A 72,089-nucleotide genomic window follows, 5' to 3' on the forward strand; every position below is an offset into this window, starting at 1 on the left:
TGTAAGTAAAAAAATTAAGTAAATCTGAATAACTGAATTGAGTAATTGTAAGTAAAAAAAATTAAGTAAATCTGAATAACTGAATTGAGTAATTGTAAGTAAAAAAATTAAGTAAATCTGAATAACTGAATTGAGTAATTGTAAGTAAAAAAATTAAGTAAATCTGAATAACTGAATTGAGTAATTGTAAGTAAAAAAATGAAGTAAATCTGAATAACTGAATAACTTTATATGAGAAATAAAATTAATTAGATATAATCATAATTATAAAACACCACAACTGAAATTCTATGTAAAATAAACAAAAAATATTGAGTAGATATAATTGAAATATTGGATGAAATTTAACCAAACAAATGTGCTATGTTTACTACATGTAAAAGTGAATTTAACTTAATATTGGACTATAAATTATCAAAATGTTGCATTCACTTTTTTTTTTACACTATTCACCCTTTACAATTAATATAATAAAACCAAATAAAGAAAGAAACACATTTTTTATTAAACATTTATTTGTCAATTAAACATTAGACAAAGTCTAAAATCAACCTTTGAAACATTTTATCCATTTTAATATTCCAGTAGATTGCAAAAATTAAAAACTGTAAAGTAGCCATAAGGGAAATGATTAAACCTTATGAAACATTTCATCCATCTTAGTATTCAAGTAGATTACATGTAAAATACGATAGCCGTAAGAGAAATGACATCTTACTTTGTTCCTGGTGCATACCAGCCATTTGCAGTCACACTCATTACCACTCATTAAACCATAAAAAAAAAGCAACACTTACATCAATATTAAAGGGATAGTTCACCCAAAAAGATGATGTTGTCATAATGTACTCGCCCTCAAGTTGTCCCAAACCTGTACGAGTTTCTTTCTTCTGTTGAACACAAAAGATATTTTAATGAATGTTGGTTAACAGACAGTTGAAAGTTGCCATTGACCTCCATGGTAGGAAAAAAAGTATACTATGCAAAGTCAATGGCAACCTTTAAATGCGTTAACCAACACTCTTTAATACTTGGCTGAATGTCACGTCACTTCACTTAAAATATCTTTTGTGTTCAACAGAAGAAAGAAACTCGTACAGGTTTGGGACAAACTGAGGGAGAGTAAATTATGACAACATCATCTTTTTGGGTGAACTATCCCTTCAACAGAATTAATCCGATAACAGAAACACTTCCATCAGGAATACCCATTCAGTGGGATGATCATGAACCACTACTATGCAAGAAGATAATTTTTTTAACCTCTGAACATTAACAGAGAGTTTTGGAGGATCCAGCTCAAGAAACAGTTTTTGGAACAACTCAAGTGAGTACAGGTCTTTCTCAAAATATTTGCATATTGTGATAAAAGTTCATTGTTTTCCATAATGTACTGATAAAAATTAAACTTTCATATATTTTTGATTTATTGCACACCAACTGAAATATTTCAGGTCTTTTATTGTTTTAATAGTGATGATTTTGGCATATAGCTCATGAAAACCCAAAATTCCTATCTCAAAAAATGAGTATATCATGAAAAGGTTCTCTAAACAAGCTATTAACCTAATCATCTGAATGAACTAATTAACTCTAAACACCTGCAAAAGATTCCTGAGGCTTCTAAAAACTCCCAGCCTGGTTCATTACTCAAAACCACAATCATGGGTAGGACTGCTGACCTGACTGCTGTCCAGAAGGCCATCATTGACACCCTCAAGCGAGAGGGTAAGACACAGAAAGACATTTCTGAACGAATAGGCTGTTCCCAGAGTGCTGTATCAAGGCACCTCAGTGGGAAGTCTGTGGGAAGGAAAAAGTGTGGCAAAAAACGCTGCACAACGAGAAGAGGTGACCGGACCCTGAGGAAGATTGTGGAGAAGGACCGATTCCAGACCTTGGGGGACCTGCGGAAGCAGTGGACTGAGTCTGGAGTAGAAACACCCAGAGCCACCGTGCACAGGCGTGTGCAGGAAATGGGATACAGAGAAGCACCACTGGACTGTTGCTCAGTGGTCCAAAGTACTTTTTTTCGGATGAAAGCAAATTTTGCATGTCATTCGGAAATCAAGGTGCCAGAGTCTGGAGGAAGACTGGGGAGAAGGAAATGCCAAAATGCCTGAAGTCCAGTGTCAAGTACCCACAGTCAGTGATGGTCTGGGGTGCCATGTCAGCTGCTGGTGTTGGTCTACTGTGTTTTATCAAGGGCAGGGTCAATGCAGCTAGCTATCAGGAGATTTTGGAGCACTTCATGCTTCCATCTGCTGAAAAGCTTTATGGAGATGAAGATTTCATTTTTCAGCACGACCTGGCACCTGCTCACAGTGCCAAAACCACTGGTAAATGGTTTACTGACCATGGTATTACTGTGCTCAATTGGCCTGCCAACTCTCCTGACCTGAACCCCATAGAGAATCTGTGGGATATTGTGAAGAGAAAGTTGAGAGACGCAAGACCCAACACTCTGGATGAGCTTAAGGCCGCTACCGAAGCATCCTGGGCCTCCATAACACCTCAGCAGTGCCACAGGCTGATTGCCTCCATGCCACGCCGCATTGAAGCAGTCATTTCTGCAAACGGATTCCCGACCAAGTATTGAGTGCATAACTGAACATAATTATTTAAAGGTTGACTTTTTTTGTATTAAAACTAGGGGTGCTCCGATCACGATCGGCCGATCGTTATGCGCATCTCGTCAGTAAAGCCGGTTATCTAATCAGCGGTTAATTCCATCAGGTGCGTGATTTCACATAGAGCAGCTGTTACTACACAGAGCCGTTGTTAATAGAGAAGATGCGCAAATCCACTTCATTTTCAGCGTTTTTTGGTGCATCTTCTCAGTTAACAACGGCTCTGTGTAGTAACAGCTGCTCTATGTGAAATCAGCACCTGATGCAATTAACCGCTGATTAGAGAACCGGCTTTACTGACGAGATGCGCATAACGATCGGCCGATCGTGATCGGAGCACCCCTAATTAAAACACTTTTCTTTTATTGGTTGGATGAAATATGCTATTTTTTTGAGATAGGAATTTGGGGTTTTCATGAGCTGTATGCCACAATCATCAGTATTAAAACAATAAAAGACCTGAAATATTTCAGTTGGTGTGCAATGAATCTAAAATATATGACATTATGGAAAATAATGAACTTTATCACAATATGCTAATTTTTTGAGAAGGACCTGTATTTGTGGGTCTTGGGATATCTCAAATCCAATGAATACGTGACTCCCAAAAGATAGCAGCAGGCTCTGCTGAGATTCCCAAGATTGCGGAGGACAGTGATGCCCTCAATCACAACTCCTACATTGCTGACGGCCCCATCATTGTCCCGAAGGATGTAGATTTTTATCACCTCCTCTGCCAACTCTGCTTGTACGAAGACCGGTAGATCAGCTGAACCCTACAGGCAAATTTTAAAGATAACTGGTTAGAGCTTACATTCAAACCTGAATGTTACAAGAAAGCGACAAATACACAAAACAAATAGCACCTGAAGAAGCAAACATTCTGTTGGACCATATGATAGGTAAAAATCTCAAATAAAGTTTACTAGGGGGAGGAGTTGCAAAAATTAACAGCATTCTTCTTAACAAGAGGACAGGTTAATTTTCTACATAGGGACATTTATTTTTAACAATAAACCTAAAAGAAAAATGAAAAGAGACAAACTGCGAGCTTCTATGCTGTAAATCAATGCTATAGGCTTTTATTGAGGTCCGCATTATTTCAACCAATTTCTTTATAAACATGTTTAATATTTAAGTAAAATGACTAATGGTTTTGAAACAAAAAAGCTTGTTTAATTGCACTACTTGAAATCAAAACTATTTAAGGATGCAAAATTAAACTGATCTGTTTCAGGGAACAAAAATATTACTTTAATTAAAATTAAAACAATGTACCCCTCCCCCAGCCTCCGCTGTCCTTCAATACCCACCAGGTCTGGATTTGTTGTGAAACAGCTGCGGTGACTGGAGTAATGGAATGAAAATTCAGCTTTAATGTATATATATATATATATATATATATATATATATATATATATATATATATATAAAATTACTAGCCAAATGGCGATAGAGGGTGGGGGGGATAGACGGTTGTTTTTTCTGCATTTTTTTTTTTTTTATAAATGCAAGCTTAATGAGCTTAAGAAACTTATTTTAGAAACATTAAAAAGCTTACTGTTTTCAAACTTTTGACCGATATTGTATGTGATCTAGGTTTCAGTGCACTAGAATGATTTTACAACGGAGCAGGCCTTAAACTGGCTGGCTCCCTATAGTGGGAGCTGATTAAAAGGCACCAGTCTATGTTATGTCCACGCCATTTTAAATACTTTTGCATGGCGTATTTGTAGTGGTGATTTAAGAGCTCATACTTGAGTTCATGTAGTAATTATGATGTTTTACAAAAACGTGACAGCTTTTTACAAGACAGAATGTTGTCATTTGAAAGTTCATAAATGATGTGTTCCCTTTTGACAAGCCACTGACCCCAAAGGGGAACCTGTACAAAATCGTTTTACATTGGGCATGTATAGTTATAGTTGCTGGACCACGGTTACACTTATCGTTAGACTTTCAAATGGCGGTTGAAATAAACGGTGATCCAAATAGTACGAACGTTAACCCACTCAAAAAAACATACATATCGCTGCCCCACTAACTAACTTAGAAAACTACACTGTTATGTACACGTACACAAGGTCAATGTTTAATCAACTTTTGAATAAAGTATTGCAAATATACATCGTTATAAAATGACTAACGTTACTTACAGGAAATTCGAGTAATGCTGTTCACGTCGTTGCTGAGAAAAGCAGTCCTTCAGTGACAGGTGCCTCTTGCTTGAGCCGCGAAACTTGTTAAACTTCTTAAGATGACGAAAAATACAAACACAATTGTTGGGAAATCCTTAATAATTAACTTCTGAATTAAACATCACAAACATATTTAGTTTTAGCTGGCTAAATTACATAACGTACCACGATATGAGAGGAGTGCGGGTCTTGCCGTTGCTGAGGAAACTCAGGAAAGCCGTCCTTCAGGTGACTTCGATTAAGCTACGAAACTTGTTGAAGATGACGTAAAATACAAAGACAATTGTTAGGAAATGCTTAATAATTATTAACTTTATAATAAAGTGTTACAAACGTAAGTAGGATTAGCTGACTAACGTTACTTACCAGGAGTTGTGAGGAGTATGGCTAGTCGACGTCTCTGCTGAGGAAAGCAGATTTTTTTTTTTCCTGCGGAGCTGAAACACGTGATCACTTTAGCCGCGAAATTTACTCAATTTATTTAAACCGTCATTTATTAAGCTGGAACTTTATTTAGGAAAATTGGTAGGAAATACTTAATAATTTTAGTTTCTAAAACAGATCAGTACAAGTAAATAATTATCAAATATTTCTATTAGAATTCACCAGAAATATTGAGGGTATATTAAAAATATAATTAGTTAGTTAAATACTTATTTATTTTCATTACATAAACTTAAATAATATATGTAAATTTTAGAGAAATTATTTGTTGGATTTTTAATTATTATTTTTAACCTGACCCACTCAAAATATCACTTAAATGATATCAAAAGATTTTATTAAGTAAATATAGCTCTTTATTTTTGTGAAATTTACTAAGCCACTGAATTATTTTTTACAGTGCACATGAACACACAAAAAGGGGGCGTGGTCTTGTTGCGCTTGCACAGAGAAGAGGAAGAGGTGCGTTTGTGTTTGCCATGTCGTTGAAACACTGTTATTTTCATCTCTGAGTCCAATCATCTTTGTTTGGGCTTCCCAGGGACACTGTACTTGGAGTTTAATGGTTACAATTTATGTTTAACTCGGTTCCCGAAAATTATAATGCACATGTAAAACTATGTGCAGCACTTTTTGCTGAGGACAGCTTGCTGAGGACAACTTTCTCAATCTCAATCAGTTTTATGCAGGATTCGCACAAAGATTATTCTTGAAAGATGGAGCAGTTCCCTCTTTGTCTGGAGAAGGCGTTGTTTATGGACCACAACCGGTAAGTGTATTTTATTATTTAAGTTGGTGCATTTAACAGTTTCTGTAACTTATTACACAAAGGGCAACGCTGTTTAGCTTTGTTAACTAGATGTTAGGGATGTGCAAAAAAACAAATGCGATTTTCATGCGCATCTAGTCAGTAAAAACGCTCCTGTGATTATAAGTACATCTCCAGCACGTGCATTCTAGCCCAATCACGTTACCAGGAGGGCAGCCTGCTCTCAGCTGCTGTCGAATCACAACACAGGAACCGCTGGCCCAATCAGAACCCGTTAAGTATTTCTGAAGGAGGGACTTTATAGAACAAGGAAGTTTATGACAGTGAAAACAGCAGTATACAGATGCACACTGTAAACACAATCAAAGCTTCAAAAAAGCACGAAAAACGGGACCTTTAATATATTTTTGATGATGTTCTTGCTACGTTTCTGTGTGTTGATTTTGGACATATCCTTGCTGTCTCTGGAGGCTCAGAGAGCTCTCAGATTTCATCAAAAATATCTTAATTTGTGTTCTGAAGGTTTGGTAGGTCATGAGGGTGAATAGCATTTGTCTACATCTCTCTCCATCCTTTGTCTGGGCTTTTCATGTGACCTAAAGTGACCTGTCCTGATTGAACGACTGGAAACAAAATGTGAAAAAAGCCAAAAGGAAAATAGGAAAGAGAAAGGGAAATGGAAGGGAAACTAATAAGATAATGTATGCTACGAATGTGTGATACAGTATGTCATGTCCACTGTATTAAATGGCTTAAACCAAGTACCTTTTAAAACTTTGGGACCCACTTTATATTAAGTGGCCTTAACTACTATGTACTTACATTTTAATTAATAATTAAGTACAATGTACTTATTGTGTACATACATGTTTTTACATTGTACTTATATATAAAAAAAACTACATGTAATTACATCTGTATTTAATTTCTGTAATTACATTTATAATTACACTGTTGACCCATACTTTACACCTTAACCCACCCTTAAACTTACCCATACCTCCAACCCTCTCCCTAACCTTACCCCTATCCCACCTCAATAGCAGCAAAAGTGTTTTACAATACAATATGAACACAATAAGTACATTGTACTTATTTTTTTATGTAAGTACATAGTTGTTAAGGCCACCTAATATAAAGTGGGACCAAACTTTGTCATGAAAAATCCGGTCAGTTCAACCAAATCTGCCCCAATTCTGTCAGGTCAGCTCTATCAGTGCAAATATGCATCTGTATATGTGTGTGTGTGTGTGTGTGTGCACGCTGGTTTATTCCCACCTTCTCTCTCCCTCTCTTTTTGTGTTCCTGGCCCAGGAGGGCTTGAGTGTTGAGGAGTGTTGAGTTTAAAAAATGGGTCAGGTTATAGAGACAAAGCACTATTTTTACCGGAAAGCAATTTCCAGTGGTCCCCTACAGGTAACACAGCACACAGCAATGACACCGAGTTTTCCAAACACCTTAACCTTTACATACAACTCTCACCGGATCTAACTTCAGACAGGAATGAACAATGAGAGAAAGGTAAACAGGGAATCACAGGACAATGACAGGACAGATATGAGACAAAGGCAGAAAAAGAGAAACAAATGACAGTGATAAATGCTAAAATGAAATGAGAATGGAATTGAATGATGAGCGCAATCCCATGGGCTGTGCTTTGCGTGTCTTCTCTTGTCAATCCATCTCTCACTATATTTCTTACTATGGAGGATAGAAACCCTGCTGGCCTGCACGTACTTCTCCATCCCTATCTCTCTTGAACCGTTCAGCTTCTTCATATTCCTCTTATACCTCATCATTCTGTCAGATGAGGAAGATGACGGCCAGATTACTACAGTATATCATCATGCTTCACCACACGAGACAGCTGAGCAGAGGATCATGGGATAGACCTCGGAGGGGCACATTAATTAGTGTTTCAACACTTCTAAACATGTAAGGTTCGAAATTTCATTTTGATGCTTTATCAGAGGTTGAAAATTGAACGTAGTGAAGCATTTGCAAAAAACGGTAAGAGTGAACATACTGTAACGTTTACATCAAGAGCGTGAACATGAAGATAATACAATTTAGACTTTTAATAAGATCTCCAGATGATGAAGGTAAGCATACAGAAAGCATTCACAACAGTAGTTAATATCTGTGGGACACACTATACTACTGTATATATATTGGCTTTAAAGATCCAGTTTTTGAAAGTACCACATTCTCGAAAAATCTAGTCTCATTTTAAAATGAATTCATTGTAAATTGACAACATCTTAAAATTCAACGACCAATTTCATTATGGATATAGATTTCTAGTTCCAGCTCTAAAATATTTTATCAGGTGGAAACTGAGAATAAAACCCAGTAGATTATGAACAGCTTGAAAAGTTATAGGGCCTTCGCATTATGTTGTGGACAATGGGAGAATCAAAATAGATAGGAACCTCTAGTTTAACAACCACATAGCAACAGTAGAACACAACACTCAGAACACTCAAGCATCTGCATAGTAACAATCGTAAAATCACCTTGGCAACAACATAATTGTGTGACAGTAACTAAAGATGTTAAGAGGAGACTGAGAGACCTGCAAGAATACAGCATGACTGAGATAGGAGAAGCTGAGCGAGCATGAAGAAGAGAGAGAGAGAGAGAGAGAGAGAGAGAGAGGGAGAGAGAGAGAGAAGAGGCTGTCGGTGTGTGTGTGAATGATGTAGTCCCCGTGGAGGGCTGTGTCCGAGTGCGTCAGCCCCTGGAAAACATGAATTATTGATAGGCTCAGAGTTCAGGGCAGGTGTGTGTGACAGAGAGAGGCCATGTGTTCAGGGACATCAGATCCTACAACACATACACACAGAGGTGCGTTTGTGGAAGAGCGTGAACGAATCCTGTTATGCAACACAAACACTTGCACTTCCATTTTTGTGGAAAATAAGGTAACACTCACTCACTTAAGCGTCTATTAACCAATTCATTAACCAATAACTGGAAGAATCTGAGAGACCTGTCAAACCATATACAGTACATACCAAAGCCATCAGAACTCACTTACAAAGCATTCGCTCAACCAAAATGTACTATAATAAAACCCTGGTTAATTTTCACAAGGGGTGAGTGTCTTAAAGTTAAAATGGTGGAGATTTGCCACCAAACCTGAATTCTTGAAGTGATTATTAAGACTAACCCTGTGTTTAAATACTTTTAAAAACACTAGGGTAGAGTGGGGGGAAACGGCAATTACATTTTTGTTAAAATCCTAATAACATGACTAACAGTATGTGATAACTTTATGTGATAACTTTATTTAACTTTATGTGAGAACACATTACACACTCTTTAAGGGGGTGTTTTCCCACACTCTAAATGCATTTGTAGTCTTCATAAAATAGGCAAAAAGTACACAGATAACCTTGATTCTGCAGTGTGCATGAGATGGACTCCCATGAGGCCATGGGAGAGGAGTTGTGAAAGGTCACATGACAAACTTAACATGGTGGATGTACATATTGTATATAGAGCATGCATGTACTTTTTAATGGTTAGGAAGTTTGTTCCACATTAAATGCTTGCTCAGACAGTATGCAATTTCAGATGCACCTTGATTTAATCCAGGGAAAATAACTTGTTTAGCTTTGTGTATTCTTCTCATGGTACAGTACACAGCAGGCAATGAGTCATGCCTCACATAACATTTCAACAGTCAACAATATGTGTTTTGGTTCTATTGTTTCAGAATATTTTAAAGCTCAGGAGCAAGCTGTCTCCAGTTTTGTGTCTTGTGGCATGCTTCACGGGCTTCACACTAGTCTCTTTGGTTTAAAATATCATGCTAAAAAAAGATGAAAGTTAGGACACCGGTAGAGCGCTTTCAACGCTTCAGACTACGGCATAGAAGAGAGAAAAGAACGAAAAGAGGTCGCTCTGCACAAGGTTTTCTAGGATAGGGATTTTCTCTCTTTTTTCAGGTATGGTCATTTCCCTTTGTGCAAAATGGGTCGACTTTCTTCCCATGAGGAGAACACATTCTCCACAGATGCTCTCCTTACTAGAGAAGAGAAAAAAGAGAGATAGAAAGTGCATTCGTGCTCCTTTGAGTGAGAGGGGATGAGTTGCTTATTGAGTTCAAAACTTAGGGACAATTGTAATTTGTGTAATAACTGATATGTATATATAGTTTAGAAGATGCATAGCTAATAAAAGTGGAGATCCTTTTGAAATCTAACTCTACTGTATTTGTGTGCAGACAGAAATTGGTTTGATATTCTGATATCCATGTGATAATTCATACATTTTAAGTGCACTTAATGGGGGCACAGTACATCATGTAGGTCTTTACACCTCTCTTAGTCTCATCGTCTTATTTTAAAGACTGTTATGAGTTTCAAAGATGAAAAGAATGCTCTTTTCTTCTCCAAAGGAGAGAGAGAGTGGATCAGACAATAGAGAGAAGAGATGCAAAGCAATGCATCTCTTAGCAGAAGCATGTCTTACTCACACGAGTAGAGAGAAATAGGCCAGACTAATGGAGTGTGTCACAGAGAACTGAGACCAACAGTACTCACACTCACTGTCTGAGGACACACGCACACAACGGTTCACTTCATTAGCAGCACCTGATACATAATGAAAGATCATGCTGCAATGTGTGTGGCTTGCTTAAGCACATAATACAGAGGAGACCCAATGTCTGGGATTTAAAATCTGCAGTGATGTTAAAAACGTTTATACACAAGAACATTAAAAAATAAAATGAATTAGAAATATTTACGATGTTAATAAGGCTATTTTCAAATCATTAATTAAATAGCATAAGATAAAAAAACATTATACACACTGCCGATCAAATTTTTAATTTTTACAAGTTTTTGAAAAATAAATCTAATACTCACCAAGGCTGTATTTATTTGATTAAAATACAGTAAAAACAGTAATATTGTGAACTATTATTACAAATACAAATTTGCTGTTTTAATATAAGTATATTTTATGGATTTCATTCATGTGATGGTGAAGCTGAATTTTCAGCAGCCGTTATTCCTGTATTTAGCATCACATGATACTTCAAAATGCTTACAGGAATCATTTGTCATAAATGTCTTCACTGTCACTTTTGATCAATTAAGTTATTTACATGCATTATTTTTTTTATCTTACATATTGGTATTGTAGTAACGTTTCCACAAAAATATTAATATTAATATTAAATAATAAGAAATGTGTCTTGAAAACCAAATCAGCATATTTGAATGATTTCTGAGCGATCGTGTGACACTGAAAACTGAAACTATGCCATCACAGGAAAAAACTATGTTAAAATATTTTGAAATACAATTTTGTAATAATATTATACTATTATAATATATAATATTTATTTTTGTATTTTTGATCAAATAAATGCAGCATTGGTGAGCACAATGGAAACAAAACAAAAACACAACAAACATATTGAACTCCAAACGTTTGACTGGTACAGTAGCATGCACTGTAAGTTTGAATTCAACAGTATTCGGTTTAGAAAACTGCAGAATAAAAGCTTTTTCACTGCTGGACTCAAATGCATGTCGCTGACATTGTGTTTGATGTGTTTGTAACCTATCGATGCGTATGATGTGTGCTGTAGACTTACTGATGTGTAGAGGTAGCCCTCGCTGTTCATGCCTATGTAGAGTCCCGTCTTGGTGCTCTGGATGGCCACTATCCTCAGACCCACAGGAATCAAGTTGAACAGCACTGTAATTCAGAGAGAGAGAGATTTTAAACATCAGTGTGGACGGTCTGAAATTTAGCTCGATATGAAATAAATGACGAACAATTCTCTATACTTCTTTTTCAACGTGCTATGAAGGGTGATAATTTCTCTCCAGTGCACCTAAGGTGAAACACACCCCCCAAAACTGACAGTTTTAGTAGAAATCTCCTGAAATTACAGACCCCAGTGAAATGAGCTTTCAGATTCGGCGAGGCACGTTAAAGAGAAACAGAGAAATCTCCTTACACCTCGCTCTTTGTTCTTCCATCATTCTGCCAGCCGTAGCCAACAGGATTTCCACTGTTTCCAAAACTGGGATGTTAGCTTGAGGCGTGTGCATTCTGGGACGGTTGCGTGTGCGCATTCATGAGCCTTTTGAGCTGCAGATGACAGTGTGTCTGTTTTGGTGTGGAGTGTTGACCGATGGGACCGTTGGGGAGAAACGTCTTGAGCGACATGTTGACTTTAGCAGTATTGACAAATGCCTCGTGGCAAAGCGTCTCCACAGGAGCGATGCAGATTTGAGCTGCACCCTCCTAGTGTTGTGACAACCCCGCGAGCATGACAATGAAGACCTCATCTGAACCCCAAACCTTACAGCCTTAAAATAAAATAAAATAAATATATTATTCCACTGTCTTGAAGCAAGGCAGACAAGACGATGTAATATTTATAATATTTAGCAATATATCAAAAGCAATAAAATAAAATGAAATAAAATACAATAAAATTAAAATGACTTGCATCATAATCAAATCAAATCAAATAGATATATTATTCCACTGTCTTGGAGCAAAGCAGACAAGACAGTGTAATAGTTATAATATTTAGCAAATTAACGTAAAGCAATAAAATAAAATAAAATAAAAACAACTTCCATTAAAATAAAATAAAATAAAAACTACTTAAAATAAAATAAAATAAAATAAAATAAAATAAAACAAAATAACTTCCATTAAAATAAAATAAAATAAAAACAACTTCCATTAAAATAAAATAAAATAAAAACAACTTCCATTAAAATAAAATAAAATAAAATTAAATAAAATAAAAACAACTTCCATTAAAATAATATTAAATGGAATGAAATAAAAACAACTTCCACTAAAATAAAATAAAATGAAATGAAATAAAAACAACTTCCATTAAAATAAAATAAAATAAAAAACAACTTCCGTTAAAATAAAATAAAATAAAATAAAATAAAATAAAATAAAATAAATATTTTACTGTCTTGTCTGCTAGCAATGCTGCATCAAATTATGATTCAGATTAAAAGTAACAAGATATATGCATAATATAAGTAGTAAAACTGTTTTTGATCAGATGGGATCTTTCAGATTAGCATCAAATCTGCTAGTGATAGCTGAACTAACAAGCTTTTAACTGTGTTCTCAGTTTCAATTAATGCTCATCCAATGATAATTAAACACCTCAAGCCATTAAACAACATTTGCTCATCACCATAAATGAAATAAGTTGCTGGTAGAAAAAAATAAATAATAAAAATAAAACTTTCAACCTCAAGTTATGCACTTGTGTGTATGAGCGTCTGTGTGTTTACATGTTGTGTCTTGTCACCCTGAAGCATCGCTACAAAGACTGACTGTCAATCTTTATTTATTGCCTAGGTGACTTCTGGAGACACAAAGAAATGGATGGCAACCTTAGGTCTGCCTCTGTCAAAGTCCATCTGTGCTTGGCATTATGGTAGAAGGGTCAGGGCATAAAACTGGCCTGTCGTTCATCCTCTCTCTCCCTATTACGAAGAATCTTTTCTTTCTTTTTTCAGTATGCCTCAGCAGCACACTGTGTTAGTACACTGTCAACAGCTCTGACATCTCGCTGTCTGTTAAAGACCTTCAGAGTTTCTCCCTCCCTCCTGGGCGGGTGGAAGGGAAGTCATTAAATGTTAGTATGACATTAGTAAAACTTTCTGAGCGTCTGAGTGTTCTTGAGGGGGCTGTGCTGAGGAAATGATATCTGCTGTATGTTTCATCTCTAGTTGACCGTATCTGCCAGATGCTTCTGAAAAACGTCTATGACCAGATGCTGGACATTTATAGGATAAAACTTATAGTTTTTATTTTGCCTTTGTTCAACTTATGTTTTTTTTTCTGTCTAGACACTGACCTCACACCATCTTTTCTGTCTCACTGCTTTCTTGTTCTCTTTGGTTAACCTTTTCTGCGTGCCAAAAAAAGATGCCAGAATCTTGGCTCTCTTTTTATCTCCCTCTGGCTATAAACACACTGTAGTTGGCCTGGCAGTCCACTGGCTCTGCCTTGGTCTGTCGTAGATCATCATAAAGTTGCACATGTAGATATACAGTTTTTCATAGCATTCCACCCACACAAAGAACAAGAACGATGTAGCAGATAAATAGTCCACTTTGGTGGCTGAACAAAAAAAGGCTTGACGCTCACTTTCCAAAATTATTCCATTGTCCACAGGATAGATTTCCAAACTGAAATAATATTTATTACAAAAAAGTATGTTTATACAAAATCAAAAAATCAAACTCTCATATAAATAAAGGATTGAAAAGATATAAAGTGGATTGATTCAATCTGTTTCCTATGGAGTCAGGCCGTGAGGTCAAAGACTGTTACTTCCGGTTCTGGCCACGCCTTCAGGTGAAGTCACAGGTCCTTTATTCCCACCTTCTGCTCCAATCCCTAGGTGGTGCCAACTCACATAACATTGGGTGCAATAGTTAATTATTTAACAAACAAAAATAAACCTTATTTTAGCTCCTACATATCCGGCCCCTAAATGTTTCAAACTTAACATTGAACATTTACATACATTTATACAAGGAGCTATTAATAATTGTTACGGCTGGCTCCCAAACCGCAACATAAAAGAGGCCAACAACAAATGCTTTAACAATAAACCAAATTTATTGTCAAACAATTAAACAAACAAAATAAACTGACGTCTAGGGGAAAAACAACACGCGCGTGTGGTTATTAAATAAACAAACAATATCTGACACTAACAATAACAATGAAAAAAATGATATATATGAGCAAAATATGTATTAAATAAAAGAATGGGAGAAATGAGAGAGTGAGTTCACTTGGAGGTGCACTGATCTTTATACTAATACTGATTGGGGATTGAATACACCTGTTGCCCAACTAACGTCTGCACTGTGTAGCAGAGCCAGCAGGGGGCAAACAGGCAAGCGTAACACCTCCCCCACAAAAGTATTCCTCTAAGGAATACTAAAAAAACATCAAAATTTCCACCGATGATCCCACTCCACTTGGTTCCGGATTCCTGCTTCCTGGGCCCTAGGAAACAGGATAGAAAGAGACAAGTAGAGGGAAAAAAAACAAAACAAAAAAAAAAATAATAATAAGGAGACAACAAAATATACAACCTTTATGTTCGGGATAGGGCATCGGCAATGACATTGTCACTGCCCCGGATGTGTTTAATGTCAAGGGAAAATGGTTGCAAGAAGAGACTCCACCGCATTATCCTCTGGTTACGATCTTTCATTCGGTGTAAAAACACCAAAGGATTATGGTCGGTATAAACCACAATCGGACTAGCAGATGATCCCAGATAGACCTCAAAGTGTTGGATAGCCAGAACAAGAGCAAGCGCCTCCTTTTCCACAACAGAATAAACTCGCTGGTGGACATTGAATTTTTTTGAGAAATAACAGATTGGATGTTCTACTCCATCCTGACTTTTCTGTAACAGAACAGCTCCCGCTCCAGTGTCGCTGGCATCCACAGCTAAACAAAAAGGTCGAGAAAAGTCTGGTGCAAGAAGGACAGGAGCACTAGCCAACAGTGCTTTGGCTCCATCAAAAGCCTGTTGAGAAACAGTGGTCCAATGAAAAGATACTTTTGTACTTATAAGATCGGTCAAAGGTGTTACGATGGATGCAAAGTTTGGGCAAAACCCCCGATAATATCCGGCCATTCCCAGAAACCTACGCAACTCTTTGCGATTTGAAGGCACTGGAAAAGCACAGATGGACTCAATCTTAGCTTCAATGGGACGGACATGTCCATTTCCTACTATTTTACCTAAATAGGTGACAGTAGCTTTCCCAAATTCGCATTTTGCCAGATTTAAAGTTAAAGAGGCCTCAGTCAAACGAACAAATAACTCTCTTATTTGGACTAAGTGATCCGACCAAAAGGAACTGTACAGAACCACATCGTCCAAATAAGCTTCACAGTCAGATAATCCAGACAACACCCGGTTTACAAGGCGCTGGAAGGTGGCTGGAGCATTTCGAACCCCAAACGGCATAACACGATATTGGAGGAAGTCATCAGGTGTCACGAATGCAGACAGTTCTCTTGCCCTAGCAGTCAGTGGAACCTGCCAGTACCCTTTTAACAGGTCAAATTTGCTCACAAACTTTGCAGACCCCACTCGATCCACACAATCATCTATGCGGGGTAAAGGGTAGCAATCTGGCTTAGTGAGGGAGTTAAGCTTGCGATAGTCTGTACAGAATCTGTAGGATCCATCAGGCTTATTAACAAGGAGACAAGGGGAACTCCAAGCACTAAAGCTGGGTTCAGCCAAGTTGTGATCTAATAAGTAACTAACCTCCTTCTTCAACAATTCCCGTTTTATGGGGTTTACTCTGTACGCATGCTGCTTAATCGGTAAAGCAGAACCCACATCAATGTCATGTTCGATCACTGTAGTACAACTAGGCACATCAGAGAACAAGTTGGGAAACGACTCGACCAACTGAAGAATGTCTTTCTTCTCAGACTGCGATAGATGTGGTAAATGATGGGCTAACTGTAGATACATCTCAGAATTATTCAATCGTCCTTCAATAACTCCTCGAGAAGGAAAGTGAACACCGTCATCTCCATCACAACTCAAAAAGGAACTCTTTGAAGAGGAAGTCCCCTCCCCAGTCAAATGTGAAGAACCATCTGGCACAGTAGTTACTAAACCCACCGAAGATGCAGGAGGAAAGTAAGGCTTTAAAAGATTTATATGGCAAACCTGCACTCCCTTGCGTCGTTCGGGGGTTTTCAAGAGATAATTCTGTCCAGAAAGGCACTTAAGAACTGGATAAGGACCTGCAAAACGGACTTGAAAAGGGTTACTTGCAAGTGGCAACAAAGCTAATACTTGGTCTTCGACCTGAAATTTACGAGACACTGCTTGTTTGTTAAATAACCTCTCCATCTTACTCTGTGACTTCCCCAGTTTTCTCTGAGCAATTGCTCGAGCCTCATGCAGCCGATATCGAAAACCACTCACGAAATCCAAAACATTTTTGGAGGGTTCAGAAGGGATCCAGTTGTCAGCTAGAACAGCAGTTGGACCACGAACTTCATGACCAAACACCAAATCATTTGGACTGAATCCAATGCTCTCCTGAGTAACCTCTCTAACTCCCATAAGCAACCAAGGCAGCCCCTCCTCCCAATCAGACCCAAGCTCCACACAGTATGACCGTAGCAAGGACTTCAGGGTCTGATGAAATCTTTCAAGGGCCCCTTGACTCTGAGGGTGATAGGCACTGGAAATGTTATGACTGATTTTTAATTGTCGCAAAGCTTTAGCAAACTGACGGCTCATAAAATTAGAGCCCTGGTCAGACTGGATAACTCTAGGAATGCCAAATGTTGACATAAATGCAGTTAAAGCTTTGAGAATAGATTTGGTAGTGATGGACCTGACAGGATACGCAGCTGGATACCGGGTAGACAGACACATAACGGTAAGTAAATACAAATGACCGGTCTTTGATCTTGGTAGAGGACCTACGCAGTCGACTTGTAAATACTCAAATGGTTTTGAGATCGCTGGAATAGATTGGAGAGGAGCCACAGGGATTTTTTGGTTTGGCTTACCAGTGAGTTGACACACATGACAAGTTCTAACATACTTTGCTACGTCTCTTTTTAAACCAGGCCAAAAAAACCTGCGTTGCAACCGATCGTATGTTTTCCTCACTCCCATATGTCCAGCCATTCTATCATGAGCTAACCTGACCACAGACTGCCTGAATTTAAGAGGGACTACTACCTGCACATAAACTTTAGTAATGGGTTCAGATTCACTGACCCACCGTCTAAGCAACATCCCATCTTTCAGAAAGTAACAAGAGGGTAGCTGGGTCTCAATATCTCTCTCGATACAAACCATTGAGAACAAAGGTTTAAGAGTAACATCAGCTAACTGTTCTTGAATCAAGTTCTCTCGAGAGACATGAAAAATAGAGGATAAAAGATCCTCTGATACTCCCTTCTCCCGGGATACAAACTCCTCAGAAAATAAATCGGATGAATCTGAAATCATGTCTTTTGTCAAGGACATACCAAGTGGTTCACCTTCGACTGTCCCATCATCAACCTGATCTGATGGAACAAACGCACCCCCATCTACATCATCCTCAGAATGAACAGGTAACGGTTTCTCCATGGTTACCTCACTATCAAGATGTAAAGAAACTTCACCCAGCTGGTCAGCTTTAAGTTGCTTTCCTCTGGCTCGGGTGACAGCACAGGAAGGAAACACATGGGGAAATTTCCAACCACATTCATCAGGAACATCTGCAGACACAGGCGAGGAGACTACAACAGTAGATGGTACAGGTTTTGATGTTCCCCAGACATTTCCCTGAGCAAGATCATTTCCCAGGATAAAAGAAACACCAGGTACAGGAAGGGAAGATCGTACTCCAACAATAACATCACCAGTTACCAGATCAGATGTAAGATGTACCTTATGTAAGGGGACTTTTAAAAAGGTCATTTCTATTCCCCTAATCAATACATCCCTCCCGGTTGCAGTCTGACCTGAGAGTGGAAGAACTCCCTCTAATAAGTATGATTGAGAAGCTCCGGTATCTCTCAGGATCCTCACAGAAACTTTTCCTTCTTGACCTGGCAGAGACACAATGCCGTTAGTAAGAAATGGAGCATACTCTGTATAATTATCCCTTACATCTACCTGTGTTGAGATCCCCTTCCTAATCTCAGAGTTCTGTTGATAAGCATGACTCTCCAGTGGTTCAATTCCAACCAATCCAACTGGCTTAGCAGATTTCTTTAACGAGTTACATTCAGAGATTTTATGCCCAACTTTGTGACAGTAAAAACAGATCACCGTACCTTTCTTATCTGATGAAAAATTCTGACTCACAGGGGGCACCCTTGACACAGTGTTTGATGTACTCACTGGAGGTGTCCACCGATTCTGAAATGACTTTCTACTCTGATCGCTTGAAACTCTATCAGGAAAAGAAACTCTGTGAGTAAGAACAAATTCATCAGCCAACACAGCTGCATTAGCTAATGTAAGGGCCTTCTGTTCATTCAGATAAGTAGACACAGACACTGGTACACAGTTTTTAAATTCTTCCACAAGAATTAACTCCCTCAACTGGTTCAAGGTTTCCACTTTCCGAGACTGACACCACCTGGTAAACGCAATATCTTTTTCGCGAGCGAATTCAACATACGTTTGTTTCTCAAGTTTCTTATAGCTACGAAAACGTTGGCGATAAGCCTCTGGTACTAACTCATACGCTCTCAAAATGGCTGTTTTTACTTGTTGAAAATCTACACTCTCTTCTTCAGAAAGAGAAGAAAACACCTCCTGAGCCTTCCCTGTCAAAACGCACTGCAGAAGCAGAGTCCAGTCCTCTTCTGGCCACTTTAGAGAAGAAGCAACCCTTTCAAAATGGGCAAAATACTTGTCAACATCACGTTCACAGAATGGAGGAACCATCTTAATGTTTCGACCAACATCAAAAGAAGAGTGCACAAACTGAACAGATTTAGAAGCTTCAGCTTTCCTAACTTCCAATTCAAGTTCTAATTTCTTCATCTCATACTGCCTATGTTCACGTTCACTCTCACGTGCATACTCTAACTTTTTCAGCTCCAATTGTGTACGTTCACGCTCCTGTTCAAGCTCTAATTTTTTTAACTGAATCCGTTTTTCCCATTCCCTATCTTTTAATGCTTGAGTACCTTCAGACGATAGTCTCTCAGTTTCAAACTGTGTTTGTTTCTCTGTGAACATGACATCTCTCTCCATAAGTGGATATTCTCCTACATCCAGAATTCCTTTGGCTATCAACTGGCTTTTAACAGCCCTCAACAAATCCTCCTTGCGTTTCTTATCATTACTATTCAAAATGAGTGCATGACTCTCTGCGATTTCTAAAAGTTGTTCTTTGGTGCACCTATCTAGAAATTTATCAGAAAGTTCTACATTCAATTCCTCAATGGACGTCATTTTGAACAAGCATCCGATTAACACAATGAAGATTCAGTCAATAAATTGACTACAATAGCCCAAATAATTCTAACAAAACCTCCCAACGAAAAGTGTCAGAAAAACAACCTAGCTCAATCCACTATAACACTAGAAACACTATAAAAGATCAAGTGAATAATTAAACAAGAAAAAAAATCCTGTTTCTACCATTCAACTTAATCACACAGACCTTAAAGTTACTGCAACCATTTCAGTGTTATAAAGAGGACAAAATCAATGCACATTTGTAATAGGAATGTGTAAAACCCTGCATAACCACTCAATGCAGTGCTAATTTACTCACAGTAAACAACAATCGGTCTTACTCACTAGGCCACAACAGCTGTTTCAAACTTATTTACGAATCACATCAGCTGCTATTGTCCCCAAGATTTTCATGTAAACAAATCAAATTGTATTTAACTAGTCTACACAAACATCCACTTCCTATATAAAATGGCAAAATGAACATAACCACACGTACGCGAAAACACGCTCTCTTTATAATCAAATTAAGCAAAACCAAGGGAAAAAAATGTACTCACCAGGATTTCCATTGGCTTTTACATCTCCGATATGCCTGCCTGTTGAAACTAACTAACCTAGCTAGTCTTCAAAGGACTGCCGGGCTCGAGGCGACTTGAAACGCTGAACCTCGTAACAACCGTTCTCTAAATGAGATCAGCTGCGCGAGAAGCGTACCCCCACCCAGGATTTCCTTCCGAAACCTCCAAAATAAAATGCAAAACAAAATCAACAAAACAACAAATAGTGTTCCGATGGAAGGGCCGCTCACGCGCAACCCAGCTGAAACACACTGTCTAACCGGAGTGAAAGCCAATTCTCACAAGAAATCCTGAAGAGACTAAAAAAAAGAGTCCCTCAGAAACAAATGTTCAAAATCCGGACGAGACTCCCATTTTTATGTTACGGCTGGCTCCCAAACCGCAACATAAAAGAGGCCAACAACAAATGCTTTAACAATAAACCAAATTTATTGTCAAACAATTAAACAAACAAAATAAACTGACGTCTAGGGGAAAAACAACACGCGCGTGTGGTTATTAAATAAACAAACAATATCTGACACTAACAATAACAATGAAAAAAATGATATATATGAGCAAAATATGTATTAAATAAAAGAATGGGAGAAATGAGAGAGAGAGTTCACTTGGAGGTGCACTGATCTTTATACTAATACTGATTGGGGATTGAATACACCTGTTGCCCAACTAACGTCTGCACTGTGTAGCAGAGCCAGCAGGGGGCAAACAGGCAAGCGTAACAATAATCTAAGTACAAAAAGAAAAGAATATATACTTTCCATTCATCTGATCTCTATTGATCATCTTCTTCCAACAGCAAGCACAGCTTTGTGATGGGCCGCTCCATTATGCTGGTCTTTGTCTGCAGTTTGACTGACCGGACCATCCCTTTTGAGTCAGGTTTTGTTTCTAGTATTCTTGCAAGTGGCCATGAGGATCGTGGAGAGGTAGGGTCAACCACCACCACAATATCTCCAACTTTGAGATTAGTTCTTGATTTACACCACTTCTGTCTCTCTTGCATTAGTGTTAAATACTCCTGTGTCCATCTCCTCCAGAACAAATCAGCCAAGTATTGCACTTGTTTCCACCGGCGCCTGGTGTATGAGTCAGATTTGGAAAACTCACCTGGAGGCAGAACAGGCTGAGAGTTATGCAAGAGAATGTGGTTAGGTGTAAGAGCCTCCAGGTCGAAAGGGTCAGAGGATGCAGTGGTGATTGGGCGGTTGTTAAGAATTGCCTCAACTTCACAAAACAATGTCTGGAGACCTTCATCGTCTACAACTTGTTGGTGTAAAAGGGAATTTAAGACCCATCTTGCAGACCTGATTAGTCTCTCCCACACGCCACCGTGGTGAGACGCCCCTGGTGGGTTGAAACTCCAGTCAATCCCCCTTTGGAGCATGGCACTTTGAATCTTACTGCTGTTTAGATTGGTAATGGCCTTTTTGAGCTCTCTGCATGCACCAACAAGATTGGTACCATTGTCAGACCAGATATGTTTTACCTGGCCCCTCCTACATATTAATCTTCTTATAGCATGGATACAGGAGTCAGTGTCCAGGGAGCTGGCCATTTCAAGATGAATGGCTCTGCACGACATACATGTAAAGAGTACGCCATATCTTTTGACAAAAATTCTTCCTCTTTTTGTTTCTATTGGGCCAAAATAGTCCATTCCAACATTTGTGAACGGTGGAAGATCTGGTAGAGTTCTTTCTTTTGGCAAATTAGCCATCTTTTGTTCCTCAGTTTTGCCTTTCAAGCGTCTGCATGTCACACACTTAGAAATAATTTTTCTTGCTGCTGTGTTGCCATTGATGATCCAATACTTCTTACGCAACTGGGCAAGAATATAATTTCTTCCACAGTGACCGTACCTTTCGTGAATGTGGCGTAGTAACAAATTGGAGGTGTGGGAGTGTTTCGGAAGAATGATGGGATGCTTCATGCTTTCTGACATCGTCGCTCTTGACAGTCGTCCTCCAACTCTCAATAATCCATCTTTTATCATTGGATCTAGTTTGTAGAGGGTACTCTTTTTTTGAACATTGTGTGGAGTCATTTTTAGCTTTTCAAAATCATTTGGGAAAGCTTGTCTTTGAGTGTAGGATACAATTCCTTTTTCTGCTCTCCCAAGGTCTTTCATAGACAAGAACTGACCACTAAGTGTTGATCTGAAGGTATGCAGCTGGGAAGCCAGTTTTTGATGTCTAGAACGAGTGCAGACATTGGTGGAAAATTCCTTCCTTTTAGAAGCGAGTGCTAACAGGCTGTCTCCAAGCTTTTGGTACCAAGCAACAGCTTTAAGCAATCTGGTCCAATCTGAGAAGTAAGAAAGAAGCTTTTGGGTAGGATTCTGTTCATTTTTAGTGACAGTGTTACACACAATGGTAAAACCTTTGACCTCTGGGTCATCTTGTCTAAGGGACACTTGTTTATACCCTTTAGTTAGCCAACTGTGATCTGGTTGCCAGAGGAATTTAGGGCCACATATCCATCTTTTGCTTTCCAGAAACATTGGTACACTCAGCCCCCTGGATGCATCATCTGCCGGATTGTCCTTACTGGACACGTACCTCCATTGTTGGGTGCAGGTATTTTCTCTAACGAATGATACTCTGTTGGCAACATAAGTGTGAAATCTTGCACTGTCATTGGCTATGTATTTCAACACTGCCTCACTATCTGTCCAGAACAGTGACTTTTTCAATGGCAGCTGCAGTTCTGACCGGAGCATCTTGTCTACTTTGACAGACAACACAGCAGCTGCCAACTCAAGTCGTGGTATCGTCAACTGCTTTAAAGGGGAAACTCTTGCTTTTCCAATCATGAAAGATACATGGATGTTACCTTGCTCATTGGTCATTCTGATGTAGCTTACAGTTCCATATCCAAGTTCACTGGCATCAGAAAAATGATGCAACTGAAAGGACTGTGGCTTACCAAATCCATTGGGTTTCTTACAGCGTGGCACACTGAAGGCCGCCAACTTGGGGAGGTCATGAATCCAACATAGCCATTGTCTTAATTGAGACGTGGGTATTGGCTTATCCCATCCATAGCCTTCTTTGCACAATTGCTGTAAAAATTGTTTGGCTGGAAGAGTGAGGGGTGCCAAAAGTCCAAGAGGATCAAAGACAGAGCTCACCATTGAGAGAATACCTCTACGGGTATGGGGTTTTTCATTGAGTATGATGGTAAATCTAAAGGTGTCATCTTCCACGTTCCATTGAAGTCCCAAGGCATGGTCAACTGGTAGTTTGTCCTTATCTAAATCTAAGGACCTAATGTTGTCCCCTCTTTTCTCCTCCTCAATGGTAGACAAGACGGTTCTACTATTACTCACCCATTTGGTGAGTTGAAAACCTCCCAAGCTGCACAAATCCACCAAGTCTGATCTCAGTTGCACTGCTTCCTGTGCTGTGGGCAGAGACACTAGGCAATCATCAACATAAAAATTATGCATTACTGTGTTGGTTACTAGAGGTCTAAAACAGCTGTTGTCTTCTGCTGTTCTCCGTAAGGCAAAGCTAGCACAGCTTGGAGAAGAGACTGCTCCAAAAAGGTGCACCAACATGCGATGATCTATAGGACTTTGCTTAATGTCCCCTTCTGGCCACCACAGGAAGCGTAAACAGTTCACATCTGATTTTGAGACTCTTACCTGGTGGAACATAGACTTTATGTCCGCCATCATTGCAATGGGTTCTTGACAAAATCTAAGCAGGACTCCAACCATTGAATTGGTAAGATCAGGCCCTTGCAACAGTTCCGTGTTCAGGGACACACCTTGATATGTTGCACCACAGTCAAACACGACTCTAATTGTATTCTTTTTAGGGTGGTAGACTGCGTGATGTGGAATATACCAGGTTCTTCCCTCCACTTGATCCACCTCTTCTTGCGGGACCACCTCAGCATATCCTTTATCTATCATGTCACTGAGAAAGGATGTATATTCTTTATGGAATGAATCACTTCTCTTAAATTTCCTTTTCAGACTCAGAAGACGTTGCATGGCCATGTGACGGTTGTTGGGCATTATCACATCCTTTTTCCGAAATGGTAAGTTGAGTGTGTAGTGTCCATCCAATAGTGAGATTGACTCATTTGCAATTTTAAGAAAACTTTTGTCATCAAATGACATTTCACGTTTTTCATCTGAGGCCTTTTCATTGAAGTCATGATTGTACTGACTAATCAGAAGCTTTTCCAAATTTGCTACAGATATTCTGTTTATGTCAGCAGATGGAGAGTCACAACTTATGCTGGATTTCCCTCCTCTTAAGGGTCCATTAACTACCCAACCAACTAAAGTCTTGACTGCATAAGGGCCCCCACCTTGACTGTTTACAATCTCCCATGGCTCTATAACCTTTGAGGCATTGGTTCCTATAAGTAGCTCAATGTTGCCATTAATCTCAGGGATATCAACCTTTTGCAGGTATGGCCATCTAGCAAGATCTTTTTTGGTGGGTATGTTTTCCATGGTGACTGGCATTTCCTTCTGTGTGAATACATCAGGCAATTGTATGAAATTGGTTTTATCCAATCCAGAGATCTCTAATCCTGTGATTACATAAGTTGGCATGGACTTCTCGTGACTCATTGTCTTCAACAGGATATTAGTTCTTTTACCTTTGACGTTCAACTGAGACATCAGACGTTCGGTACAAAAGGTAGCGGAACTTCCAGGGTCAATGAAAGCGTAGACTGAGACGATTTTGTCACCTTTAGCAGCTTTGACTCTTACTGGAACCACTGAAAGGACATTATCCTGTATACCGGCCCCAATATTCCCACCAGCTGGCTGCGTAACGGCAGAGGAGTTCACGGTTTCTTTAGTGTCAATTTTCTTTTCATGCTTTACCTTTTGCTCTGTTTGCTCAATGTGAAGGACGCTTGGGTGCTGTTTAGAACATGATGTACAGGTGAGCCTCTTCCTACAGTATTTGCTGATGTGACCTTGATGTAGGCACCCAAAACAGATTCCTTTTCCTTTGATGAATTCTATCTTTTCCCTGTGCTTCTTTTTCTCGAATAGCTTGCACTGCTCCAACGTGTGATTGCTGCTGCTACACAAATGACATAAGACTTGCAAATGGTTGTCAGAGGATTGCTGAGTAGAATGGAAAGCAGGTGCAGAAACACTAGTTGCAAAGGTACTTCCACCAGACTTCGGCTTGACTTTAGTGGGGAACTTGTCTTTAGTTTTGATTAGGGATTTATCTTGAATATCCCCGAATATTGGGTCTGAAGCCACTCTTACTTGCTTTTCAACAAATAGGACAAGATCTTTAAATTGAGGCCTACTGTTATGGGTTTCTTGAAATTCCCAAACTTTTGATCGCCATCTTTCCCTCAGCTTGTAAGGAAGTTTCAAGACCAAGACTTTCATGTTGGATGACAAGTTAATTTCCTGTGAGTAACTCATGTCCTCCATTGCATTACAACAGCTCCTCAAAAATATTGCGAAAGCTTGCAGAGATTTAGAATCCTCAGGTCTAATCGTAGGCCATTCTAATGCTTTCTTCATATAAGCAGAACACATGCTGAATTCATCTCCAAAGTTTTTCTGTAGCAAATCTCTTGCTCTTTCATAACCTTTACCTGGGGTCATGTGAAGACAACTCCTTACCAGATCTCTGGGAAAGCCACTGGTATATTGATCAAGAAAGTACAGTCGGTCAGCACTGCTATCCGTTTTTAGCTCAATGCCATATTCAAAAGCTCTTATGAATGGTCTGTACTTCAAAATATCACCATCGAAGATTGGGATATCTCTCTGAGGAAGACTTGAAAGCTGATGCTGCTTCACTAGAAGGGATGTTATGTCATTTTGGCGTTGAAGGATGTTTACCAAGCTGCTCAGATGTACACCAGAACTCGCAACAGACTCTGAAGACTGATCAGAAGACTGGTCAGATGCACTGGCTGTGGCTAGGTTTGACTGTGCATGGAGATTACCTGGACCAGGTGGTTGAACCTCCTTGGCTTTCTTCCTGACTGCATTGTGGCCATTTGAACGCTGTAGGATAGGACTGGGTTGAATATCCTTGGGACGAACACTTGGGGTTTGCACAACAGAAAGAGCTTTAGCGACCTTATCCAAAGAAAGGCATTCACACTCTGAAGCATAACTCTTTGATGACATCTCAGCAAGATAGGATTCCATTGGCACGTTCACGTCATGAGGATTAGATGTTAAGCCTGTTGCTGCTGAGGCTCCGTTATATTTACCAGCGGACTTCAAAACTGCGAGTTTGGCTGATGAGGCATCTAGCTGTGCTTTCAGCTCCAGAACTTCAAGTTTTTTCTTTAATGCTTGCCTGTCTTTGTTAAGTGCTTCTTCTCTATCCTCCAAGTCATGTTTTTCTCTGAGTGCAGCCACCTTTGCTAAGACTGCAGCTCTCTCTGCTTCCACCTGTAGACTTGCAGATGCAACTGAAAATGCTCTTGATTTGGATTCACGACTGGAAATTTGAGATATGCTGTCTTTAGGGGCAACTTCAATCTCCTGAGGTTCCACAGCCTTAGATACTCCAGACAGCCACTCAGAAACAGAAGAGAGAAAAGTGTTAATGTCTGCCATTTTAGGTTTAAACCATTCTACTTCATCTTGCCTTGCTTCCTCTTCTGACAACAACTCCTGATAGGTTTCATGTAGAGATTTAAAATCATCCAATAGACTCACAAATTTATTCAAATTTTCTTTCACTTCTTGCACACACGAAGCATCTTCCATAAGTTCAATCATTATATTTTTTCTTTTCGTTAAGTGGGCAAGCTTTCCTTTTCTAGCATTTCGTAGCTTAGGCGCATGACCACTAATCTCTACATCCATAACAGTGCTTGATAAATCACCCTTGACTTTCTCTTCATCAAACTCATTAGCGGTGTCTTCCATACTTGCCACTTGTTTGCTAGTTCAGCACATGGAATCAATATGCATGGATTTGCTATGTTGCCCGGCCCAGCAGCAAACTGATATAAAATCATCCAATGATCCACTTTTCCTATAGTAGACTTCCAACAATTTGCACGGTTTTACAATCAAATCACTCCATAAGCAGATTTCCATTACATATGAATTTCTGTTCTGTTTCCTCTTCTATCATTTCAATGACTTGATTCAAGAAATGCATGAAGCCGTACATACCATGCGGTCCAAACAAACAGTCAGTCAATGTGTTCATTGATTTCCATGCACTTCACTTCTTCAGTTACAAGCACATTTTTTGAGATATCTTCAGCTTGTAGGAAGGAGTCTTTGACTTTTGTAGCAGATAAATAGTCCACTTTGGTGGCTGAACAAAAAAAGGCTTGACGCTCACTTTCCAAAATTATTCCATTGTCCACAGGATAGATTTCCAAACTGAAATAATATTTATTACAAAAAAGTATGTTTATACAAAATCAAAAAATCAAACTCTCATATAAATAAAGGATTGAAAAGATATAAAGTGGATTGATTCAATCTGTTTCCTATGGAGTCAGGCCGTGAGGTCAAAGACTGTTACTTCCGGTTCTGGCCACGCCTTCAGGTGAAGTCACAGGTCCTTTATTCCCACCTTCTGCTCCAATCCCTAGGTGGTGCCAACTCACATAACATTGGGTGCAATAGTTAATTATTTAACAAACAAAAATAAACCTTATTTTAGCTCCTACAAACGAAGAGGAATCACTCCTATATTTACATGCTGTTATTCCTCCCACACCTTTGCAGTGTCTAGTGGCCTCCGAGGCCTGGAGAAGGTGATGCAAAAAGTAGGGAAAAAATGCTGTAATAAGGAATCAAATTCAGTTGCAAGGAAACCAACTCCACCTGACTCTCTCTCTCTCTCTCTTTCAAGTGTAAGTACTTGAGCAAGGGTGAAATGCATGATCAGCTCAAGATGTTCATTGGCTGAAGGTGAGGAGAGCGCGCACACACACACACACACACACACACAGAACAGCAAGCGTCTCATCATTCCTCTCCTGTATTGCTCATTAAGACATTACATAATCAACTTGTGTTTCAAGTGAAGATGAAAATGAGTGCCAGTCCGTCAGGCTGCATTCCCGTCCCTCCGAGGGGCACAAACTCTGTGATTGAACACCTATCACTGCTATAGCAGCTGTTCTTTGGGCTTTGTTGAGAACTGCCGACAAGCACTGTGCCATCTGGGGACCTGGTGCTAATCTGTGTAGAACTACAAAGCTTGCTTGAATAATAATAACAAAATGTTGTTCTGTATCTTAAAGCAGGTGAGTGGGAGAACATGAACATGAACCCCCATTCTGAAGAGAGAAGGGATCACAGAGATTACTAACATTGTTCACAATTACTGAGCTTATGCATGCAAATTGAGTTTTTACAATGTCTTTCAGTCAGCTCAGGCCTGGTTCTGATGCCAGCATAAAGATCAGAGAGGTGCATGATGGGAACGTGTCAGACACAAACGAAAGATTTTCACTATTGAGCTGGACTGTCTCGTCACTTTACATGCGAACCAACCATGGACGTTTCCCAATGGAGACTATCGGGCTGGATCAAGTTGTTTGTCCGTTTAATGATGGAGTTGTATATCATTATAACAGAGGGGCTCCATATATGAATCAGAGCATGTTAATTATTGATGCTCTCTCCGTGCTGATTTGGCAGTTTTTTTGGGACTAATTAGCATACGCCGCAGTGTGGTGCATAAAGAGCAGCTTCACCAAGACCCCCTCACTGCTAATGAGAGGGCACACCTCTAACATCTGACCTCAGTCAAAGAGACAGACAGAGAGAGAGAGAGAGAGAGAGAATGTGTGTAGCAGAGGTCTGTCAATTCTCTATTTATTCTTGATCCTGTTACACAGCAAATGTGAACACCCACTGCAAAACAGAGGAATGAGCATGCACTATTAAATGTTCACTTTTCAAAATAAGAAGCTTTAACATGGAACCTTTCAAGTGCACAAAATATTCTTTACACTGTAAAAAAAAAAAAGGTAAATGACTGGCAGCTACGAAAACTGTTAGATTAAAGTAAAATATCATAATTAAAACAAGGAAAAATCTGTTTTATTATTTTTGCACTTTTTTTAAATTAAGTTTTTGTCTGGCAGCTGTAGCTCCCAGTCATTTACCAATTTGTTATAAATTTCTTTTTTTTTTACAATGTAGATCATTAAAATGCTCTTCACACTAAGAAAAAAAACTGTTCATTAAAAAATTTCTTCTATGGCGTTGCTGCTAAAATCCACTGCTGGAACCTTTATTCATGCATGTTCAATAAAAAATAAAAAACACTTTAATAACAACCGATAACCAAGATGGCACTGATATGCTTTGAAGAAATGTTTTCATTGTTTATTCATGTTGTTCTAAACCTCTATGACCTTCTGAATATGAAAGAAGATATTCTGAAAAATGTTTTGGTGTTTTTTTGATCATACAATGAAAATCAATGGGGTCAAATGCTAAATGGAATATAAAACCTTAAACAATCACTAAGCCACATTTCTTAATATTTAAGTAACTAATTAAAACCTCTGCTTGGCTTGAAGTTTCACATCCAAAAGGTCTACTTCAAAGTCTCAAATCAAGTCATTATTCCATAACACAAACATAAAAAAGTGACCTAGGTTTTGAGAAATGTGTCACACACCTTCTTTTATGTTCCATAGAATAAAGTTATACAGGTAAAGACGTGAAGATAGTAAATGATAGTAGATGTTGACAGAAATTTCATTTGCAAATCCCTTTAGAGGTTAAATAGCAGGGATGTAGCCTCTCTAAATAAGATCTAGTGATGGCTATGTCTTAATGTAGACAACTCCTGACCCACACACAGCCTTTCCCCAGGACGGGTTCAGTCCTAAACTCAGGAAGCAAAGCAAACTGTACGTCAGTTAACATCGCAATTTCACCTTCCTCTCACCTCAGTGCACAATCCATATATAACAACCATAAAGTCTAGACAGCATTCATACAGCTCTGCCGCTTGCTTTCTCTTTCTTTCACCTTTAAGTAGCTGTGTAAAAAAAGTTATTTAACTTTTTGTCTCCAACACAAACCACACAGCTGTTCTCAGACGGTCCCCTTCTGTCAAACCCACTACAGCGAACACACACTTACACAATATCTGACACACACCTCGCCTGCACAGAATGAACTGACAAGGCAGTGTTAAATCACATTTATGCAAGATTTATGGATAGAAACACTTACGAAAAAAATCCTTTTATCGACTGACATAACAGTTTTGCCTCTGGAAGGATTTCAAGACGTCTGCAGTAAAAAGTGGAAAAGCTTGTGGGATCTGACTGTTTTGTTTGGTTTATTATGTTCCTGTATTAAAAAGACATTACAGGGCATCTGCTTGGCAGGCTCAGAGGGGAACATGTAATTTATGAGGAGAGTGTTACATATTTTAGGAGAGTCCATACTGTACATTAGGACCAGAACATTAGCTACATTATGAAATGAAAAGCAGCAGATGAGATATATCATTGATGTATTATTCTCTTCTGCAGCAATGCAATTAAACAAAGAGCAAACTGAGACCTTTCGCTGATGCCTCTTACTTTACACGTTTTCTTATGAGGGAAAAAAAGCTGAGTCATCTCACATATCTTTAACTGTGCTCAGGTTTTCCCAAGATGCGTGTTTTCTGTGGTGTTTCTGAACTACAAATGATTTTGAATTCAGACCTTGGTTTCAAAATTGAAGATAAAGTAGAATTAATTTTTTTTTTTAGCCAAGACAGTGTTAAATACTTGTTTAAAAATGCATTTGAAAGTTGTAAAAATGGATGGATATATAGATCTCCTGACATTGCACATATCTGGCTGATGCTGGTTTATACTGCTGTGATGATTTGATTGCACGCACAGATGCACACACACACATATCTCTGAGCACACACTTACAGAAGGAGCTGTTTTCGTCCTTTGTGCCGTCCAAGGTGCCATCGGGTAACATTTGCAGGTAGAAGCCATGCCGGCAATACAGACGTGTGACGATACCTTTCAGCTGAGGCTCTGAGAAAGAAAGAGATAACATTTCATTAGACATGTTGTGCCTATGCTAGAAAAGGAAATCTCAGTGCATCAAGAATACATGCTGGTGCTAAAACAGTGAAGGTTATACCAGGATGACTGAATTAACACACACACACACAGTCAAGCACAAACCAGTTTAATTCTACAGCTTACCTAAAAAGACTTTTATTGTGTCAGCCATAACAAACTCAAATACAAGCACCCATGTTTACGAAGCACATTAGGAAGATAAGACGTTGTTTCTGTCTGTACTGAACAATTGACTGTTGTCTAAAAACATTCAGCGCTTTTAACTCCATTTCTTCTAAGAGATTACAGCACCAACAAAACACAAACTGCACAAAAGTGTTCAGTGAACTGCTATAACATTATCTAAACGCATTCTAGAAAGAGATGTAAAACAGAGGAGATGTTCAAATGCATTGCATAAAACTGTATACAACTGACAAAGAAGTACCTTAATGTGATAGTCCACCCCAAAATCAATTCTGTCGCTGTTTACTCGCCCTCGTGTTGTTTTAAACCTGTGTGATTTTCTTCTTCTTCTTCTGTGGAACACAATATACAGAAGATGATATTTTGAAGGAAAACCGTTTAGATTCCCATTGACTTCCATTATATTTTTTGACCTTACAAATCAAAGTCAATGGAAATCAAAATAACTTATTTTGTGTTCTGTAGAAGAAGAAAAGTCATACAAATTTGCAACCACACGAGTGTGTAAATTATTTGTCTTTCTGTGTGTGTGTGAACTATCCCTTTAAATATTATATTACAATATGGTAATGATCATTCAGTACCATGGTATGCTCCATATCAAAGTCCCATGGTGCCTTATACTTCAATAGTAAATTTGTAAGGGCTATCTTCTAAGAAAGGGCTCTCTGCTCTACTTTAGAAAGGTAACTAAAAATTAAAAAGACCAAATGAAATATCTTCAGGTTTTAAAGGAGAAAGGAGGAGATAGATACGCATAATATTGTGAGATGTCACTGTGCTAAAGCATCTATATTAAAATCACAAGCTTTACTATGTAGGAAACCAACAGCTATGGGTGTGCATACAGTTGCTTAATGTCTAATAGTCAAGTCACCTTTATTTATATAATGCTTTAAACAAAAAAGATTGCGTCAAAGCAACTGAACAACATTCATTAGGAAACAGTGTGTTAATAATGCAAAGTGATTGTTAAATACAGTTCATCATTGAATTCAGTGATTTCATCATCTCTGTTCAGTTTAAATATTATCTGTGCAATCATTTGTATTGCATTGTATCATTTATAAAAATCACATTTTTTATATATTAATAATATTAACTTTAAAGTGCACTGTGTCGGAAAATCTGAAGTAAATAAAGTAAAAGCAAAGGCATGTCAAATGTGAGCAAATGGTGTTATCTAACTACCTGCAACAAAACTTACGACAAAAATAACAGCTTTTTTGAGGCATATTTTAATAATAATAAAAATAATAGTTCCTTAAATTTATATAGGAAAAAATATTTACTAAAAAAAAACAAAAAAAACAATTCAGCTTTGCCATCACAAGTAAGTTATAAACTGTAATAATATTTTCACCATATTACTGTTTTTCCTGTATGTTTGAACAAATAAACCCAGCCTTGGTGAGCGTAAGAAATATCTTACCGACCCCAAACTTTTCAGCGTTAACTTTTAGTGATCTCTTTTTCGTTTTGTCACTCGTTTTTCTCCAAACGCTCACTTTGTGCACCTCTCCCATTTCCTCTCAGCACTCCCTCTATGTAAAACGCTGCAGAACTAGTTTGCTCTTTCTCTCTGCAGGCCTCTGTTTGCTCGTGTCCATTGATCAGTTCTGAAGGTGAGGCCCTGAGGGGCCAAACTACAGTTTTAACATTCAGCTACATGGCACAGTGTCTGGCTGCCACCGCCACAGTCCACAGACAAATCACCGGGAAAGAAATATGTGTGCGCCTTCGCATTAAAGGCTCCACATAAAGCAAAGAGGCGGCAACTAGCGATCACATCCACGTATTCTGCCGTGATAAGGCACATTTCCTTCATCTCCTCCGACTCGGTTGATTCAGGTTGGGCAGGAAATTCCCCGCAGATCTGTCTTTGTCAGCCTCTTTAGTAGCACTGCTGTGACACGCTTTGAAAGCCACACACAGAGCTGCTTTCCTCTCTGTCTTCAGTCTGCACTGCATAACCATAAAACCCATCTCCGGGGACAGAGGGTGTGAAGGGCACTCCTGATGGGTGATATTGATGTGCGTTCGAGTGCGTGCACACACGGATGCCAGTCTGCCAAGAACACATTGGTCACCTGGTTAGAGTTCTCCTTTCCCTCTCTATGCCTCGCTATCTCTCCTATAAGCCCCGTCATGGTGAGTTATGTGGGTTTGCATCTCTCTGAATAACACCATACATCAACCAATCAGCTGGAGACGGAGTCGTCTCCTTCCCGAGGGGGAGAGAAAAGTGAACGAGTGCTACAGAGGGAGAACAAGAGAGTGGGCAGAAGTTATGACACAGTTATTTTACTGGAAGACATTCACACGCTAAATAAAAGAGGAAGACTCTCATACTTCACGCAAAACATCGATAAAGCTTTCAGGCACAGAACAGATCCTGACAAAAGTCTGGCTCCTGCACGGCCATATTTCATTCAGAGCAAGAAAGGAAAGAGACGAAGAGAGATACAAACAGAAGTAAGACTGCATTTGTTATCCAGCATGGGCGCACATTCAAGGGGTCATATCATGGGTGAAATCCACCTACATTGTGTTTGTGCCAAAAAACAACCTTTTTTATTTTACTTTCTCTGACCCTTAGATATTAAAAAGCTTGTTTTTGTTCTGGCTTTAAGAAATGCCATTTCATCAGTACTTACAGTTTCAGTACATTTTTTTTAAAAGAAATGAATACTCATAATCAGTAAAAATGTATCAAATTGACCAACGTTACAATAAACGCTGTTACATAGTTATAAAAGTAAAAACAGTATAAACTGTTACTTTTTATTCATCTAAGAAATTGATGTTTTTCAGAAAACTGTTTCCACAAAAATACTAAAACACTGATAAAAATGATTTCTTGAGCACCAAATGTGCATATTAGAATGATTAGCATATTATTCACAGGCATATTAATAATATTATTAATATTAACCACAGGAATAAATTACATTTTTGCCTCGGCGAACACGAGAAAACCTTTTTAAATCTTACACACCCCCAAACTTTGTAGTAGTTTTTGCACATTTCAACACTAGAGGCAAAATAACCATGTAAGAAATCCTATTAAAGAGTATCAGTTCATCTTATAAACATAATTCTGATTCCTCTAAACTGTCTCTTCATATTAAATCCTGCAGACTACTTGTTTTGCATAAAATTACAAAAGCATACGTGTCAAGCGCAATATTGTCTGTGCCGAGCTAACAGGAGAGGAAGTGTACAAGTGCATGCTTCATATTCAGAGGACGTATTGGGCTAAAGTGCATAAAATTAGAGTGGACGCTCCCTGCGGCCTAATGTGACTGTGAGTAATGAAGGGGGGCGGGGCCAAGCTAGCCAAGGCTGGAATGACAACATTTAGGACAATCAATCACTTGCCCTGGGAACAAATCTTACATTTCTCACTGAAGAACTGACTCAAACTCTGAACTATCTATCTATCTATCCGTCCATCCATCCTTCTTTTCATCCATTCAAATCATCAAATCATCAAAAATGCATCCATCCATCATTAGGACATTGTAAGATTCTCTCCATCCATTTAAATACAACTATATCTATCAATCATCCATATCTATCTCCATCCATCCACTCATTGTTCAGTCTTTCTGTCAATGGATGTCAATGCAGGGGAATGTCAAGAAAAACATACAGACCGAGAGGTCACAACATACAGGAATGTGCAGACTGGGATTAATTAAAGTCAGGCTAATGGGCCTTTTTTTCCTCTGTAAAGCTTAATGATATGTGTCTAAATGAGCTGGGACATGTCTGAGGCGGGACGAGAGAATGCAGGGGAAGAGATGGAGGAGAAGAACAGCTGCTACCAGAGAACAAAGTGAGAAGAACACGAGAAAGAGATGAGAGGAAAAGATAAGACATCACTGGAAAAAAAAAAGACAGACTTGAATGATAAGAAAGAACTATGAATGATAATATTTTTTTATGATTTCCTTCTTAATGATTTGCCTCTGTCTATACATGGAGCACTAGATTAAAACAAATGTGTGGAAAACTGTGTCAGAGATCTTTGATATTGCTTATGCATTATGCACTTGTGTTTTTATAAATGCCTCTATTGCAATTTTAGCAATTCCAAAATACAATCTTATTTTCCTCCTTCTTTGACATCAAATTCTCAACATCCTTGCACTACTTGTGCTTTATACATTACTGTAGATGCTACAGAAGGTTTACACACCAGCACTCTGTTGCTTGTGTAACTGCAATGGTTTTTGGTGTATGTGTGTGTGTGGTCATGCTGTGTGACAGAGACAGACGATGTGATGATCGAGGGCTGGTCTGGTGTGAGTATTTGCGTCAGTGCCTTCTGACCCGAAGCTCTCTTTGCCTTACACACTCCCACCATGCATTAGTAAATGACCATACACACACACATCTCACGTCTGAGACAGTCTGCTGTGTGCATCTGCATTACTTTCCACTTTTTCCTCTAATTGTTATTTAATTGTGTGCATGACTCCAAAAACTAAAAGTCATTTTAAATGAAAAGTGGTTGCCTAAAATAATAAAAGTGAAGTTTATCTTACACACACTACTGTACAAAAGTTTAGGTTTTGATGAGATGCGCACAGAGACTGCATTTATTTTATTAAATATTATTTATGCAATATTATTTCTATTTCAATATTTATGCAAAATGTTCAGTATATATATTCATTAGATTTGATTAATTAGAAAGATTAATAGAAAAATAAATATTTTGTAACTTTTAATTTATGCTCAAGGTCAGTTTTGATTAATTTATTGTGCTTGCTAATTAAAATTTTAACTAACCGCTAACTTTTGAACACTACTACAGTTTTATGTACATTATTTGATAATTATGTAATATATTATCTAAAATAATGACCTATATTACAATTTTACAATATTGTGTCTAAATAATAGACATTGAACACAAAAATGCAAATATATTGTTTTAAATGCTATTGTAAAAATTAGCATAACATTGTAATTTATAGTATGAAAACTGGATGTTTTTTTTTTTTTACAATACACATGTGTGTGTGTGTGCATGTATGGATATATATACATACATGCATACACACACACACACACACATACTGTATACAAACATATATATGCCTATTTTACCTTTCATAGAAATAGGTTTATGATGCCCCAGTCTGTGTCTTGTAAGGAGTCTTTCTCTATTCTGTCGTGAGGTATTGTTCTATTGTTAACCTCTGAGACACAGACATAGAAACTGAGACAGAGTTTACCTACAGAACAACAGTTGTTCCTGACACTGCCATCCTGCTGTATTAACCTCACCCAAAGAGTCGGCAAATAGAGAGAAAGATGAAAAGAGTGGGAAGCGATTAGCTTGTGAGAAGTGTGTGTGCGTGTGTGTGTCCGTGTCTGCTTTCTTTGTCTTCCCAGGTCCACCAGCCTCTCTTCTTTCCTCTGCCCTGGCCTCTGGGAAGTGCTGAGCTGGCTCTTTCCCTCTGTCCTTCTCCTCCCTTCTCGCCCATGTTCTTTTGCTCTCTCGCAGCCATTCAGAGTCACGGCAGTGAGACATGAACACAATGCTAATCAGGTGTTCTTCTTCGTCTCTCTCTCTCTCTCGCTTGCTGGCGGTGATGTCAGAAGTCATAAAAGCAAGAAAACAGCTGGCCTGCGTATTTGTTCCTCCCTTCACTTTCATTTACTTAGTCCTTCATTCACATGCAGCAATACCATTTCAGGTTGACTAACATGTCTTGCCTCTAATCCAGGGATAAGTACTTACAAATGTCAGTTTTAAGACTAGATTTTACAGTTTCTGAATGCGTGCTCCCAGCCAACAAAATAATGTTTTAATAATGTTTTCTTATGTTCACATATTTCTAAATGTACCCTGAACATTCACAACATATTTTTAAAACAATAATATATGTAAAAGGAGTCATGATGTTGGTCAAAAGAAACATTAATTTGTGTATTTGGTGTAATGAAATGTGTTTACCAGGTTTAAATTTCTCCTAGCATTAATACAGTAATGTGTAATATGATTGGGAGTCTGCACGGGGTGTTTATTTTGAAATACACATGATTTTTTGACTTCTATTTTGTATTTGCTGTGCGGTTTGGACGCGGCGTGCATCAAAAATGGACTAGGCACCTATCTTTAGCGAAGCGGCACGGAGACTCTACTTAGGAGGGTGTGGTTGACTCTACTTTTATAAAGAATATCTATTTTGATTTGAGACTTTAGGATTTTTGATCCACTTCAAATGCTGACTTCTGTATTTATGACACTGACCGAAAAATACAAAATGATTTGCAACCTTTGCTTTGTTGCATCCACCCAGACAAGCAAGCAGTTTCGGCCCAGATCCGGTCCATGAAATCCATGCGGGCCAGATGTGGGCCGAATCTGGGCCGAAACTGTTTGCTGTCTGGGCAGTGTGTAGACAAAGAGACTTTATTTGTTGCACGACACGTCTGTCTGGTATAGACACATAGGGCCCTATCATACACCCGGCGCAATGCGACGCAAGGCGCAGCACAAGTGTGTTCGTTAGTTTCAGTCCGGCGCTGTTCGCATATTCCCGTCAAGCACCACGTTGTTTAATTAGCAAATGCATTTGCGACCATTTGTGCACCTATGGGCGTGCTAGTCTAAAAAAGAGGTGTGTTCAGGCGCATTGCTGGTGCATTGCTATTTTAACTGAAAATAGACTGCACCATAGACCAACTCAAACCTGGTCTGGCGCAATGTTTTTTCTTTGTTATTTAAAGAGCGTGCACGTTGCTTATTAAACACAGGGATGCACAGCAGCACACAAAACATGCCAAATATAAAAAATTATGGATTGCAATGCATAAAAATTTTTTGTAGGCTATATAAATGCCTACATGTCATAATGGATAGTCATCGCATGTATCAGAATCTATTTGCTCACACACAAGCAGCTCCGTTTCATCTCGGAGACACGTTCTGTCTTTGCGCTTGCCAAATTCCGCCGTGTAAATAGCAACTCCGTCATGGCACGAGCGCAACTGGCTCTTAGCTTTAGAGTTTAGTTGTGCGAAATGTTCCGCTCTAACGATTGTGTGTATGGATTAATTCTGACGTTCTAAATTAGGACGTGCTCATGACATGCTGGGCAGGCAGCCGGAGATGTCAGAATACCACATCATCCCAAGCAGCCAGCATTACCACAATGACAGGAGACCCAAAGCGTTCTGGCCCCCTCCTGCCACTTCACCTGCACTGGACAACCATCACTGCAGAAGAACCTCAGCACTTACACCTAATTACAACTCACAAACCTCAAGAACTGACACTACTAATGCAATGATGAGAAAATATATGCAGCAATTCAGAAAGTATGCCAGTACTGGGATATATTCTGCAACTTTTACTGATCCTTAAACATTTGGAAAGCCAAATTATGAGATTATGTCTTGAATGTAAAGACATTTGAGGTCAAGGGAGAAATTGTTTTTTTTTTTTTTTTTACTGTTTTCCAGTACAAATATGTGACCCTGGACCACAAAACCAGTCTTAAGTGTCCATTTTTCAAAGTTTAGATATATACACCGTCTGAAAACTGAATAAACAAGCTTGCCATTGATGTGTCTTTTTTTTTTTTTTTTTTTTTTAAAGGACAGGACCATATTTGGCCGAGATACAACTTTCAAGGGTGCAAAAATATTTAAAATATTGAGAAATTTGCCTTTAAAGTTGTCCAAATGAAGTCATCAGCAATACATATGACTAATCAAAAATTAAGTTTTGATAAATTATTGGTCGGAAATATGTACAATATGTCTGCATGAACATGATCTTTACTTAATATCCTAATGATTTTTGACAAAAAAATAAAAATAAAAATCTAGATTTTTGACTCCTACAATGCATTTTTGGCTATTGCTACAAATATACCCCAGCGACTTGCTTTTGTGCTCCAGGGTCACATATTATCTTGACTTGATAAAGCTCGACTTAAAATTGTTATATATCATAAAAAAAAAAAAAAAAAAAAAATATATATATATATATATATATATATATATATATATATATATATATATATATATATATGACATTATTTATTCTACAGTATAGACTACTGTTCAAAGGTTTAGGGTCGATACATTTTAATACTTGCATTAAAAAGATGCATTAAATGAAAACATGAAAGTAAAGACTTTTAAATGAAATTAAATAATATTTTAAAATGCATTAAAATAGAAAAGTTATTTTCTAAATTGTAATATAACTGTATAATTGTAATGTTTCACAATAGAACGATAGTTTTTACAGTTTTTATCAAATTTTTGATTAAATAAATGCAACTTTGGCGAGCATTTTAAAAAAACAAAAAAAACTCTCACCAGAATATTTATAAACATGCATGCACGTGTGCAAGTGTATGATTTTAAAATGCCATCTAATCTCAAATTAATCTAATCTGTTCCTTATTCTTCTCTTTGGTCCCATTAGCAGCCTGAAAACAACACACCTCATCCCTCTTTTCACTCGTTTGTTCAGCCACAATGAGTCCATTTATTGCAATTAACAAACTTTGACATCAGAAACACAATTGCGATGCACTACAAAGCATTTGAACTAGTGGGCTGAAGCGATCAAGTCACTGATATGACATATTACATATTTTAATACAAAACAAAAAAGGACTAAATTAGCAATTATATCTTAAAATAATAATGAACATGCTGATGCAATAGAGGGAAATCAACACTGACATGTGCACACACTCAGATCGATGTCTGAATAAAATCAATCTTCAGGACAAGCTGCAATGCTATAGATGATATATGGTAATATGTGTGTGTGATATGTGAGAAGGTAAGGACATCACTGCTTAATTGGATCACTCTTGATGCATTTGTTATAGCATGAAGACGTGATTCATGGTCAGCATTGTGATGCATCGGCACTGCTTTTATGTACACTACTTGTTCTCATTTAGACATGATGAGAACACACCCTGCAGAGACTGCAGATACACACACACACACACACACGCTTGCAGAGGTTTCCCCCTGTGACCACCATCCTCTATCTCTCTCGTTCTCATTCACACTCTCCTCAAAGGTGATTCATTCACTGCTCCCACGTTTGCATTGATTCACTGCGGTAATGCGGGATATGGGTTGCCAGGTATTCCACACCCAAATCTCTCCAGACTACACAGGGGAAGGGCTTTCCTTAAGTGTATGCTTGAGGGGATCTGGAAACCCCCTTAGCTTCTTAAAGGCTGGCTCCTGATTGTATGTAATGATAATGAGGCTTATCAATGAAATAATTACAGTCATGGAATACTGGACTAAACACAACTAATTGCCTCAGTTTATCCCAGAGGATTTAGTTAGAGTGGGTAAAAAAAAGTGCTTGTTCAGTGAAAGAAAAAAAAGAGAGAGAAAGGTAGATTTCTATTGGTTTAAATACATGACCTTGTTCTTGTTTAGAAGGGAAGATTTCTACTAAGCTCTGTTCTGTTCAATCTGATTTATTCACTCTAAATTGATCTCTAACCAGTCATTAAAATACATTCAAATGGGTTATATTAAGAATTATGTTTCTTTAATCAATATCCTGTACAGAGTGTTGTCCTGCACAGATTTTTCTATAACCCTGTATGCTCCCCAGTCCAATGAAATTATGAAATAAAATCCAAAATAATATGCCACCATTAGTAATACAAAGCCAATATTACAATCCCTCATTATAAGAATTAAACAGAAACTTTTTACTTTATTATTATTATTATTATTATTTTAGTTAGCAAGGATGCATTAAATTGATCAAAAGTGACAGTAAAGATGTTTCTAATTTTACATAAGTTTTCTATTGCATATAAAACTATTTGCCAAAGGGATAATACAAACAAATCTAATTCAAGACATAATCTCAGTTACATTTTCTTATAAATTTAACAAAAAAAATAAATAAATGTGATTCAAACTCTAAGCTATTCTACTTTACTGTCTATTACAAAAGTTCAGCATGGCCTGAATATAAACAAGCAAATTAATATTTATAAGTATAAATCCAAATAATCATTGATAAAGAGGATGACTAGTCTCACTGTACATACAGTTAGTATGCCAATGCTATTTAAGGTTGTTTAGCAACATTTAAATTTAAATTTAGATTAAAAATTACATTTAAATGTATGCATTTAGCAGACGCTTTTATCCAAAGCGACTTACAGTGCATTCAGACTATCAATTTTTACCTATCATGTGTTCCCGGGGTATCGAACCCCCCAATCTTACGCTTGATAGTGCAATGCTCTACCAATTGAGCTATAGGAACACTAATTTAATGATTTAATGCTTTGGTAACACTTTAGTTTAGGGACCAATTCTCACTATTAACTAGTTGCTTATTAGCATGCATATTACTAGAATATTGGTTGTTTATTAGTACTTATAAACATATATTAATGGCTTATTCTGCATGACGATATTTTAGATCTCATACTCATACCCATACCTCAACTCAAAAAAAAAAACTACCTTACAAATCAATTAGGAGTTTGAGGCAAAAGGTGTAGTCAATAGTGAGAATTAGTTCTAAGTGTGACCAGTGTTTCGTTAATTACACAATTTTTCAGTCTGAATTAGACGGAACAGAAAATTGACATAAACCTCAGAGACAATATTGCTTACCACAACACTTCTCCAAGAAAAGCTGTAAGATAAAACCAAACAGATGTGAAAAAGGGTGACTCGAGACTCCCACGAAGCTTCACAAATCATGTTCCTGAATAGTGAGGTGTGCAATGCATTAATTGGATTTTAACTGTTAGCGTAAGGCAAAAATGAAGGAAGCTGTAATAGCATTGGAGAATGCACTCTTGCGTATTCATCCACGCAGAAACCATACGAAACTGAAGTGGTGTTAGCAGATGCTGAGTGCACACACATAGACGGGCTCCTGGATGTTTCATTCATTAATAGATCAATTAAGACTCTTTTAATTACACTATGTTCTCCCACAGAGACACTTCGGTCCCGACCGCACCACGCCTCACCCTCCCTTCCTCTCGTACCGCCCATCACTTTTTCTGCTGACGAGGGAGTCCCTAAAAGAACAGAGCGGCCCTGTAAATCTACAGAATCGTCGAAGGGGGCCCACAATGCAATTAGATGAAATCCCAACCTCTGCGAATCAGTCTGTGACAGGAGTCTGAATTATAAGTGAATGTGTGCTGAGTCAGCATTAGCAGAACTCACGGGGTCCTCCTCCATCAAACCAAATATGAAGATGGGAAACGGATAAATGACGAGCGAGCATGGATAGATGAAATCTGGATGAGGATGGAGAGAAATGGAAAGAGAGATTCAAGTTAATGGAGCTGCAGTCTGCTAGCTAACACCTCGAGACATTGAGATGGACGGATGGGAAGAACACAGGATAAGCTGAATCACAGAACGTTAATGACCATGTTAACTTTTGGCAAATCAAAATGAGGATGAATTATTCAAGAGAGGGTTTGAAGAGAAAATAGGCATTAATGCAGACCTTTATAAACATATAGACACTACGGTCTCTTTCTTATAAACATTCAAACTTGCATCCATTGCGCTCTCTCAACCATCAAGAGCTGACTACATACTCTTCTCACTCTGGATCCATCTCTATCTCTGGAGAGGTTATGTCTGTCGACTTAAACTCTCTTTTAGCTTGTGCAAGAGAATGTTACACCACTTACACAATTTAGTTTACCGAAGTTTATTATACTTAACATATACACTGTTCAAAAGTTTAGGTTGGTTAAGATTGTTTTTTATGAAGAATGCACAATAATTATTTTGCTTAAATCACTGAGGCAGGTAAAGTGATGTCACTTAAACTTTTAATGGAGCTTAACATACAGTAGATCCAGTGAATGCATAACAATGCTAAATAAAAATCCTCTATAAAGTGTCCGGGGGGAGCTCATTCTTGAGCCCCTCTGTTAGGGACAGAAACATGTCGACCCTTTAGCTTCTATAGATTTACCCAAAGGGTAAACTAGTGTTTAGATCAACCCCGAATTGAATTTTCAGACATCATTTGGAGCTCCTGAATTAATTAAGACTAGCCGTAATGAACTGGAACTACATCAGCCCTGCCTCTAAGACTAAACTGTGCTTACTTATTACATGAGTGCATGCTTGGTCATATATCATTAGAAGAAACATATCGTGAAAAATCTCTTTAAATAAGTGGGTTTGATGTACTGCTCTATATAAAGACACAGTGATTTTAAACCGGTAACTTTTTAAATTAAACATTTGTAGATTGCTTCCAAATGATGTGCTGTTTCTGGAAGTGGGGATGCTAATTTTTAACGATGTCCCTGATCACGTCAGGCCAACCTTGAAAGAATCCATGGCACATTTCAGCCCAGATTCCTTTGTGATCCTGCCATAATGTAATGCAGGCTCTGAGAAGAAGCTGTTATTGAAAAAAATTGTGACAACTGGGTACTGGACATGACAATATTGTTAATCGTTTCACAAATGAAGAGGACATACCTAGAAATCCTAAAGGAGCAACAGCAAAATGTCGGGAAAATGGTCCACAAATTTGAAAACAAACAAACAAATAGAGTAAGTCTTCAACAAATATAATTTTAGTTTTTAGCAATTTGTAATCTTAGTAAAATCTCACTGTCACTTGTCTTAATATGTAATATATCAGTCTGTATCTATAAAACCTAAAAGCTGTTTACCGCACACTAACTACAGTCATGACAAGAGCTGCTCATTTCCTTGTGATCTTTATTTCTTTCTGTGCATGGATGGGCAGTTCATATTTGTGCCATTCTCCACTCATCCCTTATTTTTTTCAGGATAGATATCGATCAATGTTTTCCTGCAGAAAGAAAGGAAACCCCATGGGCAATCTGTCAGTATAAATATGTTCAACTGTGACAGCTTTATGTGCATGAATGGAAGAGCTTGTAGGGTGTTTAAATGTTTCTTATTCATTTTATATCACCATAAAGAAAAAAGACTTCTGTATAATTTAAATTAGTTGTCTTATATTTTTAGACTCCACAGAATGCATCCATGCAAACAAACATACAACGACTAGCATCTACTGTACATGCAACTGTATTCATCACTTTGCACGCACATACATCACCCAAGACACACATGAATGATCAAGCACACACGTCTACCATAATGATGTACAGACAGTCCCATGCTTTCCTCTTAGAGTCTCTGTAACTCCAGAGTACTCTAAAAAATATAAAAGTATATCAGATGTTTTAACGACAGACAGCACTCAGTACTTTTTTCTCCTTTCTTTCACATCTAATTTATTCTATAGTTCAAAGTTTGATATATTGTTTAGGACAAACTATTAGCAAGGACAGAGTTAATAATTCAAAATTAAACAAAAAACACCAATTTATCCCATAACACCACAGCTAAATCATATTAACTATACTTGAACAGACATTTAAATAACACCAGCTGACATTCAAGGGATAGTTCATCTAAAAATGAACATTAAGTCATTAATTATTCACCCTCCTAAAACCTTTATTCATCTTCGGAAAACAAATTAAGATATTTTTGATGAAACTCAAGAAGCTCAGACCCTGCATAGACCACATTCAAGACTCAGAAATGTAGTAAGGACACTGTTAAAATAGTCCATGGGACATTAGTAGTTCAAATCTAATTTTATGGAACTACAAGAATACTTTTTGTGCGCAAACAGTGAGCAAAACTTACTACAACAAATACAACTAAAATAGCGCCAGTGATTATATAACTAAATATTAAGTGTCTACCTCAGCCATCTGCATTCTGCAATGGTCCACAAACTGCCTGCGTGATGTCATTTTCATCATCAATATAGTGCTCGTACAACAAGTTGAGTTGAACACAAGATAGGGTGGAAAAAGAAGTATTATAACGCCATAACACAGCATTTTTCTCCATTCTGTCACCGATGGAGTTTCGGTTTCTTGCCGCCGTCGCCTCTGGCTTGCTTAGTTGGGGTCACTTCATCTACAGCGATATCATTGACTTGATTGCAAATAAATGCACAGACACTATTTAAACTGAACTGAGATGACATCACTGAATTCAATGATGAACTGCCTTTAACTGTCATTTTGCATTATTATTGACACACTGTTTTGCTAATGAATGTTGTTCAGTTGCTTTGACGTAATGTATTTTGTTTAAAGCGCTATACAAATAAAGGTGACTTGACTTGACTTGACCATAAAGGATAATAGAAAGCCAATGTTATGGTGGTCTGCTTATTTTTGATCTGAGAGACACAAGAACACAGTGGGGTCACAGTGAAGAGCAAAGACCTTGGCAAAGTCATGGACTGCTGAGCGACTGACAAAAACACACGTATGCTAGCTATGAGTGTGTTAAAAGCAGTGTACGTGTGTTACGTGAGATCAAGAGAATACTTTTCCCCTCTCAAACTCACCTGTTATCAAACCTGCCTTGTAAACTTGAGATGTGTGCGGAGGTAAACACACACATGCACACACACGCTCACACACACACACACACACACACACACAAGCGATGCAGGGATTAATCGCCCCAGCAGGTGTGAACTCCTAGGAACTGTACAACATGCGAGTTTCCTTGTATGAGATGCTGTGAGTGTTTCTGAATGCATGTGTGCGTGACTTTCTGTCTACGCTTGTATATTTGATCCACAGAGGGCTTTAACCTGAGACTCAAATCCAAACAACCTAACACCTCTCTGAACCACAATGACATTTCTGTTTTGGGACTCTGTGATCTAAATGCATCAAGTGTGTCTGTGTATGTTAAAGGGGAATGAGGGCTCATAGGTGTTAAACTGAATCTTTGTGTTAAAGCCAGTCAATGCAACAGCCAACTACAAAAGGACTACTCTATAGTATGCGTGTTGAAGTGTTAGTCTAGAGATACTGTACAGATTTAATTTAGCATGGTTCAAATCCAACCTAAATGTTTTTTCTTGGTAAACCAAGCAAACCTACAGCTGAACAGAAAAGAGCAGCTTTTGGCATTTTCTCAATAATCCCTTTCTATTCAAACTTTATAAAAACAAGTTTGCCTGGAAAAAAACAAATTTGCATTCTACTTAAATTCAAGCTACTTGAATTAAAGAATGTTGCCTCCTGTTTGCTACTGTAAAATTCAAAGAGTTAAGCTTACTATTTGAAGAAACTGATTGCCTTAAACCATTTTAAAAACTAATACTTAATGTGTGTGAAATTCTTATTCTATTTGAGCCCACAAAAAAAAAAAAAAAAAAAAAATATTATATATATATCAAATTCAACTTGAAATCTAGTCAAATAATTTGTGTAGCTGAGACTTTAATATATAAATTGCACAAAACCACACTTTATTTTAAGGTCTGATTCTGGCTAACCATTAACTGTGGCTTTTGCCTCAACAAATATAATTTGAACTTTATAAGTAATAATAAACAACCAATAATAGGCATGCTAATAAGCAACTAGTAAGTGAGAATTGGTCCCTAAGCTAAAGTGCTACCAAACCATTAAAAAAACTTTTAATTAAAATCTCTTAAAATCTATCTAGCTAAGAATAGCAAGTACACATGCATGTACTAACATGATTAATGCAGTTGATTATCATTATGCTATAATGTCATTGTTTTTTAAATAAAGCATCATATAGTCTAATGTTCTGTGGCCCATCCTCGACCTATCCACAGGCTCTACTCTTCACCACAGTGTAAGCCACAAAAACAAACCCTTTGAAATCCCAACATAACAGATCATTAAACACTAACATATCTCCTCCCCCGTATCAATCTTGTGCAAAAGCACACAGAATAACACTTAATTTCAACATTTACTCTCCTTTAACAGACCGAAGCAAAGCATGCTGGGAAAATGGAATCTGCCGTAACTCATTAAGTTTGAGTTATGCTTAATATAGTCAGTTATTGAGGTCACTTTTCTCTATTAAGTACAATGCACTTTTAGTAGAATTAGAGTAAAATGAACATGACTGTTAAAGGCTTCATAATGAACCTTAATTCAAATTCGAAATGGTGCAAAACCCTAAATCAGAAGATATTTGTAGCATATAACATGTTATACATTAAAGTGCCTGTCTACATTATTTATGGCAGAGACAGGTTCCATGTTATCATGATACAATGAGTAATCCAGAGATATCATTTGACATTTAATTCTACCATATACACAACACAGTCTTTCAAAGTGTTTAAATTATTCTGTGCATCTGTTTCCTCTTAAGTGGAGTTAAGGTTACTCCTCACCTTAAAAAGAAGACGCTCTCAATGCATTTAAATTGTTAATGCCTCTTCACTTGTTAAGTCGGTCATCTTGTGTTGGGTTACACTACCAAAAAAAAAAAAGCAAAGAAGAAGCGCTCAGTGTGTTTCTGTTTGCGTGCATGACCTCTGCTAAAGTCCCTCTGCGAGTTTGCCAAGAAAAGCGTTGAGGTCACATTAAGAGCGGAAGAAGCGATCCAAATAAAACACACATAAATAACAACAGCAGTATTCTATCAGCAAAGGACAGAAGAGCATTGGATCATGCCCTCACCTCAGATCACTCTGAAACAAATGCCAGCATAATTCAGCTGTTTCAGTATTAAAAGACTGTTTCGATTGTACCCACAGGAATATATATAAAGCTCGTGGTACATGAGAGGCTGTCTCAGAGCTACGGGGATTCACATCACTCCTTGGATGCATAGATTATGTGGTTATTGCCAGCAAAATAATGCTTTTAACCAAGGCATACATTCAAGCCACTTTCATAACACCTATAAGAACCAGCATAATCTTGACCCTCCCTTACATGGAAAATAGAAATGTTATTCATGTCTTTTGTAATAGATTATATAAATGGTAAATTCACCACATTTTGCAACTGAATTCTAGATTAACTGACAAACAACTACATCATCAGGTACATTGGCTGTCAAGCGTAAATTTACCAAAACATTAATTACTCAAATTAAAGCTGCAGTAGGTAACTTTTGTAAAAATATATTTTTTACATATTTGTTAAACCTGTCATAATGTCCTGACAGTAGAATATGAGACAGATAATCTGTGAAAAAATCAAGCTCCTCTGGCTCCTCCCAGTGGTCCTATTGCCATGTGCAGAAATCCATCGCTCCCGGTAAGAAACAACCAATCAGAGCTGCGGTCCGTAACTTTGTTTGTGTTCAAAATGTAGAAAAATTTATATAATAAGCGAGTACACCATGAATCCATTTTCCAAACCGTGTTTTTGGCTTGTCCTGAATCACTAGGGTGCACCTATAATAAGTGTTTATATTCGGACTATTTTAGATTGCTTCGGGGATACCGCGGCGGAGTAACCCAGTACCTTTGTGATTCTTCATAGACATAAACAGAGAGAAGTAGCTCCGGCTACGATGTTCTTCCGCAAGACGCAAGCAGTTCTGTTTATTAACCGCTAGAGCGTCAAAAGTTACCGACTGCAGCTTTAAATCTGCTAATATAATTGACCGTGATATCTGCGTGCAAAAATGAGCCGCCCAATCAATTATAGTGTCAAAAAGAAAATAATAATTTTTAATTATCTGCCTTTAATAATTGATCTAAAACATTTTGGTTGACCTGCCATATACTGACATCTCTATTTTCAATTCTCTGTCACACACAAAAAAATTGTGATACATCATGATACTCACCATATGGTGCAGAGCTGCTGTGCTGACTTTAGTGGTTGCACATTGTAATATTTCCAGCATTTGTCACTTTTTAATTGATGAGGCTCTTGGTTGCTGTCGTTGACCAGTTTGTAAGCGTCTAGCTAGCTAATCTATGTCCAAAAATAATTTAATTTACTCTCATTTAGTTCCAAACCTTTATGACTTTCTTTCTCTTTGCAGAACATGAGATACTATAAGATATAATGATATTTATCTCTCTCTATAAGTAATGCATGTCAATGATTTTTGCACCTCGCTGACACTCATTGTACAAGTTTAAACATTTTTCAAAATACAAGGAACAACACAAGGGCGAGTAAACGATGACAGACTCGTTTTGAATCATTTTTGGGTGGACTATCCTTTTAAAACCACAATTGTCTAACAAGATAAGGACATTTTTATAGACAGTTATGGATATAATGGATAAATGTCAAATAAGCACACCAGCCTTAACTTTTTTAAAGTTTAAATTTCAGAGGCTCTTTCTCGCAACCTAATTTGATTTGCAGTAAACTTCATTTACAACAACAAATAACCAAGACACACATTTAACACACACACATTTTTATGAGAAGCTCTCCAAAGATAGGAGGTCATCCAGACTTTACATGTGCCTGATAAAATATAAAGAAGATCTAGCACTCAATAAATATAAAACAAAGCGTGAGGCAGTGACCTACCACTATCCTGGGATGGAGAAAACAATGACAGAAAGAAATATCTATCAAAATGCAGAGCTCATGATGGATGCACTAGAGTTTCAAGACAACATTAACATTTATACATGCTCCAATAACAGATTTAACAGCACTATTCAAATAAAACACCACCAAATCCCATAAACGTACAATATAGGCTATACATTATGGCATATTAGAGTCCTTTTATGAAGCACTGTCATCTAATATTCTTCTATCACATATCATGTTTTGTGACACTAGTAAATTCACAGAAGTCACTGTATTATTCACATAAATCAGGTAAAAATATGATGTCCGAAGACCTCTTCACACTATGGATGATAACTATAACATCCTTTGAACCACTATCAGAGCTGATGAATGATAAAAACAGTCACATATAAAGCTACGGATGACAAAACTGCAGCACGCACTTAAACATTGTTGTACTAAGTTGTGTGGATGTTAATATAGTTATCCTACAGTTCTCGGTGTGAACAGGTCTTAAATACTTCTTTAGCCAAACACAGTTAAACAAAACACTTCATTATGTTTAAGCTGCATGCACACAATTGAGTACAGAAAAGAGAAAGACAGAAGGTGAATACATGTTGTCATCTGGGCTCCTAACAGCCAAGGAGAAGAGTTAGATCCACATCCAAACACAGTTTAATGAGCTTGAAGGCAGTAGTCTACAGTTGCCCCATAACAGCAGGACAATACTTCCCCATTATACACTCACAATGACTGTCCATGCCACTGTCAACATGAGACAAACGGCACTACCCAGCTGACATTATTACAACTTCAGACGTAAAGAAAGAACGCGGAGAGAGAAAACACAGGAGAGCATGAACAAGAGGACAGGCTCACACAATGAGACTCTGAGATAATGAGACAAAGGGAGAGTGTGGCAACGGTTTCTGGGTGAGATTAGGAATTGTAATGGAGAGTGTTGGAGAAGAGATGAATGAAAAGAGGAGATCGGGACAGGAGAGTGTTATTGAGGAATCAGAGGGTGTTAATAAGAGGCAGACGTGTGTGGACGAATGAATCACTCAGGAACAATGAAGTGCTCCAATGATCTGCAAACACTGCAATGCATACAAATATCCGTTATCAATTGTTAGTTGTCCTTCTGTCACCAAACACACAAACACACACACACAAATGTTCTTGAGCTGAAAGGATGACCTTTGCACAAACATCAAGTTGAGCTTGTCCGGATGAAGAATGTGTGTGTGTGTGTGTGTGTGTGTGTGTGTTCAGTCTCTGATTAGGACACTTTGCATCATTACAGTTTGCTTCAAGTGTCCTGATTAAAATCTCATTCACTATTTAAAAGTGACAAATGAACTCATAGCTCAGGCTGTGTGTGTGTGTGTGTGTGTGTGTGTGTGTGTGTGTGTGTGTGTGTGTGTGTTTTGGTGCAGTGTTGTGCTGGGGGGATGCGGATGACCTTGTTAAATGCTGAGTGGGTTTTGTGATTAGTGATCGGTGATCATTAATGTCTGTTAATCTCAGCTGACACAACACTTCAGGAACATTGATGCTGATTTAATCTGTCATACAGTCAACATCATGTGACTTTAAAGTCTATCTAGATGTTCATCTCTTTATATAAAGATAAATAAAGATATATAATAAAATAAAAATCTATAAAAAAATAATATAATATAATATAAGATGGTTTTAACTCTCTTTGCATATTTATTTGCATTACTTTGATCACAATACAATCCAGGTTGAAATGTGCCACTCAAAAAGTGAAAAGATCAGGGAGTGTGCTAAAATTTAGCCACTTTTCTGTGTTGATTGCATTTTAAAAATATATCCAGAGTGACAGATCCCACAAAGAGCAAAAAATAAATAAATAAAAAAACGCCTTCAGCTGCACCTTAAAAGGTGAAAAAGAAAATGCTTTTTCAACCATGAAATATTAAATACTAGTACTTTAGGATTTAATACTCAGTTCTTTTATTATATTAGTGCTGTTATTTATAATATAATTATTACTAAGTATTATATAAAATTAAGTTACACTTTATTTTAAGGTGTCATTGTTACAGTGTAATTATACATTTAACTTATTAACAACATGTTATACTTACTATAGGGTTAGGTTTTGGTTTAGGGTTATTGCATGTAATTATGCAAACTTTTGTGCTAATACTATAGTAATTACATGTAATGTGTAACAAGGCACCTTAAAATTAAATGTTATTACATTACATTTTATATGATATTATATTAGCTAAACTATATATTTATAATATCTATACTTCCATACATTATATTACTCCATGACTAAACATAAAAATGTGGACCAAATCTTGGATATGATGTAATAATGTCAATTTCTCCTCTTGCATTGATAAATAAAGAAAGCCAGAGCATCTTACCCCAACAGATAATTATTTAATCAAGTTGAACCTTAGTTAACGGTCATCCCAAAACTGTAGCCTGAGAGATATAAGACAGAAGAAATAAACTGTAAGATGATTAGAAGTTTGTGTAAGATACTCTCATTCAGAATCAGAGATGGAAAGGGAACTACAGAAGCAGACAGCACTCCATGAAGTATGTACTAAGCAGCTCTCTCTCTAGTTTTGTGCTGACAGGCAAAAGTGTGCTTTTGAGGAGCCAACACTATATAAGTGCTCTTTCTCTGATCCTCTCCATCAAAAGGCAGGCAAACTCATCCAGTCACCGTTAGCATAACAAAAGCACAGGATGTGAGTTTTACTGCAGCAGCCCGAGCTATACACTCACCCCAAACTGAAAGATAACATTTCTTACTTTACTGCGCCAAATACCACCAACCACCACCATTTTTCATAGATGTAATTACCACTTGGCATGAGGCGCTTTGCCAGGGTGCAGAACCATGGTTTGCATGGTGATTACTGTGATTTACTTGGGATACATACGTCATGAATATCCCACATGCACATGGATCTAGTTCAGTATTTCCCCACCTTTCTTGTCTTAAGTCCGAAATCAGAAAGGTTCAACCACCCCTTCATCAGGATTATCATTGATATTATAAAAAATCACCATTATAAAATGCACATTGCTATTTAATTTTATTTTCAATATATTTTGTAATGATTTTAACAAGCAAAATAGAAATCCCACTAAATCCCAAGTATTTCCCACAACCCGCTTAAGTATCTTAAAATAACTCTTATATATGGCACCCAGTGGTCTAGTCCATAATCTGGTCCTAGTGAGAAAAACCCAGGTCTCACCTGTACTTCTACATAAGCAACATGAGCACAAATGCAAATATTCACAGGCGGTTCTTCAGAATGTTATTATCTCTGGTTGGAATGTGCCATGGGGAGCTCACTGTTCTATTTTAAAAATCTGCATTTAATGTTCCTTCAGGCCATGCAAAGTATTGTACTTTGCATTAAAAATAAAATTTCTTTTTTTTAAATACCCATTTGCTGGGTAATCCCTTCCCATCTTTTAACCAGAAAGCCAGAGGGGTCTCGAAGTCAAGTACATGCCGCAAAATCACATTTATTCAAGCACTTTCTATACCTCATGTTTAAAACCATAAAGATAATTATAAGTAACTAAACTTAACTTTTTCTCCTCGTTTCTGGATTTCACTTCTACTTTAGATTGCACACTCATGAAGCTTATACTAAAATGCTTTGGTCAGTCAAAAGCATCAGAGAAATGAAAAATGTAAACAAATTTAGCAGTTGTCCACTTTATCAAACTCTACAGTCCTCTATGTGGTCAAGGGCCAAAAAAAAGTTAATGTGCAAAAAATTTCCAAATCTTACTTAAAATATTTAAGGGTAAAATTTAGTTTTATGCATAAAAAACACTTTTATATGAAAAACAGCTTTATACAGCTAACTTGACTTGGAAAAAAGACGTAATGATCCCTCAGGAAAGATTAAGATACCCAAAAACGGAGTGTGATTTTGTTATCCTGTGATTCCTACATGTTACCTGATTTATTCAGACAGGGTAAATGTCTCATTGGGGTTAATTATGTAACATATGACCCCCGCACAAACACATGGCTTCTAGTGGTGGGGTGGGGGGACAGAAGGGAGCGAAAGACTGGAAACTGCTCATCGTAAATGAGACTCTGACGTTTTTATGTGCATGTGAAGGATCGCAGTGTGTCTCATGTTCGTCTGTGATCATAAATTAACAGGTGTTGTCAAAAGCGGTACAGAGACATGCAGCGAAATGATCAGGAAGATTACAAAGCGACGTGCAGCCAGACAACATAAACTATTTCGACACACACTCTTCAGACTAGACGATAGTCAACCTTCAAAGTCTCAAGGATCACATTCACTCATACACACCGTGATATACAGTGGAAATATCCATTCTTAAAGGGACAGTTCACCCAAAAAAATGACTAATTTAATCACCCTCATGTCATTTTGAACAATGTTTCAATAGTTTTTATCCATACAGTGAAAGTCAGTTGGGTTTAAATCAACATAAAACCCCACTGACTTTTAATGTATGGATGTAAAAAGGAAGAATATTGTCAAACTACCTTCTTTTGTTTTCAACAGAAGAAAGCAAGCCATACAGAATTTCAAATTACATAAGGGTGAGTAAATGATTTGTTTGGTTTGTTAAATGTCATGCCAGCACCAACGAGAATCCAGACCAGTTTTGTTTCGATCAGTTCATACTTTATGAACAGTCAACAATGACACTTAACTGACTCTATATTTTATATGCAACATAAACAGCTTTATTTTTGAACTTCCATAATCCCAGAGGTCTTTCAAAACCAATCATTCATCAGCAAACATGTCATAACTCAAAGAGATTACTTCTTATGTCCATGTCAATCCTATTTGCTAATGCCACCCTCACTATTTGACCTCAACAGAAGTCAACAGACTTACATTATAGCAGAATTCAGCGTATTTTAAGCAAGACAGAAGGTTTGAAGACTGGTTTTAGAGAGTTTTGGGCAACTCACCGGGTCTTTTTTCTAGTTTTCTTCCTCGACTGCCACAAAGCCGGACTTTGGAGATGAGGATGAGGATCTGTTTCTGGCAGAGCGACTTGTTGCTCTTGGGGCAAGGCTTGCGTTTGGTGGAGATCTGTCGGTTGGCCTGGGGGTCCTTGACTTCCCTGCGCTGCCGGATCAGTGAGCTGGCGAGGGCAGCCATTTTTCTGTGCCCCGCTCACCCGTAGGGCGCAGAGGGCGTCAGTGGGCCGCCCACCCGTCCGATCACCCAGGGCCACGGAGGACAGGAGTAGGAGACAGCAGATGTTTGGAGAACAGTGGGGTCTCCCACAATAACCAAGGGGAGAATGCGTCACAACTTGGTATGGAACAAAAAGGGGCTTGGTTTAAGAGGGGTAAGGGCGTGGGGTAAAACAAACTTTATTTGTTTCTCTGGCTATCAAAAGAGTTCCTGGAATGCAGAATTCCTGGTGTTGTGATTCTGATGAATGGCAGCTGTCGTTATTGGGATTGTTTGTTGTATTTCAGGTCTCGTTGCACAGCATACGGACTGGAAAAGTGGCAGCTGATGATCCACGGAAACGTACTGGAATTCTGGAAGATAAGTGAGCCATCACAGCTCTATCCGACTCTATCCCAGAAGCCCTGGTCTCTCTCTTCCCTTCCACGGTTTAGTGTGGGATCGATCGTCAGAAATCACCCAGATCAGAAATCATTCTGCGAGTTCAGAAACATGGCATGAATTGTCCTATCGCTTTATCCGTGCGGCTCCACATATCAGTGAGATCCTCACGATGCATAAAACAAACTAAAATACAGATCCTACTGGGAAAAGGAATCATTTCCTGAGACAATCTTAGAGAAACTCCGTTACCTGATTCCGAAGTATCGCATCCGTGACACTATGACTTTAAAAAAACCAAAGACAGACACACTGAGTGAAAGTCAAGAACTGGTGTCGTCAACCCTGGACTTCATGTCTGTGGTTGATCAGATGGATAAGGATGAAAGGAATCCGAAGTTCTCTTCTCCCTTCTCAGCCCTTCTGACATCCCTCTTTGCTCTCTCTCCCCAAGCTCCCGAGAGACTGTTAGTAAATTCCAAGGGCTTCCGCAGATAGAGGTGACATTCATGAACGAGTGAGAGCGCAGGAGAGCGGAGGGGAGCACCAAGCCTCCCCCAGACTCCCGTAAGGCAACCAGGCAGAGCACTGATGAACTCGTAGCTCTGTGTCCTTCACACCACTTGAGAGGAGAGGTGGGAGGGAGGGAGGCACGGATGGAGGGATGAAACGAAGGAATGTTAAGGATGGATGGTGCACATATCTCTTTGGCCGGCTTCACATGCTGTAAAGGTCCCGTTTGAAGAAGGTCCTCAGGAGCTGTCGGGTCTGTCCCAGTGCTCCTGTCTTCAGTTTTTACTGCTTAAAGTATTCTCACCCCTGCAGACGTGTGGTTCAAGGTCTCTTCAGCAAGGCACCTCTGAATCTGTGCGAGAATGTGAGAGTTTATGTGTGTGTGTGTGTATGAGAGTGATTGAGAGAGAGTGTGACTCTCCGTCTCTCTTTTTTGCTCTCCCTCCTGTCCCCGCTCACAGTGAGTTACGGAGCCAACACTGGCAACATGCTTTGCTTTACTCCCTCGTTCTCTCTTTCCATCGCTTTGTAACCCCCTCTCCCCTTACCTTTTTTCTGCCCTCCCTTTCTGTCACTCAGAACCCTCCTTCTTTTCCGATCACTCAAAATCCCTCCTTCTCTTCATGTCCTCACACACACCCCTCTCATTCCTCTATTCCCTCCCCCTCTTCTGTTCTCTCTCTCTCTTTTTCTCTCGCTGGCTGCCGTTGTGGTCTGGAGCGTTAAAAAATTTAACCTGCCTCATGCTTCCTTAAAGCGACAGATGAGACAGAGAGACAGAGAGAGAGAGAGAGAGGGAGGGAGGGTGAGAGAGTCCTTATTTACACTCTATACGACAAATATAAACACACATGCCACTTAAAATAACAGTTATGAACACAATAATATACTGATTACTGAATTGTGAACTCACACTAAGAGACAACTAAACGTCTTTAAGTACTAAATAAAGAATTGAAAGACAATATTAATCTACAATAGGAGTTGGTGCCAAATTAGTTCTTGAATTTGAATTGAAGATGCAAACAGGATGCAGAACTGTATTTTATATGTTAACTGTAAAGTAGTAGAATTAAAAAGCAACATTCACTATAATAACTTTTCTTACATAGAAAAGCAAAACAGATGGATGGATGGATGGATGGACGGACGGACGGATGGATGGATGGACGGATGGATGGATGGATGGACGGATGGACGGACGGATGGATGGACGGATGGACAGACGGACGGATGGATGGACAGATGGATGGATGGATGGATGGATGGATGGATGGACGGACGGATGGACGGACGGACGGACGGACGGATGGATGGACGGATGGATGGATGGACGGATGGATGGATGGATGGACGGATGGATGGACGGATGGATGGACGGACGGACGGACGGATGGATGGATGGACAGATGGATGGATGGACGGACGGATGGTTGGACGGATGGATGGATGGATGGATGGATGGATGGATGGACGGATGGATGAACGGATGGACGAACGGATGGACGGATGGATGGACGGACGGATGGATGGATGGACGGACGGATGGATGGACGGACGGATGGATGGATAGATAGATAGACTGATATATGTTTTCCTTAACACTGATGTATAGCATAAATCAAGGAAAATGTATATTAAAAAGAAATTCTTCTTGCCACCATCTGTCTTAAATGTCCCACATCTGTCTCTCAAATGTTACCTGGAATACAAAATAAATTACTCACTTTATTTTTATGCCCCACCTCTATTACTCTCCCTTTTTCCACATTCAATTCATCACATTTCCCTTCATATTCATGTCTAAGCTGATAAAAACAAAATTCATTCAACTTAGACAGAAAACCAGGAAATTGACTTGCGTCAGCAGCTTTTTACTGCTTTTTAAAGGACAGGAATGCTCTAAAAACACCCTTAAAACCCACGCTGTGAATACTGATTTGAATACCTCTCTCTTCCTTTTCTCCTTCTGAGGCTCAGTTCAGCGCAGAAACATTGAGCTGGCTGAGCAGCAGCAGTATGCACACAGGTCCCTTCACCAGCAGCCTAATTCAAATGAGTGTTATAATAAGGTTTTATAACCCACAGCAAGTTTGAATTAGTCATGGCCTGTGACGCCTCTATTTGCGTGTTGCTCTGCCGCCAGCGCACTTATTGATGCAGTGGAGGATTTTCTTTCTAGGCACAGAGTCAAAGCCATTTTAATCAGCAGAGTTATGACTATGACATCCAGTGGTGATCGACTAAGACAAGCAAAACATCTGGGAAAGGACAAAGAAATGACGTGAACAGACGTAGCCATTTCCTTATTGTCAAAACCACCTTATTGAGACCCCAGAGAAACTGAGGGGAGTCAGGTTTTTGCGTCGTATCATCATCATCATCATCATAATCTCAAATATCCGCCAGATTATCCTCAAAATATTGAAATAAAATAAAGGTAAGGGATTAAGTTTATATAAATATCAACTAAAATCATTAGTTCAGCACAAAAACAATAGAAATCAATAGAACGCTACTACTGTTTTTGACCAAAACAAACATGTGTTTGTGTGTATGTCACCAAAAAGTTCCTGCTGCTGTCTTTGTGATGTCTTTGAGGAAATTTTGGGTCTTACTCAGAGGTAGGACATAACCGAACGTATTTCTTTTTTGGCAAATGTGAATGCTTTCATTTTAATAGTGCATGTCCAGTGAAGGATGGAGACTGCACTGGCAGAGAGGACAGACCTCTTCCATTTTAATCAGTCTGTTAAAACACAGCACTAAACTCCTGCTGTTATATGGACTTCACTTCATGACTACAGTATACATCGTAGATTGCAAAAAGCATTATAAAGCAGTAACACACAACCATTCATTCACATTTTCATTTTCAAGCCTCTAATTCAGTCTGATAATTTACCAACAGACACATATGCTCACATATATGTCTACTTAGCATTTTTAGACATATGCATGAAACTGCATTGGGGCAGCTGTGCATGTATCTTTGGTGCACTGTGATAAGTTTGACAAATAATTCCCCATCAAGATGGCAGACAGAGCAACTAGAAATACTGCATTTAAATACTTTGAAAGAAAAAAGAGTGGTAGGAAATATTTCCAGCTAATAAAAAATGTTGACTGATCTAATTAGCATTTATATGTATAATCCTTATGCATTTCGGCATATTGACAGAATCAATAACATAAAGGTATTCATGTACACAAAGCTTTAGAAACAAAATAATCTTTATTCATCATTTTATGAGCTCATAACCCAATTCCATTCATTTCTCTTGAAATATAGCAATACATTTTAAAGGAATAGTTTACCCAAAAATGAAAATTTGCTGAAAAATTCACTGACTCTTATGACCTGCATCCAAGATGTAAATTTTATCTTCTTGTTGGAACAGATTTGGAGAAATGTAGCATTACATCACTTGCTCATTAATGGATCTTTGGCAGTGAATGGGTGCCGTCATAATAAGAGTCCAAACAGCTGAAAAAAACATCACAATAATTAATGAGTCATTCACATAACTCCAGTCCATCAATTAATGTCCTGAAAAGTGATAAGCTTTGTGTTTGTAATAAACAAATTGATTGTGAGTGGCTTTTTAAACTGTTGCTTCTAGTAAGTTGTTCATATATGTAAAATTCTCATGTTGTAGATTCTGCCAATAATTAACCACAATTTACATATGAACATCCAAGATTGCTTGGAAAAATGCATTTCCACTAATACACATTGTTTAAAAAAAGAAAAGTAATTAAATGTGTGTTATAACTTTCAATTATGAATATCTATGATTACTAAAAAATAGACAGAAATAAGATACGATGTAAACTGAACAAAATAAATTCAAAAAGTCTCTCCTTCTCTCTTCATCTCTCTTGCTTGCTCAAACACACTAAAAGTCATCTGTATTTCATGTAACGACTGGAACAGATTTAAGGGTTTAAAGATCTACTTTAGACGCAGACTGTGTCTGTCAGAGAGATTAAGGAGTGAATACTTCTGGGAAGTTTCAGTGGAACACGCCAAAGACTGTATCCAGGTTAATTTCTCCTCAAATGTATTCAACGAGCAAACGCTCCCTTGAGATGGTGACCATTGTGCCTAGGGAGAAACCCTCCTGATTAAGACTTTATAAGTGCGTCCTTAGCTCAGAGTCACAAACCACACATATGTGCACATAGAAACACACTCACACTATCATCCCTGACTAAATGTAGCTTCAAGATGACGGTATTAAAGCAGAAATTTAGTTCAGGAAAGTCCAAATCCATTCCAGGCATCACCCTCTCTATGGGAAGAGCATCAACTGTAATCTGCTCCTTAGGGACTTGAAAGGAAAGATTGGAGGGGAAAAAACACAGAGCAGAAGGGGGGAAAGAATAAGAAGGAAGACAGTGCTGGGTTGAGGTAATTAACATAATGCTTAATCTGTAAACATCTATGCGAGAGTAGAAAGACAGAGCAAGTGAGGGAGAAAGTGCTGAGCCATTGAAGTCGGCAGTTTATTCTGAATGGATGACACACATCAGGAAGGTGGAGAAAATTGAGGGGAAAGGTGAGAGAAAGAAAGAGAAAAGAAAGGAGTTCACCGTTCAAAAGTTTGGGGTCATTAAAAATTAATGCATTAAACTGATCTTACATGACAGTGAATATTTTTTACAATTTTACACTTTCTTCTTAAGTAAATGTTGTTTATTTGAACTTTCTGTTCATCCAAAAGAATCCTGACAATAGTCGATGCCAAACGCATTAAGCAGCAACCGTTTTCAACATTCATGATAATACGTGTCTTGGGCATCAGATAATCATATTCGAATGATTTCAGAAGCATAATGTGACACTAGAGTAATGGCTATGCCGTAACAGGAATAAATTACATTTTAACCTAAACTAAAATAAAAAATAGTTATTTTAAATTGTAATAACACTTTACAATTATTACTGTTTACTGCATTTTTTATCAAATAAATTCAGGCCTTAAAGGTACAGTTTGTAGGACCTGCCACTAGAGGGCGCACTACCAAAACAATAACAATCGCGTGGTTTGATGACGCTAAGAAGGAGCATGGAATAATGGGATTTGTGGTCTTCTAGCACAATAACCGGGCAAACATAGCAAACGCGAGTTCAACGATTTGCGCGAGTAGATTACATACAAAGTAATGCAAAGACATGATCAGACGCGTCCTCGTTCGGGTCTAGAGACGCGATGCCCCGCGTTTGCCGTTTATGCCCCATAATACTAATCTTGTTGATCGTTATAATAGCATACATTTTCTGTAAGATACGAATCAAAACAACTCACCTGTCGAGTAAAACACAAGCGAGATCGGCATCTCTTTCTTGTTGAAGTTTGTCGCGAAGCTCTCTCCATCTAGAAAATGCAACACCGATATTGATCCTCGCTCTTTCTCTCCTCTTGTCCCAAACTCTTCTTGGGTCGTTTGGTTGGCCCGTAGGCTTACATTTACGGGAGCTGTCCTTGTCGACAGAACCAGCGGCAGACGGTAAACTGTAAATACGTTCCATAAATAAGTAACACAATCCACCATAAAACGTGGAAGAAGAAGTAAATAAGGAACTGCTTGAAGCAGGCTAGTGGTTTGCTGGACACACTACTTCCACATTTGTCCACGACACTGTTGTCATGTGGTTTCTACGTCAGTAAAGGCGGTCACAAAGGATAACTAACATCATTGACAGGCGACTGCACTGCCCCGTGTCACTGTTTACAATGGGAATTTTCTCACGATTTACAAGTAGTTGAAAACATTAGAGATATTGTTAGTAATCAGCTGGACAAAATATATAACACTAGCCTAGTGGTTTTTGGATATTGTACTGCAAATATCTTACAAATTGTACCTTTAAGAGACTTCTTTAAAAAATGGCAGTGTAGATATTGAAGTCAAAAGAGCTTACTTTGTAACAAGGAGTGTTTGTTTTGCATGAATTGCATATATGCCGTTCTAAATGAATGTCTGAAAGAGCTCACAACACAAGAAGCAGCTGGATACCTCACTCTAGTCGCAATCCTTCCGGTATAAAGAGGAGATACAGCAAGTTGTAGATAATGGTATAACTCAGTGGGAACACTGCTCTGATTGTTCTGTAGGAGGAAGGAGCCCTGGTGAGTTATATTTCAGATGGAGTAATGGCTCAGCAGCAGCTTCTGAGAAAGAAAAACCCATAAAACACAATACGTTTTCCTACCCGAGCAAAGAGCTACAGGCAAAAGACACTAAACTATACAGTAGGCACACAGACAGCAGTGTTGGGAAGTAGCTTCCCAGCAGGGGACGTTCTCAGAACTTCGCCAAATGATCTGGCAAGGTTCTCTCAAATTTACAAATGAATGTTTTTGCACTAATATTAACAGAATGTTTGTGGCAAAGTTATCCAGTCTTTATAAGTATAAAACATGGGACCTTTTTTTAACGACTTGTTTTAGAATGTTCAAAGATCACTCAAAAGTAAGATTCTCATGATGCTTGCAAAATGTTCCCTTATTGTTTGTCGGTTGGGTAATTAAAAGCTAATTTAGCTAATTTGGAAATACTGCAGCTACTGTACACAAAGAACATATTTTTCCATTCATTTGCACAATTTTTCCACGATTCCATTGTTTTTCTATTCGTTTATACAATATATCACGTCTCTTGCATAACAAGTTAAAGTTTTAAAAAATTTGTCTTGAGGCTTTGTATTTTCTTCTCAATTCATTTTCTTCGAGTTCATATGAGAGCTTCAGTGCATACACAACAATATAGTATCTGGTTTCTATCCCTTCTTCTGTTTCACATATTAAATTACACAAGTCTAGTAGTGACTTTTATTTTGTAAAGTTATCTCAGTCAGTACCGAAGCTTCTGCTTCTCTCTCATTGTTTCACATTACAAAAACTGAATCCACTGAATAAAGATGAAAACAGCATTAAAGATTCACAAGGATGTGCTAGTCCTCAATCCCGTTCAGTTCCTGACTGAGGTATCAGCACACACACACACACACAGAAGAAAAGAGAGCAACTTCAGCCCTCCATGCACGGGAACACAGTCTCAAAGCACTGCAGGCACGCTGGAGGTGTTGCATGTTCATGTGTTTGCATTGAGGGATGGGATGAGATGTGAATGTCCATGCATGTGTTTTTAGACATGAATTTGCACATGATCTCCAGTGTGTTTATAGTATGTCAGTACAGCAGCGCTTAACTAGGGGAAGGTGCTTTTGCCTTCAGGCTCTCTGCCTGCTTCTCACAGTTCTGCTCAGGTCAATTCACTCTCTGCTGGAAATCAGTTTAACACCTGCAACAGTCTTTCATCAAGCCATACACGCCAGACACTTATGATTACTTCTTAAAGTTATATTTAAAGAGTTGCTGCTTCTATACACAGAGTGTATAGTGAGTTAGTGAGTTTTAAACTTGGATCGTAGAGGGAGGAAAGAAATTGGATTGTGTAGAGGAGAGATACTGTATTATGTTTACTACACAAATTAGGTCTCTAAATTATGAAGATGATCAAAATTTTGCTTAAAGTCCAGTTGTGTCCTCTGAAGTTAAATTGACCGTTTATACTTTTTAGCTAGCAACCAACTAAGGTTTACTTGATTATCCATACATCATTAAAAAAAATTAAAATACCATACTCATATCATGCTTTTGAGGAATGTTTATTCGTACATAACTCAGTTATCATTTTATTGCATTGCATTATATGTTTTGCAATACAATGTACAACTACAGTGCTTTAATAATAACAATAAGCATTAAAATATTATAAAACATATTATTGGGAGAGGCAGAGTGACAACTAATATTTGTATTCACTTTATGCAAATTGTCTGCTATATACTGTTACCAAAGCTCACATTACAACCCATGATAATTTCAAAAATAAAATGGTGATTTTTAATCCTCCTTAATTATGAGTTTATCATATTCCCCTCACACTATATGAGCCATAAACGTCTGTGTGAAGTACGGTATAAGTCGAAAACACACATTCAGACTTATTTTTTACATAGATTTTCTTTTCATATTTTGTCTAAAGGTGCAAAAAAAGGTTCCATTAATAAATAATAAAAAATAATAATAAAAAAAAAATATATATATATATATATATATATATATAATCATAAAGGAGATTATTGCAATTAATTTATTATTTTTATTCTCTCTCTTTACAGTTTGTATATATACGCACACTATATATAAAATGATAGTATTATTAATATTTTTAACCCCCACAGTGGTTTAGCGGATGCTTATAATCAAAGCCTCTTACAGTCCATTTATTGCTAAAGTGATTTTGGGGTTAAGTGCTTTGGTCAAGGGCACAGTGGCAATAGTTCACAGTGTGCTCCTAACGAGACTCAGATGAGCAATCATCAGTCCACTATATATGCCACACTTTTGTCCAGGTTGAGTGATTTCTCTATCCTTGTTCCTGCTGCAAGCTGTAAAATCAAATCCCCAAACTAATAAGAATAGCTACATTAAATGCCGTCATAATTACTAACCAAGTTAAACCATAAAGACCTTGATGAGACTCAGAAAGCTGTGCTAAAATATGGTTAGTATCAACACACGTACCACATGCAATCAAAATTGGACTTAGTTGACACTACAAAATAAATAAATAACTACATTTAGAAGAGAAGTCATCAAATGTGACCGTGAGCAAGTGTGTGATTTGATTTTTTTGTGAGTGTCCAGTCTGTCTAGCCCGAGGCTAGTTATTAGCTGGCAGATAGCAGCACTGCTACATACTGTAATATAACATATCAATCTCTGTTCACCCAGTAAATGAACTGATGAGAGTCATTGTGCAATGTATTACAGCTCTGTGAGCAGTACATCGCTCAATCCGGCACTCAGCCGCGGGGTGGAAAGAAGAGAAACGTCCGCCTTTGCAGCCTGATGACAAACGGCAGGGGGATCATAAGAGCGCCGTCCTCTCCCAGTGTCCAGCTGCGTGTGATTTAAAGAGGTGACTCCAGCTGTTTCAGTATCTACTTAATGGGATAATACAGGGCCCATCTGTTGAGCGGTCTGTCAAAGGAACACTGATTTGAGTGTAAGAGCTAAACTGAACTCAGTTAAGACAGACAGAGAGAAGATATGGGTGATCAAAGAGAGGAGAAGAGACGGGAGGATGCTGATGGAAATGGTCAGTTATAGAAAATGAGGATGGCATTAAAGAGTTTTGTAACACTCTTCATAAATTTACCACAAAATCTTCACGCAGTAAGAGTGTTGCGAGTCTGTTTGTTTGTTGCAAATACAGAACTGTGAAAAGTGGTTGGATTTAAATATTAAAAATATATTTTATAAATTCAGTCTGTCCTGATTTATCATAAAATAAATACAATGATGCTGATATTGAAAATATTTATATTTACAATAAATTGCAAAAATGTTTATACACTGATTTGTTTTTTGACTGAGAGAAATTCATATTTTTTATTTAGCTTGGATGCATTAGATTCAAAGTGGCAATAAATAAATTATAATATGATGTTACAAATAAATTCTGTTCTTCTGAATTTTCCATTCATCAAAGAATCAGGGAAAAACAGATGCTATCATATACTGTATAAGCAGCATTACCAAGTTCAGCTGCATTAATAACAAGAAATGCCCCATATATCACAGGGATAAATCATTTTAAATTATAATACATTTTTCACAACATTACTGTTTTTATTGTATTTTTGATTTAATAAATGCACAAGTTTTCACAAGAAGCTAAAAAACACAGAAAGAAACTTACCAACCTCAACTTTTATATTACTCCTAACATATGCGTAATCTAACTACTTAGCCACAGTATGTGTGTGTGTGTGTGTGTGTGTGTGCTCTTGTTTTTTTGACATATCAGGACACTTCTCTGTATAATGACATGGGTATGACACAGGTATTACAAGGAGAGGGTGACTTATGAGGACATAACCCATGTCCCCATTTTTCAAAACGCTTATAAATCATACAGAATGAGTTTTTTTGATAAAGTTAAAATGCACAAAGTTTCCTGTGAGGGTTAGGGTTAGTGTAGGGTTGGTGTAGGGCCATAGAATATACAGTTTGTACAGTATAAAAACCATTACGCCTATGGGATGAACCCACTCTTCACAAAAACAAACTTGTGTGTGTGTGTGTGAAGTTTTAGTGTAGCCAAACAGCATTTGTTTGTGTGAGGTTCAGATGGGCTTTTCTCCCTCCTCTCTTTGTGTACATGATTTGCGCCACTATAATGGAGAGAAGCACAGTTGGTCTGCAAATTAGTTTTGACTAGTTTTTTCCCAGTAGATCAAAGCGCTTATGAAAGTTGTCCTTCTGCGAGACTCTGCAATGTGAATGAGGGACACGAGAGAGAGAGAGAGAGAGAGAGAGAGAGAGACGGATTGTTTTTCTCTCCCTTGCTCGCTTTGAGCGTTTTTCATCTCGTTGCCAAATTTCCAGCCTCAATAAGAGCCGTTTAAAATTTTGATTTATTTCTTTATTTTTAATTGAAGTGTTTGAGAGTGTTACATAAATGCTTAATTTGGTCAGAGGATTAACTATTTTTTTGTATGATTAAAAAGGCCTGCTGTTATAGAAACATTTTCTAACCATGAGATGAAAGGATTGTGATGAGGAGTGCAGACATAAATAGATTACATGGAAAGAGACAGAGATGTTGGGGAGGGAGGTGCATGGGAGAGATGGATAATTCAATAGAAATGGAGAACATGGTGACCCAAGGATAACCCTAGTTCAACTTTGCCAATTGAACAGGATAATTTGTGAATCTATGTGCATCTATTGAGCTTTAGTCATGGCTGACCAGAAGTTTGTTGCAGTCCATCACTGTAACAGGAAGGTCAAGTCTCATAAAAGTACATGCTGATGGAGTCGACCATCCCATTATCACACTTTGGATTAAAGGCTTAGCAGAAGTGTTATTCAGGCGATTTCTAAAATCCATCTAAGGTCCGATAATGTAATTGCCTCTTCCAGTCCACTGAGGAGCAAATCATGTCTTGTTATTGCCTAAAAAAGCAGCCCGCTCAGCTGTGTGTGCACATGTGGCTCAGGTTTTGTGGAGACCAAATGTCCTCGCATGGATAGCAAAACCCGTAATCACCTACATTGTGGGAAGCAGCCAATAGTTCGCAAGGAAAATGGCTTAAAGGGGGGGTGAAATGCTCGTTTTCACTCAATCTCCTGTTAATCTTGAGTACCTATAGAGTAGTACTGCATCCTTCATAACTCCAAAAAGTCTTTAGTTTTATTAGAAAGATAGTCTGTACCGATTTTTCCCGGAAAAACACGACCGGCTGAAGGCGTGACGTGTGGGCGGAGCTAAAGAATCACGAGCGCCAGTAGGCTTTTGCGTTGAGAGCGTTTGGAAGCTGCGACATTATTACCGTGAGGGAAAAACCATCATCCAAAACAAACCATGGCTTACAGTCAGATTCAGCGTATATTTATGATCCAGAATCAGATCCCGAGGCTGAAACTGAACGAGAGCAGCAGCAGCAACGACTCGCTCCGAGCGGGGCTCGAACCCGGGTCTCGGCATGGGAGGCGGACGCACTAACAAGGAGGCAGAGATATTTTAAGCAGTTTTACTCACCGCCTGCGGTTCCAACACACGATCGTGACCCTTTTTCGTTGGGACTGCATTATCCTTAAGAAATAAACGATACGCAAATCCGTCGTCAAACTGGGCCTTGTTTGTAAAACAAGCATCTTCGAAATGCAGGGAACAAACAAAAACACTTGCACAACTCCGTTGATGCTCTGTAAAAATAAACTCCATCCACTGGTCCCTTAATGCTGTTTTTTTTTTTTGGTAATCTGTGCAGGGTTGTCTTGCCCTGGCAACCAAAAACACACTTCTTTTGTGACATTTCGCGACGCTCTCACTCTGATCAGTGAATGTCTGTTGTGCTCTCAGTGCTCTGCTATACGGGAGCGCGCGCTCTTCCAGCAGAAGTGCCCTCAGGACCCATATAAGGAAATTCCGCTCCATCTAACGTCACACAGACCCATACTCGAAAAAAACTTTCCGAAACTTGTGACAAACCGGAAGGAGTATTTTGGGAACAGAAATACTCCTTCAAACGTACAACTTAATTTTTGAAACTTTGTCCATGTTTAGCATGGGAATCCAACTCTTTAACAGTGTAAAAAAACTCAGTAAGCATGAAATAGCATTTCACCCCCCCTTTAAGAAGCATACTAAATGTCTTAAATGAATATAGCACACAAGACAATGCCAATTATATTTACTCACTCTCATGTCGTTCCAAATCTTTCTTCTCTTAAACAAAAGAAGCTACTTCTTTTCTTTTTCTTTTCTTCAGTGATGTCCAATGTTATTGTAGACCCAACTGACTTTCATTGTATGCACAAAAATTCATTGTATTGGGTTCTTCAATGTATCCATTTTAATACAGTTTCCAATATTCCTTTGTATGGTTCTTCAAAATAGCTTCTTTGGTATGCTTCAGGAAAAATAAAGAGTGACATGTTTGGAAAGACATTGAGGTGAGTTAATGATGACAGACAATTCATATTTTATTTGGTTTGTTTAGGTACCCCCTTGTATATGGTACAAACTTTTATATGATACCATATGTTTTTCCAGAATTCTTTGATGCATGGAAAGTTCAAAAGAGCAGAGTTTATTTGAAATGGAAATCTTTTGTAGTATTATAATTTCTCGATGTCACTTTTGACTTTCATGAATCCAAGCGCAATACAAATATAACTTCCCCCTTTAATGGAAAAATGTAGAAAGGTTTGTATGAGATTTTGTTTGAGAATTAGGGGAAAATATTTCATCAGCGAAAACGAAAAACTCCTCTTGGTTCTAGCATCATCATGCTTCATGAAGTGAGAAGAGAAAAGCTGGAGTCATTGAGACGGAGATGAGCGAGGGGATAAGAAACGGAGAGATGTAGATAAAAGCAAGGAGTATGAAATGGGAACGTGGGCAGGAAACAGAAAGCAGATCAGAGTCAAACTGAGGGAAAGCCGTAGAGGGGTGAAAACCTCTAAAGCAATTAAGAGACCCAGAACATGGAGACGTGCTGAATGAGACATAGCTGCTCAGCCAATCAGATGGCTTCACAGCGAGAATAGCTCGCTTGTCATATCACAGCGAAACAGATAGAGATTAGTTGCTTATGCTCCAGAAAAATGAGGCAAAAGGAGAGAGACAGGGAGAAAGAGAGGCATCCTGCCAAGTTTTTTTTTTAAAGAAGGATTTAGCATTGGTACAGACTCCAATGAAGACAGAGAGCCTGGTGCCACTGAGAGCTGTTCACAGATACGGTGCCAGCGACTCTTTCCCAGACCTCATCTGAGTCTTTCTCTCTAATATCCTTTTTCCACTCAATCAGGCCGACAGCAGCCTAGAACAGAAAACAGACCCAGAAGCTTCTTTTCTGTCAGTCACAGAAGTGAAACAGTATTTTTGCAGTTTAGGCTGACACTTTAACTTCAATTCAAAATGTATAGTGTACCAATGCAATGTACAATTACAAGAAGATACAATTATTACAGAAAACAAACAAATATTATATAAAGTATTAACTAAATAAAATTAAATATAATAAAGGAGAGTTCATCCAAAAATTTTAATCACCCCATGATTTACTCACACTCAAGCCATGCAGTTAGCAGAAGGTTATGGTTTATAAACAGGGGTGCACATAATTTTTTTCAGCCTGGTTCTCATAAGAGAACCTGGAGATTTGGTTTGGTCCTCACACTGCATATAGCGTGACCCATTAAATGGCACTATAAAAAATTAATTAATAATATAATATTATTACACTTTATTTATTTAGTTTTTTAAATTAAATAATAGTAAATAAACTAAATAATAGTTTGTGATAATATTATTAAAAATAAAAAGCAGTCCTAGTATTAAATACAAATGTATTTATTTTATAGTAGACTAAACTTAAAAATAAAATGCTAATATTTACTACTACTTTGTTTGTTTAACTCTTTAAGAAGAATCACTTTATGTATTCCCCAATTTTAAGTCGCTTTGGAAAAAAGCGCCTAAAAATAAATAAATAAAAAAAGCATTTTCATCATATTCAAACTTAAAATCAGCAGGCTTTTATTTTGGCGGGTTGACGGCAAGTAAGTATACGCGCTTCCGGATTTAGCGCTGCTGATTAAAGAGCGTCAGTAGATGAATGCATAGACATTAAAATAATAAAAAATAGCCTAGATTTATGCTTTCAGGTTGAAAATAATACTTATATAGTACAGTTTGTGATCTAAAATGGTAATGGTGCATTAACAGCTGTCAACCATGTCAGTACGCAAATGTGCTGTCAGAACAAATAATATGAAATCATATATTAATCATATAATATTATATATTATAAATAATATTACGCATTTGTTATTTTGGTCGCACATGCAGGCCTGCGGACCACTTATGTGCACCCCTGTTAATAAAGCTGTATATAAATATGAGTATTTTTCTTACACAAATTCATTGATCTGGCCTTTATTTAAACCCCGGACTCATGTGGAGTACTTTTATGATGGATGGATGCAGTTTACTGGACCTTAAAATCTCAACACCCATTCACTGCCATTACAAATATAACTCTGATTGGATTCTTCTGAAAGAAGAAAGTCATGTACACCTAGGTTGGCTTGGCAGTGAGAAAATAATGGGGTAATTTTCATTTTTGGGTGAATTATCCCTTTAATTAATAAACTAAATAAAATATTAACTACTATTAACTACAGGCGCTTTGCAGCACAATTTTGCAGTGAGAGAAAAAAAAGTTATAATGTGGATTTCTGTGATTTATTTCACTGAATAATGAATGTAATGGTGAAAAGATTGACTACTTTCTTTAAAACGCACTTTCTGCATAAAATCACTTCTCACCACTTGGTGCTTTTGCAGTCAATTATAGATTAATACAAATTTTATATAAAAAATACACAAAGGTATCTAGTTATTATGTATCCTAAGGTTTCATGTCAATACCACATTTAGTTTTTTAAATGAATCATTCAAAATGACTCATGAAATCACAAGCTACCTATTTTAATCATTTAATCATTTGATTAAACTGAGAATTACAATACAGTCCATGATACAAAAATATCATATGGACTTTTTTCATATACACCCACATATAATCAGCAGCTGTTTGTTATGCAAGCTAGTAAATAATGTGTTTACTCATGGCTGAGACAAGACTATATGATAACAGATGGTGTGACTTGACAAGTTTTGACAGAGCTAGCCAACACGCTTATTATGCAGACTGGTGTTCACTGTCAATGACCACTTCAGCAAACATCGCAAACGGTTTAATGACCAACTGCTGCAATCACTCTGAAAGCAAAGCCTCAAAATTGAAGGCCCAACGGAATCAGCTTGATGAGAAAATCAAGCTTATAGCCAATGATAAATGCATAGAGGAGAGTGTAACTGTTGTGTTTGCAGACAGAAGTCACAGAATTAAAATAATCATGACATGGGTTGATGCTGAGAGGATTTAAGTGGATCTGATTTGTCTGAAGGTCATAGAGTTTGTGTTGTCAGGTGTAATATTGACAAGGCCCTGCACTTGACTTTACCATCGATGCATCAGAGAATGCCCAGCTTTCATGTGCAAAGCAATCAGAAGATCTTAGACTGACGGGGACTGATCAGAGAGGTCAGACTTTTATCTTCCATCACCCAATCCCTGTTGTCATCTCTGGACG

General features: G+C 38.0%; 1 protein-coding gene and 1 long non-coding RNA gene across 2 annotated transcripts; both read right to left on the reverse strand.

The window, feature by feature from the left end:
* Window positions 1-11,655: 11,655 nt before the first annotated feature.
* LOC113081081 (fibroblast growth factor 11-like) lies at window positions 11,656-55,483 on the reverse strand (the record flags this gene model as incomplete). The annotated part of the gene is made up of 3 exons (XM_026253129.1): window positions 55,212-55,483; window positions 31,503-31,613; window positions 11,656-11,759 (listed from the first exon to the last, which is right to left on the reverse strand). Coding segments are annotated over exons 1-3 (408 nt in total), but the record flags the coding sequence as incomplete, so codon positions are not given.
* LOC113081076 (uncharacterized) lies at window positions 14,990-20,720 on the reverse strand. The gene is made up of 2 exons (XR_003282091.1): window positions 20,595-20,720; window positions 14,990-15,077 (listed from the first exon to the last, which is right to left on the reverse strand). It is a non-coding gene; the product is annotated as an uncharacterized LOC113081076 (long non-coding RNA).
* Window positions 55,484-72,089: the final 16,606 nt, after the last annotated feature.

Source organism: Carassius auratus, unplaced genomic scaffold (genome assembly GCF_003368295.1).
Source record: "Carassius auratus strain Wakin unplaced genomic scaffold, ASM336829v1 scaf_tig00033084, whole genome shotgun sequence".
Classification (NCBI taxonomy): Eukaryota; Metazoa; Chordata; class Actinopteri; order Cypriniformes; family Cyprinidae; genus Carassius; species Carassius auratus.